Source organism: Saccopteryx leptura, chromosome 3 (assembly GCF_036850995.1).
Source record: "Saccopteryx leptura isolate mSacLep1 chromosome 3, mSacLep1_pri_phased_curated, whole genome shotgun sequence".
Classification (NCBI taxonomy): domain Eukaryota; kingdom Metazoa; phylum Chordata; class Mammalia; order Chiroptera; family Emballonuridae; genus Saccopteryx; species Saccopteryx leptura.
Genome location: NC_089505.1, coordinates 243,442,962 through 243,515,050, shown reverse-complemented (window position 1 = coordinate 243,515,050; position 72,089 = coordinate 243,442,962). Strand labels below are relative to the sequence as shown.

At 39.9% G+C, this 72,089-nt stretch overlaps 2 long non-coding RNA genes and 1 pseudogene across 2 annotated transcripts; 1 reads left to right on the top strand and 2 right to left on the bottom strand.

Moving 5' to 3' along the window:
- Positions 1–8,968: 8,968 nt before the first annotated feature.
- On the bottom strand, positions 8,969–13,997 carry LOC136400789 (uncharacterized). The gene is made up of 4 exons (XR_010750392.1): positions 13,848–13,997; positions 12,583–12,643; positions 9,530–9,655; positions 8,969–9,236 (listed from the first exon to the last, which is right to left on the bottom strand). It is a non-coding gene; the product is annotated as an uncharacterized lncRNA (long non-coding RNA).
- Positions 13,998–18,589: 4,592 nt separating this feature from the next.
- Positions 18,590–26,348, bottom strand: LOC136400788 (uncharacterized). Its single transcript, XR_010750391.1, has 4 exons — positions 26,253–26,348; positions 25,743–25,868; positions 21,760–21,935; positions 18,590–19,183 (listed from the first exon to the last, which is right to left on the bottom strand). It is a non-coding gene; the product is annotated as an uncharacterized lncRNA (long non-coding RNA).
- Positions 26,349–38,665: 12,317 nt separating this feature from the next.
- LOC136398469 (uncharacterized protein C2orf78-like) lies at positions 38,666–58,465 on the top strand (annotated as a pseudogene).
- The last annotated feature ends 13,624 nt before the right edge of the window (positions 58,466–72,089 follow it).

The window sequence follows — 72,089 nt, the reverse complement described above, 5'->3', positions numbered from 1 at the left end:
CAATGGAAATACCTTTCCTTGTCTGTTGTCATGCAGAGATCCATTTTACTCACTGTCCTCAACATAGAAGGCTTCTTTTTCTATTGTATTTGAAAGTCCCTTGAGGGAAAGCTTGTTCTAAATGGATCTCTGGCAAGATTTTTTACTTGCATATGTATTGGTTCAGTAAAATTATCTGAGTTGATATAACTGCCATGTTAATAGGTTTAATCAAAATTACTTCTTTCCTCCTTTTATTCTTTATATTTGATATTTTATCTCTTATTATCAATAAAGTATTTCTTAAATAGCAAATATATATGTATAGATACCATGTTCTCCATTTTTATGCCCTGAACCCCTCTGGAAAAACACCTTCATGCCCATACTATAACTAGAGTTTACCTAAAAGATTAATCTGAATATGATTCTGTTCCTCATTTCTTAGTGAGAATAAATGAGAAGTAGGATATGTGAGGGATAACAGTGCAAGGAAGTTGTTAAATAGTCAAGTCAGAATCAAAAGGGCTATTCTTGCTTTCAGGGACTTTGAGATCTATGGTGTATCAATTCATTTTGATCTTTGACATATATGTATACTTTATTTATTTATTTATTTATTTATTTTGCTTATTCTAGTGGTAGGATTCAGATAATTTCCCAACAGGTTCTCTGCCCTAATTATTGTTTTAAGTATTATAAAATGATATACCAAAATGTAGTTTATTATTTCATGCATTTAATACGTAAATAAGAACAACAAAAGAGTACATAAAATTAGATTATGTTATAAGAAAGAGTTTTAAAATATTCATAAAAAAATAAAATAATACTCGACAAAAAGCAATAAAACTGGTATTTAAAATATTTTCAGCTTGACCAGGTGATGGTATAGTGGATAGAGCATTGGACTGGGATGCAGAGGATAAAGTTTGAAAAACTTAGTTTTCCGGCTTGAGTGTGGGCTTATCTGGTTTGAGTAAGGCTCACCACCAGCTTGTGCGCGGTATTGCTGGCATGAGCATGGGATCATAGACATGAACCCATGGTCTGTGCCTTGAGCCCATCAGTGGCTGGCTTGAAGCCCAAGGTCACTGGCTTAAGCCCAAGGTCACTGGCTTGAGTAAGGGGTCACTCACTCTGCTATAACTCCCCTGCCCCAGTCAAGGCACATATAAAAAAACAATCAATGAACAACCAAGATGCCACAATAAAGTATTGATGCTTCTCATCTCTATTTCTTCCTTTCTGTTTGTCCTTCTGTCTCTCTCTGTGTGTGTGTCTCTGTCACAGTAAATAAATAAATAAATAAATAAATAAATAAATAAATAAATAAATAAATAATAAAAGATATTTCCATATTGCTTTTTGATTGGCATTCTCACTTGCAATTTTTTTTACCTATGGATGGAATGAACATTACCACAGGTGCCTTAGAGTATGATGTTGCACAGATGAATGTTAAAAAAGAGTAAGGAATGTTAACTTATGATTTCCACATTGAGTGGCTGCCAGGAGTCCACATTGGATAGAACCCTGATTACAAATGCCATTTTAACAACCAGTTTGCCAAACTCAACAAAAAATTAGGTATCAGTTCTGATGAACCAGTGCAAACTGGCTGAATCCCATGACTGGTTTATTCCATAGTTTTCTAAAATCACTACTTAAAAAATCTAAATTCATTTGATTAGAACAGCAGCAGGAGAAAGGTGGAAAGCATTTGAATTTATTTAGTATAGAATTTAAAAAGGGAAGTCACAGTAAGCAGAACTTTTGGAGAAGTGAGGGGATCTGGAAGCTTTTCTCCCACCTGAAATTTTTAGGACAATGTTGACTTTAGGAGTTGAGATGGGAAGGAAATGGCTGAAAATATATGTTTATCCTCTTGGCATTAGAATAGTGAGTTATCAATACTTCTGCAGAATGCATTAAACTCCACCTCATCTTGTAGAGTAGGCCTGTTGTTGTATGCTTTACTGCACCCTCAGCTACAGTCGAGGGCCCTAAATAATCCATGTTTCTTGGAGTGGGAACTATAAGTCACCACCAGCAGCAGTACCTATGAGTTTGTTAGAAAATATAATTTTAAGACCCCACTATAACTTACTACAAAAAAGAACCCAAAAAAGAAACTAAAAAGCTATGTTTTAACAAGCCTTTCAGATTATTCTGATATACATTTAAGTTTGACAACTCCTGGCCTAAAGATTTCCTTTTACTACTGACATTTGGGGGAAATGATACTTTGTTATGGAGGGTTGTCCTGTGCACCATAGAAATTTTAGCAGCATCTCTACTCATAAGATGCCAGTAGTATATTTCCATATATATCTGAAGATACTGCCAAATGTCCTTTAGGGGGTAAATTCAACCTTAGATGGAAGCCTGTTTAGTTGGAATAATCTATTCACAGCTTGTATGTGACCTAATTGGTCCAATTCAGCTAACACTGACTGACTATATTTGGTGGATGAGAAAAGATGTGTTTTTTTTTTTTTTGTCTGGACGGTATGTATGCCACCTTCAAAGCTCAAGATTGCCACAGAATTTCGTTTCACGGGTAAAGCTGACCAGGAATAAAGCCCATAAATAAACAGAATGATGAAATGAAAGAGCTAAAGATCAAATCTTGCTCTTCGTGGAGACTTAGCTACCTCTGGATACCTTAGTTATATAAACCCAGCTTTCATTGTTCCTGTTAAATCAATTTAGTTTAATCTTTAAATTTCTTGAAAATTTTGATTTTTTTGCATCTCATGACTTGCAATAGTCTTTTCATGTTCTTCTTAAATTATTATTATTATTTTTTTGTTCTTCTTAATCTCCTTCCTTCCTCAAAGCATCTCTTCAATGTAGTTTCCTGAACTCATGATTTTCCTCTTAGTGTCCTCAGCTTGGAACACGTTAATTTACTCATGATTTTCATGTGATTTCTAAATAAATTACTTTTAGAAAGAGAAATTTTGTTTCATGATACATGAGCTTTTCAATTTATTCTTTCTTTTTCTTTTTTGGCCATAGTGTGTGTGCATGGATATGTGTTCCTGTGATTTTTGCTAATACATAAAAATATGTTTAAAATATTTATACCTGGCTTCCAGTATCTATAAAATTAATTGAGAAACTTTATATTTTATCTGTGGTTCCTCTTGGATAGTCTATGCATACTTTTATGACATCTATAAATATGAAAAATCCAATTGTTTCTTTTGATCCTTTAGAGCAGGGGTCCCCAAACTTTTTACACAGGGGGCCAGTTCACTGTCCCTCAGACTGTTGGAGGGCCGGACTATAAAAAAAAACTATGAACAAATCCCTATGCACATGGCACATAACTTATTTTAAAGTAAAAAAACAAAACAGGAACAAATACAATATTTAAAATAAAGAACAAGTAAATTTAAATCAATAGACTGACCAGTATTTCAATGGGAACTATGCTCCTCTCACAGACCACCAATGAAAGAGGTGCCCCTTCTGGAAGTGTGGCGGGGGCCGGATAAATGGCCTCAGGGGGCCACATGCGGCCCGCGGGCCGTAGTTTGGGGACCCCTGCTTTAGAGTATTGTTTTGCCCACCTGCACTGAATATGAGCTCTAGTACCGATGAGGAGAACTGACAGCTGACATTCTCATCTGTTTAAATATATTAGATAAGAATTATTCAGAATTTAACATTAGTTATTATAATTACTGTTAAGAGTTTCTGAGTATTTTTTATAAAATTAAAAACATTTTCTTTCAATTTGCTAAATATTTATCATTATTACTGTTACTATGAATAGATACTGAATTTTATTAGATGCTTATTCTGCCTCTCTTGAAATAACAAGATATTTTATATTTTGTCCTTAATATAGTAAATCACATTTATTAATAATCAAATGGTAAAATAAAATTGTGTTTCTATACCATATCTCTCTTGTTCTTAATGTATGTATATGGATTCAGTTGGTAATATTTTGTTTATATTATATTGTTACTTATTATCTGTAACTTTCCTGGTAAGTAATTCTATTAAGGATTGTTTGCTTCATAAATTGAATCAAGAAATATTTTCCATATTTCTATTTTCAGAGATGATTTGTGTGTTGTTTTACTGTTACTATTTTGTATAATTCACCTCTGAAGCCATATATGTTGGAACATAATTTTTTGAGTAGGGTGTAAACCTCACAGCTAATTAAAAAATAAATATATCTTTATTCAAATTATATACTTATTTTTGTGTCATATTTATTATGTTGTATGTTTCAAGAATTTGTTCAAGTTTTCAATGTTCAATTTATTGTTGGCGCTGTGCATAATATCTATTAATTACCACGTTAATGTCTAGAGGGTTCGCAGTTATGTACCCTTTTTTTCTAGGTCTTGAAATTTTATTCTCTTTCTCATACTTTCTTTCTCTTTTTAATTTTGACAGGTATTTAATAATTTTATAAACTTTTCAAAAACTAACTTTTGGCTTTGATAGGTGTTTCTATAAGCATATTATTTCCTGTTTCTGCCAATAGTTATTTGGTTTTTAAATTAAATTTCTTGAGGTGACATTGGTTAGTGAAACTATATAGGATTAAAGTGTAAGTTCTATAATACCTTATCTGTATATTGCCTTGTGTGTTCACAACCCAAAGTCAAATCTTATTCCATCACAACATACATGAATCCCTTTAACTCATACTACTCTCCCACCTCCTTCTCTCTGGTAACCACCAAACTATTGTTTGTGTCTGAGGTTTTGTTTGTGTTTTTCTTGTTTATTTGTTGCTTCAATTTTTTGTTACAAATATGAACAGGATCATATATTTCCTGAATTTTCCTGTCTGACTTACTTTGCTTAGAATAATATTCCCAAAATCTATTTCTGTTGTTGTAAATAACAATATTTCATCTTCTCCTATGGCTGAGTAGTATTCCATTGTGTATCGGCACTATGTCTTCTTTATCCAATTATCTATGAAATGACACTTTGGTTGTTTCCATGTCTTGGCTACAATGAATAATGCTGCAATGAACATACAGGTGTATAAGTCATTGCAAATAAATAATTTCAAATTTTTTGTGTAGATGCCTAGAAGTGGAATACTGGGTCATATGGTAACAGTATTCTTAATTTTTTGAGGTACCTTCACACTGTTTTCCATAGTGACTCTAGTTTTCATTTCCATCAGTAGTGAATGAGGGTTTATTGTTCTTCACAACTTCTTCAATTCTTATTATTACTTGTTTTGTTGGTAATAGCCATTGTAACAGTGTGAGGTGCTACCTCACTGTAGTTTTGATTTGCATTTCCCTAATAGGAAGTGATGGTGACAATCTTATACCTGTTGGCCATTTGTAAGTTTTTTTGAGGAAAAGTGTCTGTTCATGTCCCCTGCTCATTTTTTATTGGACTGTTTGTTCTTTGGTGTTGTTTGAGTTCTTTACCCTTTTGGGATTTTAACCCCTTGTCAGAGCTATTTACAAATATCTTCTCTCATTTGGCTGGCTATCATATTGTTTGCTGGTAGTCTGTTTCACTATACAGAAACTTTCTAGTTTGGTTTAGTTCCAATCATTTATTTTTGCCTTTATTTCTCTTGCTTTGGGGTCAAATGCATAAAATCCACTCTAAGGCCAAGGTCTGTACGTATAGTTATTCAAGTTTTTTTTATATAATTTCTTGCTTCTGGTCTTATATTTAGGTTTTTGATCCAGTTTGAGTACATTTTTGCATGTGGGGACTAAGAGTAATCTACATCATTCTTTTACATGTGGTTTCCAATTTCTCAGCACAATTTGAAGAGATTTTTTTTCTTCATTTTGTGTTTTTGGCTCCTTTGTCAAAAATTATTTGTCCTATAATAGTGAAACTAAGAGACATTTATAAGAGTGTGGTGGTTACGGGGGGGGGAGGGGGGAATGGGAGAGGGATAGGGGGTGGGGAGGGGCACAAAGAAAACAGGATAGAAGGTGACAGAGGACAATCTGACTTTGGGTGGTGGGTATGCAACATAATTGAACGACAAGATAACCTGGAATTGTTATCTTTGAATATATGTATCCTGATTTATTGATGTCACCCCATTAAAAAAATAAAATTATATATATAATAAAAAAAAAAAAAAAAAAAAAAAGAAAACCAGATGGAAGGTGACGGACAACAGTTTGACTTTGGGTGATGGGTATGCAACATAATCAAATGTCAAAATAACCTGGAGATGTTTTCTCTAAACATATGTACCCTGATTTATCAATGTCACCCCATTAAAATTAATAATTAAAGAATCAAAAAAAAACAAACAAAAAAAAAAAAAAAAAACCAAAAAAAAAAAAAAAAAAAAAAAAAAAAAAAAAAAAAAAAATTATTTGTCCTTATACAAGTGGTTTTATTTCGGGGCTCTCAATTTGTCCCATTGGTCAGTGTGATTTATTGCCAATACCATGCTCTTTTATCGTGGCTCTGTGGTATAATTCGAAGTGAAGTAGTGTGATACCTCTGGCTTTATTCTTTTTTTTTCACTTGGCGTTGGTTATTCAGGATCTTTGTGATTACATAGAAATCTGATGATTTCTTGTTCTATTTCTTTAAAAAAATGACATTCAGATTTTAATAGGAATTGCATTAAATCTGTATATTGCTTTCAGTAATATAGCCATTTCAACTATGTTGATTCTTTCAAGCCATGAATGTAGAGTATCTTTTCATTTCATTGCATATTTATCATTGTTTTTAATACAGCTTTGTAGTTTTCAGTAAATAGGTGCTTTACATACTTCTTTAAGTTTATTCCTAAATATAAATATTTTATTATTTTGGTTGCAATTGTGAAAAAAAGTTTTTTAAATTTTATTTTTTAAAGCTTTTTTTTTTCTTAATACAGGGAAAGAGATAGAGTCAGAGAGAGGGATAGGTAGGTACAGACAGACAAGAATGGAGAGATGAGAAGCATCAATTATCAGTTTTTCATTTTTGACATCTTAGTTGTTCATTGATTGCTTTTTCATATGTGCCTTGACCACGGGCCTTCAGCAGACCGAGTAACGCCTTGTTCGAGCTAGTGACCTTGGGTCCAAGCTGGTGAGCTTTTTCTCAAGCCAGATGAGCCCGCACTCAAGCTGGTGACCTCGGGGTCTGAAACCTGGGTCCTCGGCATCCCAGTCGAACACTCTATCCACTGTGCCACTGCCTGGTCAGGCTTTAAATTTTATTTTTTATTTTATTTTTTTGTATTTTTCTGAAGTTGGAAACAGGGAGGCAGTCAGACAGACTCCTGCATGGGCGATGCTTTGCCCACCTGGGGCGTTGCTCTGCTGCAACCAGAGCCATTCTAGCACCTGAGGCAGAGGCCATGGAGCCATCCTTAACACCCGGGCCAACTTTGCTCCAATGGAGCCTTGGCTGCGGGAGAGGAAGTGAGAGACAGAGAGGAAGGAGAGGGGAAGGGGTGGAGAAGCAGATGGGTGCTTCTCCTGTGTGCCCTGGCTGGGAATCGAACCTGGGACTCCTGCAAGCCAGGCCGATGCTGTACCACTGCGGCAACTGGCCAAGGCTTTAAATTTTATTTTTTAAGGATTCATTGTTGGTTTATAAGAAAGCAGCAGATTTTTAAAAATATTTTGGTACTTTAAAGTATTTATTGTTTCTAAGAGTTTTTTTTTTTTTGGGGGGGGGGGTTGTATATACAGTGTGTCTGTAAAGTCATGGTGCACTTTTGACCAGTAACAGAAAAGCAACAAAATGCGATAGAAATGTGAAATCTGGCCAAGGTCTGTACGTATAGTTACCAAAATAAAGGAAAACCCTCCCAGTTTCTGGAGGATGATGTGGCAGCATGTGTGCATTTACAGATGATGATGTAACACCATGTATACAGCGGAGGAGCCCACGGTCATGCCAGTCGAGATCTGGACGGTACAGAGGAAAGTTCAGTGTGTTCTGTGGCTCGCTAAATTCGAATCCGTGACCAAAGTGCAATGTGAATATCGGCGCATTTATAACGAAGCAACACCACATAGGAATAACATTACTCAGTGGGATAAGCAGTTGAAGGAAACTGGCAGTTTGGTGGAGAAACCCCATTCTGGTAGGCCATCAGTCAGTGATGAGTCTGTATACTAAACCCATATATGTATTGGTATTACTTTTCAAAAATGCCATGGCTTCTTTGCCTACCTTTTACATTTGCCATTTTTCTAGATCCTTTTTAAATTTCTTTTGATTTCTAAATATATTATTGCTTGACTAGGCAGTGGTGCAGTAAATGGAGTGTTAGACTGGAATGCTGAGGACCCAGGCTCAAAACCCCAAGGTCACTGGCTTGAGTGCGGACTCATCCGACTAAAGCATGGGGTCAATCACTTGAGCTAAGGATCATAGATATAATCCTATGGTTGCTGGCTTGAGCCCAAAGGTCGCTGGGTGAAGCCCAATGTTGAAGTCGCTGGCTCAGCTGGGCCCTTTCTCTGCCCCCAGCCCCCCCCCCCCCATCAAGGCACATATGAGAAAACAATCAATGAACAACTAAGGTGCAGCAACTATGAGTTGATGCTTCTCATTTCTCTCCCTTCCTATCTGTTTGTACCTGTCTTTCCTACCCTTCAACTCTCTCGCTAAAAAAATTTAAAAATAAAAAATTCTTTTCTTAAGGTACTATCCATTTTGTTCATTCTTTCCTGTACATTTAATCTTTATTTCTGATTTTTTTCTTTTGTCATTAATTCTGTCCTGTGTTCTACCATATCACCTATTTCTGATTTATGTTGTTCTTTCATTATTTTTATTACAATAAAACTCAATTTACAATTTTAACTACTTTTCAGTATACAATTCAATCATATTAACAACATCATGTTATTATTATGCAACCATCACTACCACTTAAATTTTAAATAATTAAGTCAAAATACTTCGCAGGATTTCAGAAAGATGGAGGGAGCAGAACAGTTTTTTAATCTCCCCAACCCGTCATGGAAAGAGATCAACACAAACCAAACAACCATAGTAATACTTCTCAGCATTTATTAAATATTTGTAGAACTTTTTTCTTTATTCCAAACAGAAATTCTGTCCCCTTTAGGTAATAACTGCCCGTTCCCTCCATCGCCATGGTCTTTCATTTTTTCCCACTGTTTTCCCTCATGTCTTTTAGCTCATTTTGAAACAGCTGATTCCACTTATCATGTTTTGTGAGCCGGTATTTTCTGATTTCTCATTGAAGGAGTGAGTCATCCACGTAGCATCTGGTGGCGAAAATCAGGGGGGATTTAGCCCCCCTGGAAGAGAAGGGAGTCTGCTAGAAACAGATGTGCCTTCCCAGGGTCGAGCACTCGTATAGTTACAGTACCAGCAGGCAAGTGCATTGCCCAGTCATCCAACGACTTCTGACAGGACTCCACCATGCTTGGGTCCTGCAGAAGGGTCTGCGGGCTGAACCAGAGGCTCCATTGGGGAGCTCTTTTCCTGAAGAAATTCTTGGCAGAGACTCAGACAGCGATTGGACTGTGAAGCTTGGAAATGGGACCAATCTTTCCCACCTCAAGTGCACAGAAGGCGCCCCCAGCCCTACCTGTTGAGTCACTTGGCCCGCCCTTCCAGTCCCTGTGGCTTCACTGTGCTGAGTTCAGTCTGACAGGAGAAGCAGACGCTGCACAGCGCTGGCAATTTCAGAGCCCATTTCCAGGAAAGGTTTGTCCTGAATAAGATGGGCAAAAGCTGAAATGTGTGGCTACATCATAAGGGGACCGCTACTATCTCTCCTGCAAGTTCAGGCCTCACTATTCTCCCAATGGGAGACTTATTTGGCCTATCTCTCTCACAGCTAGTGGCCCTGCCTTGCTGAGCTAAGTCCCACAAAGACACTGGAGAGCTACTCAGAACAGGACCTTTCTTGAAGGCAGAAGGATTTTGCTTGGGAAGAAAAAGAAGTGCCCAACACCCCCTTACAGACCTGCTGGTTCTACCACAAATGGTAGACTAAATATGCCATCCAACGTCTCAGCTCTGAAGGGATCAGTATTACACAGAGTTGAGACATTCTCAGTGTGTATCTCTCAGAAGCTATTGTCTGAGAGCAGGACAAAGTGCTCAGCCCTTTTCTGTGGGGTCCTTGGGTACCACCCTCAATGGGAGACTCTTTTGATATCTCCTCCCTAATCCCAGGTGGTATCACTCTTTTGAAATTGCTCCTGCAGAGGGGATGGAGGGTGGCACCCGGTATTTCTTCAAAATGCTCTGGAGGAAGACCAGGAAACCCTGAGGGGTGGCAGTGTAGCTGTCAGGTATCAGGTAGATGTGGACCTCGAAAACGCTTGGAAGTTTCATAAATCTGTCCCCAGCTCTAAGCTGGAGGAAGTCGACCCTCCTACACACACCCAGGCTCAGCAGATGCCACAAATAGTGAATAGCATGATAATTCCTGACAGGTAGCTCAAGGCCAGTTACACACAACACCTGACACAGATCTGTCCCTGAACCCTACCTAAGCACACCCAAAACCAACACAATCAGTGTTGGGCTACAGGAAATACCAGACTTTGACCCAACTGGCCATACAAGTGGCACACCCAAAGGAAGAGACTGGCAAGCACCATTCTCTGCTGGGAACAACTCTGCCTCGGGGGGCAGTCCCGGCACAGGGACCCAACACAGTGATTGAGGTTTATCCTTATTATTAGACAGCCTAAAGGGTTAACTCCTCCCAAGAAATGGCCAAAAGTATTCAAGACTAAATTACAACAGCACGTGCACAAAACGCACAAGAAACATTCCTGGAACAATGTGCTCAGGTGATCTGGAAGACAGCACCACTGAGCCCACCAAGACATCAACTTCATAAACCCATCATAACAAGTCTGGGAGCCATAGCTGCTCTACCTAATACACAGAGACAAAATGGGGAGACAACGAAACATACCTCAAATAAAAGAACAAGAGAAATCCTGAGAAAAAGAATTAAATAAAATAGAAGTAATCAAAATATCGGAAGTAGGGCTTAAAAGAGTAGTTATAAGGATGCTCAAAGACCTCAGGGGAAGAATAGGTGATCTCAGTGAGAACTTAAACAAAGAAACACTAAATCTTAAAAAGGACATAAAAAACATAAAAAGAAGCCAATCAGAAATAAAGAACACAGTATGTGAAACAAAGAATACACTAGAAGGTATCAGTAGCAGGTTAGATGAAGCAGAGAATTGAATCAGCTATTTATCGACAAGATGACAGTAAGCACCCTAGCAGAGCATCCAAAAGAAAAGAAAATTAAAACAAAGAAAGTCTGCCTGACCAGGCGGTGGCACAGTGGATACAGCATTAGTTGGGACATGGAGGATCCTGATTCGAAACGCAGAGGTCGTCGACTTGAGCGCGGGCTTATCTGGTTTGAGCAAGGCTCACCAGCTTGAGCCCAAGGCCGCTGGCTTGAGCAAGGGGTCACTTGATCTGCTTCCCCACCCCCCAAGAAGGCATATATGAGAAAGTAATCAATGAACAACTAGGTGCTCCAACGAAGAATTGATGTTTCTCATCTATCTCTTCCTTTCTGTCTGTTCCTATCTGTCCCTTTCTCTGTCTCTGTCACACACACACAAACACACACACGAAAAAGAAAGTAAAGAAAAACACTAAACAACGTCAAAGGGATCTTTATAACAACATCAAGTGTAATAACATCCATACCATGGCAGTACCAGAAAAAGAAGGAATGAGGAGGGGATCAAAACCTGTTTGAAGAAATAATGACTGTAAACTTCCTTAACCTGGTGTAGGAAAATGTCACACAAATTCAGGAAACACAGAATTGCAATTAACAAAAATGTAAAGGCCTTGGCTGTTGGCTCAGTGAATAAAGTGTTGGTCCAAGTCCAGACATTATAGTTCGACTCTCAGTTAGGGCACACATGAGAAGCGACAATCTGCATCTCTTCCCCTCTCTCTTCCCTTTCTCTCTCTCTTCCCCCTCAGAGCCAGTAGCTCAATCGCTTTGAGAGTTGTCCCTGGGTGCTGAAGATAGCTCAGTTGCTCCGAGCGCTAGCCTCAGGCAATGAGGATAGCTTGGTTGGTTTAAGCATCAGCCCCAGACATGGGTTGCCAGTAGATCTCAGTGGGGGTACATGTGGGAGTTTATCTATCTCCCCTCCTTTCACTAAAAAGTAAATCAATAAAAAATAAATAAAGATGAATAAAGAGACCCACAGTTCAGAGGCCCTGGTCAGAGGCTCAATGAATAGAGTGTTGGCCTGCTGTATAGATGTCCCAGGTTCAATTCCTGGTCAGGGCATACAGGAGAAAGATCATCTGCTTCTCCCCTCTCCCTCTTCCCCTTCTCTCCTTCTTCCCCTCTGGCAGCCAGTGGCTCAATAGGTGAGAGCATGGCCCAAGGCGCTGAGGATAGTTCAGTTAGTCACAGCTCGTCAGCCTCACATGCTAAAAATAGCTCAGTACTTGAGCAGCGGCTCCAGATGGGGTTGCTGGGTGGATTTCATTTGGGGCAATTGCAACAGTCAACTTCACTATCTCCCCGCTCCTTACCCCAAAAATAAAAATAAACACATCATAATTGCAATGGCAAAGGATAAAGACAAAGAGAATCATAAAAGCAGCAAGAAGGACAAAGTTAGTTACCTACAGTGGAGCTCTCATAAGTCTGTCGGGTGATTTCTCAACAGAAACAAACTCTTCATACCTGAAGGTATTGGCAAAAAATAGTCAAAACAATGAAAATCAAGTACCTATAACAAAGACCACTCTTTCCAACAAGGCTATCATTTTAAATTGGAGGCCAAATAAGGAGCTTCCCAAGCCAAATAACCTCAAAAAGCTTACATAGTTCATTACCACCAAAGTAGCACTGCAGGAAATGTTAAAGGATCTGCTTACAGCAGAAGAAGAGGAGGAGGAGGAGGAGGAAGATGAAGAAGAGGAAGAAGATGAAGAAGTAAGAGAAAAAGGAGAAGAATAATAATAAGAAGAACAACAACAATAACAAAGAGGAACATATATATAAGGAATAAAACAGCAGTAAATATTAATAATAACTATTAAGCTAGGCCCTTGTTGGTTGGCTTTTCGACCAGGTGGATCCCGGTCGGGTACCTGTGGGAGTCTGTCTGACTGCCTCCCCGTTTCCAGCTTCAGAAAAATCCAAAAAAAATAAATAAAGAAAATGTATAAAAATCATATCAAGCGTCTTCTCTGACCCCAATGTCGTGTATAAAACTAGATATGAATTACAATAAAAACATGACATTCAAACACACAGTGGTGAAATAACATGTTATTAAACAATAATTTGGTTAATGAGATAAACAAAAGAAATCAAAAGTCACCTGGAGACAAATTAAAATAAACACACAACCATCCAAAATATATGGGATAGAGCAAAAGCAGTCCTGAGAGGGAAGTTCATAGCATTACAAGCCTACCTCAAGAAGAAAAATCTCCAAAATACAATCTAAGTTTATACTTAAAGGAACTAGAAAAAGAACAACCAACAGAGCCCGGGGTAAGTTGAAGGAAAAACATAATAAAAATCAGAAAAAAGCCTGACCCATGCAGTTGCAGTGCATTGAGCATCAGCTGGCACACTGAGGGTCCAAGATCAGAATCCCGAGGTTGCTAGCAACAGGAAGGGCTCGATGGCTTGAGTGTAGGCTGCCAGCTTGAGCATGGACATGCCAGCCTGAGACCTGGGTTGCCAGCTTGAGCACAGGATCATTGCTGTCATTTTAAGGTTGCTGTCTAGAGCAGGCGTTGGGAACCTATGGCTCGCGAGCCAGTTGTGGCTCTTTTGATGGCTGCACCTGGCTCGCAGACAAATCTTTAATAATAAAAATAATAACGTTAAAAGTATACAACATTCTCATGTATTACGATCCATCATTTCCTACCGCTCATGTTCATCGTTGAGGGTGGCTGGAGACAATCACAGCTGTCCTCCGGGACAACACCAAATTTTATTGGATAATGCATAACATACATGAGTCATTGTGAGGTCAGGAAGTAAACTTTCCTCCTTTTAATTAAGTAGTCAGCTAGCGAATTGCAAAAACCCTGTTGACAAAGAAGATGGCTAAAAGAAAAAAAGAAAGATGAGAAGTATAGTACTTTTCAGCAGGAATGGACAGAGGAATTCACTTTGTGGAGAGAGCACGTTCTGCAGTGTGTCTAATATGATAAAATGCATCGATGAAATGGTCAAATATGAAGCGGCACTTCGACACACATCATACTACATTTGCATCGAAATAACCAGTGGGGAACAGCAGGAAGAAAGCATGTCAAGAGCTACTGTGCAGACTGCACGCTAGTCAGCAGCAACTCTGTGTTTGGACCCAACAAGGTGACTGGAATTCAGCTAGCTTTGCTGGTGCTTTAGCAATTGTGAGAAACGGAAAGCCATTCACAGATGGGGAGTATGCCAAAACATTCATGCTTGATGTTGCCAATGCATTTTTTGACGACTTTTCAGATAAAGACAAGATAATCAAATGAAAAATAGACATGCCTCTGTTGGCAAGAACTGTTCACGATCGTACCATCATGATGGCAAATCAAATTGAGGCAACACAAGTGAAGGACATAAATGCAGGACCATTCTTTTCATTGCTTTGGATGAGTCAACAGACGTAAGGCATCTATCCCAGTTCAGCGTGATTGCAAGGTATGCTGTCGGTGACACACTACTTGAGGAAAGTCTTGCTGTTTTGCCTGTGAAAGAGACAACAGCAGAGGAGGATTTATTCAAGTCTTTCATTGAGTTCGCTAAAGAAAAAATTCTACCGATGAATAAACTTATTTCGGTGTGTACTGATGGTGCTCTGTGCATGGTGGGGAAAAACAGAGGATCATAGCGCTTCTTTGAGAACATGAAAAGAGACCCATCCTAACTTTTCACTGCATCCTATATCAGGAGGCGCTTTGTGCTCAGATGTGCGGTGAGCAGCTTGGTGAGGTGATGTCACTGGTCATTCAGGTGGTCAACTTTATTGTTGCCTAAGTTTCAAATGATCGCCAGTTTAAAACACTGCTGGATGAAGTTGGGAATAATTATCCTGGTCTGCTTCTGCACAGCAATGTGCGTTGGTTGTCAAGAGGGAAGGTGCTCAGCCGTTTCGTGGTTTGTCTGTGCGAAATCTGCACTTTTCTTGAAATGAAAAACATCAAGCATCCTGAGTTAGCTTACACTGAGTGGCTCTTAACATTCTCTCTCATGGACATGACTGAACATCTGAACCAGTTCAATGTGAAAGTACAAGGAGTTGGAAATTTAGTCTTATCCCGTCAATAAGCAGTGTTTGCATTTGAAAACAAGCTGAAACTCTTCATGTTTGACATTGAAACAGGTGGTTTACTAAACTTTGAAAAACTGGGAGAGTTTAAAGATGCATGCATAGCAAGTGACCCTGCTCAACATCTTGATCTCCAGCAGCTAGCGGGCTTCACTTCTAATCTCGTACAGTCATTCAAAGCTCGCTTTTGACAATTTCGTGAGCGCACTCGTCTTTTTAAGTTCATCACCCATCCACACAAGTGTGCAGTGGACAGTGCCGACCTGAGTTACATCCCTGTTGTCTCCGTCAGAATATTTGAGCTACAAACTGCTGAACTGAAGGCCTCAGACATGTGGGTGAATAAGCTCAAGTCACTGAATGAAGATTTGGAAAGACTTGCACGACAGCAAGCAGAGTTGGCGAGCAAACACAAGTCGGGAGAAATGAAAAAACTTCAACCCATGTACCGGCTGATTGTCAAAACTTGGAATGTGCTTCCTGTCACATACCACACACTGCAGCGTGAGTATGGCTGTACTGATGATGTTTGGCTCTACGTATGCATGTGAGCTGTCTTTTTCACATCTAAAGAGTGTTTAGAACAACCTATGATCACGTTTAATGGATAGAAGTCTTAACGCCTGCATGAAGCTTAACCTCACCACGTATCAACCAGACTACAAAGCCATCAGCAAAACCACGCAGTATCAGAAGTCGCATTAATGGTAAGAAATACTTTATTCATCACTGGTTAAAAACAGCATAACAACGTTATTAAAAAGAATTCAAAGATTTATTGTACTTTAAAAGTGTTGATCTTACATAAAATGAACACATTTACTTGTATTTAGTGTTAAACACATTGTATGGCTCTCACGGAATCACTTTTTAAATATTTGGCGTTCATGGCCAAAAAGGTTCCCGACCCCTGCTTTAACAATACACCTAAGGAAAAAAGAACAAAGCATTCAAATGAAACAGAAAAACTGACAACACAGAAACACAAAGGATTCTAAGAAAATACTAGGAACAACTATATGCCAACAAAATGAATCAATTCCTAGAAACATGCAATTCTCCAAAATTCAATTACACAGAATAAGAAAATCTGAAATGACCAATTACAACTTAAAAAACTAAAGCAAGAATCAAAGAAGTCCCAGGAAATAAAAGTCTTACACTGGAGGGCTTCACAAGCAAATTTTACCAAACATTCAAAGAACGAATACTTATCCTTTTCAAACTACACCAAAAATTTCAAAAGGAGAAAAGACTTTCTCTGTCTAGGAGGCCAGCATATTCCTATTTCCAAAACCAGATATGACACTACAAAATAGGAAAATTATACGCCAATAATATGTGTGATTAACATAAGTGATAAAATTCTTCTTTATTTCCTCTTTTTCACAGAGACAGAGAGACAGAGAGAGGGGTAGGTAGGGTCAGACAGACAGGAAGGGAGAGAGATGAGAAGCATCAATTCTTTGTTGCGGCAGTTTAGTTGTTCATTGATTACTCTCTCATATCTACCTTGACCAGGGGACTATAGCAGAGCGATTGACCCCTTGTTCAGCCAGCGATCCTGGGCTCAAGCCAGTGCCTGTGGACTTCAAGCCAGTGACCTTTGGCCTCCAGCCAGTGACCATGAATCATGTCTATTATCCATCTCAAGACAGGGACCCCACACTCAAACCTGATCACCCCGCACTCAAGCGGTGACCTCAGGACTTTGAACCTGGGTCTTCTGCATCCCAGTCCGACATGCCTTATCCACTGCACCACTGCCTGGTCAGGCAGATGCTAAAATTCTTAACAAAATAAGAGCAAACTGGATCCAGAAATATATTAAAAACTTCAGACACCATAATCTACTAAAATTTATTGTGGTGATTCAAGGTTGGTACAATATTTGCAAATCAATAAACATGATATATCACGTAGACAAAACAAAGGATAAAAATCACATGGTCTCATCAAGAGAGTCAGAAAAAGCATTTGGTAAAACCCAGCACCCACTTATGATAAACACTCTCAGCAAAGTGAGAGCTTAGAGGAATCATAGCTTAATAAAGGACATATATAAGAAACACACAGCCACCCTCATACTCAATGGGAAAAAACTAAGAGCAAAAGTAAAACTGTCATCATTTCCAGAGGGCATTATATTGTACACAGAAAACCCTAAAGACTCTACCAGAAAAGTAGATATAATAAATAAATTTGGCACAGTACAGAGTACAAAACTAATATTTAGAAATTGGTGGCATTTTTATACACCAATAATGAACTATCAGAAAGAGAACTAAGAAAACAATCCCATTTACTATTGCAATCACAACAATAACAAAAAATACGGTACCTAGGAATAAATTTAACCGAGGTAAAAGGCGTGTACATGGAAAATCATATGATGCTCAGGAAATAAACTGAAGAGGAGACAAATAAGTGGAAGCATATACTGTGTTCATGAATAGCAAAATTAACATAGTAATGCCCATACTACACAAAGTAATGTACAGCTTCAACATAATTCCTGTTATAAATACCAAAGGCATTCTCTCACAAATCCAGAACAAATATTCCAAAAAATTTATGAGACCACAACAGATCTCAAATATTCTCAGCAATATTAAGAAGAACAAAGTTGGAGGTATCATATTACTTGTTATTAAATTATATGAAAAGGCCTAGGTTCCAAACAGCATGGTATTGACACAAGAAATGGCATATAAATCACTGGAACAGAATAGAAAGCACAGAAATAAAGCCAAGCCTTTACAGACTATTAATATTTGACACAGGAGGCAAAAACGGACAATGGGTAAAGAAAGTATCTTTAACCAATGGTATTAGGAAAACTGAACAGATACATGTAAAACGAAAATGAAATAAGAAATTAGACTACCAACTCATACCATACAATATACTCAAAATGAATTTAAGATTTAAATTTAGTCCAAGAAGAAAACATACACAGTAAAATTTCAGATATTTCTCATCGTAATATTTTTGCCAATATATCTCCTTGGATAAGAAAAACAGGAAAAAATAAACAAACGGAACTACATCAGAATAAAAAGCTCTTGCACAGCAAAAGAAACCATAAATAAAATAGACAGGAACCCACTGAATGGGAGAATATATTTGCCAATAAAACATATGATAATGGGTTAGTGTCCAAAATACATAGAAAACATACAACTCAACAGTAAGACAAACAACTCAATTAATGGGCCAAGGACCTGAAGAGATACTTCTCCAAAGAGCACATACAGGTGGCCAATTGGCCTATGAGAAAATGCTCAACATCAGTAATCATCAGAGATGCTAATTAAAACTAAATTAGATAGTATCTAATGCCTGTCAGAATGGCTGTCATCAATAAATCAACAAACAAGTGCTGAGGAGGACATGGAGAAAACATTCTCACACACTGTTAGTGGGAATGTAGACTGACGCAGCCACTATAAAAAGCACTATGGAGTTTCTTCAAAAAATAAAAATGGAACTGTTTTTCCATTCATCAATCCCACTTCTGGGAATGTATGTGGAGAAAACCGCAATACTAAATTCCAAGAAACATACGCACCCCTATGTTTACTGCAGCATTATTTACAACCGCCAAAGTACCCATCAGTAAGGAGAGTGGATAACAAGGCTGTCATATGTTTAAACAATGAAATACTACTTGAAAGCAGTGCGTGCTGGAAACAGGATAAGATTCACTAATAGAAAATGTTTAGGCTCTCAGAACAAAGATTAGAAGCCAGCATGTTGCTTGTCTTTTACTTCACCCCCTGAAAACTTCTGCTATTTCCAAGAGTTTTTTTGTACCGGCTAATATCTGAGTAAGGCTAGGGACTGGACTTCCGTCCTTCATTCTGCTGACCGGGGCTGTTGTTTCCCCTCCACCCCTAGAGCATGTCCTCTGGTCTCCAAGTAACTTGTTGTCCCTGCGTCAGGAAAGTATTGTATTATGTTAAGTGAAATAAGCCATGCAGAGAAGAATAAATACCATACAATCTCAGCATATGTGGAATGAACAATCTAATGAACTTACCAACAAAATAGAAACTGAGGCATGATTACTTAGACTGAGAGCTGTCAGAGGGAAGGTGGTTGGGGGGGTGGCTGGATGAAATATGAAGATACCAAGCAAAAGAATGATATCTAAATAATGCATAGACATAGACGATAGTGTGGTGATAGCAGGAGGGAAATGGGTGGGGGCAGGTGCACATGGGCACAACTGGGATAAATGGGGATAGAATTTTCCCTTGGGCATTGGGTGCAGATGCATGTGGAGATGTTTTATTGACTTGTACACTTCAAACCTGTATGGTTTTGTCAACCAACGTCACCCTGATAAATTCAAGAAAATAAAAAAAGGCAAAACACAACAACCCTCTCTTTAGAGCTCATGGCAGAGGACATCTGGCCACCATGAGAGGATGAAAAAGCCTGTGGGCAGGTGAAGTCTGCAGGCAGGCTCTGCTCAGGAATATCTATCATTTCCTTCCCCTCTGCCTCTACCTTTATCTTCTTTCCTAAAATGTAGAAAACGGAATCTCTCATCTGTCGCCTTCCCAGCTCCAAAACAAAACAGCATGGAGCACATATTTCACAGAAGCCTTGAGCAGACTGGGTCCCTGAGTCACAGCAATGAATCTTCCCAACGATTCACACTGGCACTGGAGAGTGAGCAAGAAAAACTTTTGTCACATGAAGTCAGTCAGCTTCAGGGTCCAGGACTGGAGCCTAATCAACCCCAGAACTTCACACATCATGGCCCTTGGGTCATTCCTGACACTCATCATTTACGTATTGTGTGGATGCTTCTGCACTACAACAGCAAGAGATGAGTAAATGCAAAACAGACCACACAGAGCACACCCAGTCCTTCATAAAAAGGTTTGCTTAACCCTAACCTAGTTCACCTTGATTGACACAATGAAAACAAAGTGAGAAAAAACCCAAAGCATTCAGCAAACAGGATTTGACACTAGCAGTAAGACCTTGAGCAAGTTACTGTTATTTTAGTGGCTGTGTGCAAAATTCGGGTATTAACAGTATCTATTCCCTAATGTGTTGTGAGATGAAATTAGTTCTTGCATGTAAAACAGAACCAGGAGGCTTTGGAAGAGGGATGCTGGAGTATCTGAACTAAGGGCAGGGATATGAGCTGGTGCATGGAAAATCACTAAGGCAAAACCTAGCACCGTCTAGACATCTAGTAAATGTTTGTAATTACTATTCCAATTATATAAAAGCAAAATACAATTTAACGGAAATAGACTAGAAGTGAAATAACAAATAATATTAACAGTGATTATGTTTAAAACTATGAACAGCCTGACCAGGCGGTGGCGCAGTGGATAGAGCATTTGACTGGGATGCCGAGGACTCAAGTTCGAGACACCAAAGTCGCCAGCTTGAGCGCAGGCTCATCTGGTTTGAGCAAAAGCTCACCAGCTTGGACCCAAGGTCGCTGGCTCGAGTAAGGGGTTTCTTGGTCTGCTGAAGACCTGCAGTAAAGGCACATATGAGAAAGCAATCAATGAACAACTAAGGTGTTGCAATGCTCAATGAAAAACTAATGATTGATGCTTCTCATCTCTCCATTCCTGTCTGTCTGTCCCTGTCTATACCTCTCTCTGATCTCTGTGTCTGAAAAAAACAAACAAAAAAAACCAAAAAGAAAAAAACCTATGAACAGGCAGGATTTGAAGGTTTTTTCCATTTTTTATGGCATTTTGTGTTGTAAATTTTTCTATGATGAATATATATACACTTTATAATCAGAAAAAAATCAGTTTTTTATAAATGCTACAAAATTTTAGATTTGTCATTTCACAAAACATCTTTAGTTGACATTCTACAAATGACACCATCCAATAATGTCCCAATATTTTCTTCTTGTGAAGAGAGTTTATATATCTATAAAAATAAGATAAAATATGCTAATTATCCATGCACTATTAAGTTTTATTATACAGACATATGTAAGTGAAATTTAATATCATTCAATTATTGGGATAATTGCATGAAATTACTAATGTGATGAAAATAATGCACAGTATTGGGCAATTGGTCACTAGGCCAAAAGTGCCCTTTAAATTGCAATTATGGTGGTAACTCTCTAAACAAAGAAATCAAATCTGTACATGTACTCTGTAAGCTTGATATTTAATTCTCAGTTCATTCTTAATTAGAGAATGCATTTTATCAAATAAGTTTTTTCCTTTTTTATGTTTACTGAGGTGACAGTGGATAACAAAATCATACAGGTTTCAGGTGTACAAATAATTCTCCAAGACAATACCCAAAATGTCTGTCCATCAACATTTATCCCAATCCCCTCCACATAAGCCTGCATCATCCAATTTTGTGTATGTGATATTATTTATGAAATAATTTTTATATCATTAATCTTTCCTAAAAGTTAAAAAAAATAGCAGCATTGGTGACAACAACATCACATTACTACTAGACCTCATCTATCCCACTCTACAAATGTGGCCTTACTAACCTTTTTGCACCTGTAATATTACTTATTTCCAGAAGACTTGTCAGAGAAACTGGATGACCCTCTACTTGAGATATTCGGTCTACTTGATCTATTTGTTTTTTTCCATCTCCAATGTATACAATCAGAATTGAGGTGTCATTTGCTGAGATACCAAATGTTTTCAAAGCTCATGAAATCTAGGGAAACAAAAGACAAAAATCAGTAGTTTTATTTTAGAAGCACCTTCCCATTGGCTGTCTTCCCTGCTGGGGTTCTTATTTTCATACCCGAAGGGTCTCTGCCTACCGTTTATATCTTATGATTCCTTCCTAACATCCACCAGTTCACCTCTAGAGCACTCTGCTGTAAGGGGCACCTCATTTCTATGGAATCAAGCTCAGACTTCCAGCATGACACACAAACAACCCCTGCCTCTGGCCACAGAGCACCCTCAGCCACGTACTCCCGAGTCCCAGCCAGTCAGGACTATTTGGAGATCCCATCACCATTTCACACTTCTTTGCCTCTGCTCACACTCTGGAGCAGTGTTTCCCAACCTTTTTTGTGCCATGCCCCACCTTAACCTTTCTAAAATTTTTATGTCCCCCCCTATGTAACATACATAATTTTTAACATTAAAAAATTGATTTGTTCACTTAATAAACATAAATGATAGGTTCTGGGAAGAAATCACTATGAAATTGTTAACAAAACACAGTAAGTAAAATTTCAAAACATATAATGAAAAACAGAAATTTAAATTCCAAATAATTTTAATACAGATTTTTCTATATTAATTTATTATTTTCATTTAGTGTGATCCTTGCGCTTGATGCTTGCTGCACAGAGATTTTATATTAGGTTCCAATTTGGTTAGCTTTAGTCTCAAGTCTCCACGTTGTGTTATATCCAGCCGATTTCTTTTTTTTACCAGTAAATCATTTACAGCACTAAATCCACATTCAGCTAAAAATGAAGATGGAAATGGTAGCAATAGTTTTCTTGCACATTTGGTTGAATTTGGGTATTTGATTTCTGTTTCCTCACAAAGCCATGCCATTGCTCCTTTGATATTAAATAAAGCTTTAACTGACTCATCATTTTGCAATTCTGCGAGTTCTTCTTGATACTGCATATTTGATATATCAGACAAATCCACTAACATTGGCTGCATCATCCATGTTGGGAAATCAATTTGTTTTAAATCAGAAAATCTTTCTTTTAAATCAGCCAATAGAATATTCAAATGATTGACAATAACAAGTAAAGCGGTATCAGTTACTTCACATTTTTGGAGCCAATGAAACTGTTTAAAGTTTTTGTTGTTAATATGTTTCTGACATAACTCAATATTGGTAATGAAACCAAATATCTTTCCTTTTGCTTCGACAAGTTTTATTTGTTCCTTGAAGTTGCTTATTTAATATAATATTTAGTTTTTCAAAGATATCGGCTAAATAACTCACAAATGCTTTACTATCTATTGTTAACAGATACTTCATTTCAGGTTTGTCGCTTAAAAAATCACTAAGAGTATCTAAGTAGTTTTTTAGCTTATTATATATATCTTTGGAGGTAGTGGTGCTTTCTAATCTTTTACAGAACAACATTTCTTCAGCAAAATGTCCTTTATCAATATATCTTACGTAAGTTATCAATACTGCCTCACTGTCTCTCAAAGTTGATTCATCCATTTGCAAGGAGAATTTTCTTGTTTTCAGCTTTTCAATAAGTTGTTTTTCAATATCCTCACTCATTTCATCTATTCTGCTAACAGAGTTGTTACTGAGTGGCATAGCTTTTACATCTTTGTCATCTTTTTCAAGAACCTTTTAAGAAATGCTGATATTGACGGTTTTATTAAATTCTCTCCTATAGTGTGATTTTCTCCAGTTTTAGCGATGAATAAAGATATTTGATAACGAGCCTCAAGAACATGATTATTAGTTGAAGTATGAGCAGTAAATAGAGACTTTAATGTTCTTTTTTCAAAATTTTTCTTTAAAGTTTTAAAGTAACTCAAATCTGAATTAATATGAGCACTATGTTTCGCCTTCAAATGCGCCTCAAGACGACCTCATTTCATTGATTCGTTGGTCTAGCATTGCTGGCATAAAAGACAAAAAGGAACCCACTCATCGTGAACAGTGAGCATGAACCCAAATTTTAAATATTCCTCCGAATATTGATGAGTTTTTTTCTTGCTTGCACCACTCATTTTACTATGGGCTATAATAAAAATAAGATCAATTAAAAACTAATATTAAAATATGTGTTAAAATATATTCAATGTGACAGAGTAAACGTATACTAAAAATTCATATTTATTTAAATGTATATAACACATTCACTACACTACCACCGCAAATCAAAAGGTATCTATATTTTTTCCACTTGACAAAATTTTCTGGAAAGTTATGCTTCTAAAATTAAAATTGTTGTGCATGCACTATTATAGCCCCAATAATATTTATAAAATATTAGTGCTTTCTAGCCCCAATGCAAGTACTTAGTAAAGAGTTTAATATTGATAAAAATAAAATCAAATACTTACCAATTACATCTATACAATATATATATGTATATTTATTAAATCAACGAGCTTTTACAAGTTTTGACTGACACTTATTTCAAATTAACACCAACTGAATGATGTGAAACACTACAGAAGTTGCGATGGGCCAATTAGGTGAGAATAACTGCGTTGTTTAGCGAGTTTTTAAAACGTCCGGGGTTCCCCGCGGCAGACGGCACGCTCCACGGTGAACCCAGGACGAAGTTTACTTGACGACGCCAATCACCCAGTTGATATTTTGGTCTCGTCAAATGAAATTATACTTAATAATTATTTACCGCAATTATTTAAGAATTGCATTTTTTGTTAAATTTGGCACCGATATCTAGCATTGCATTTAAATGGCCTGGGGTGAAAGAGTTAAAGTCGTGTCGAGTCCATTTTCAAATTGCCCCCCTTAACTATCGAATTGCCCCCCTGTGGGGCGTGGGCCCCACATTGGGAAACACCGCTCTGGAGTGTCCTCATTCTTCAAAGTCCAGTTCAAATGTCACTCCCCACAGCACCCTCCTTACAGAATCAGTTGTTCTTCGCTGTTCCCAGAGATGTGAATTATTATTCCCATTAACCATTTATCATTATCAACTGAACTTCTATCTTCTTCATCTGCCTATCTCAGAAATACACTTGTTTCTTCTCTTTCTGACACTGTAAGTGCAATGGGGACAAACTCAATAGATGTTTATTAAATTAGTTTATTTCAAATGATATAAAAAACAAAACAGTAACTATGTCATAATTTTTTCCTCCAGGACCTGAAGAATTCTATTACCATGCATTTTGTAACTATTTCAAATATCTATATTTTAAATCGTACTACACATTTCCAATTTTTTCTTTTGATGATATCTGTACCTAATGGTGTGAATAAGAGTAGATTAGAAATATGAAAACTTTATCAGCAAAGTTTATTTTTTATTTTCATGTGCCACAAAAGAAATGTCTTTAGCTCAATAACTGATTACTATCAGTATCTCAACCACAAACTTCTTGTGCACTGAGTGTGTGAATAAGCATGTGATAAGGGCTGTTGTATGTACCAGGCAGGCTTCCGTTATACGGAAAAGACGTGGATTCTATCCTTAAAGAGATTAAAGGATGCATATGACAGCACAGAAATATCCACACCTACTGTTTTATCAGTTTGATTTCGGTATCATTTAGAGGAATCTTTCTGTTCCTATGTACATAAAATTAAACACACTTCACTTAGTGAAACTTTTATATGTGTAGTGACTCCAAAGCTTATTTTTCTAATAAAAGGCAATGCTAAACTTTAACTCTCTGTCCAACCTCTCTTCACTATTATTCTGTTTTGTTATTAACAATAGGCTTATGGGAATTTCGCCAGCAACTCAACGCTGAAGAACTCACGCCTCATCATGACAAGGTCAAGAAAAGCAAAATGAGTAAAATCCATATTAATTACATTGTTATTTGGGAACAGGTTGAAAATAATTTCAGTAGGTAGAGTTCTTGTCTTCATTTTTCCTGGTTTGTAGAGATGAACTGCTTTGTTTGTTGCCACAAGTATCTGAAATGGATCGATGATCTACTGAAGAGAAGAAAGAGAATTAGTTACACACAGAATCTGGGGTACTCTGCAGATGCACACCCCATTCGATGGTAACTGCAGTCAGGCTGTTTTACCTCATCACAATTCCTATAAACTATACTTTCAAAACAGATCGCAACACCCGGGTTTCAGAAAATCATAAAATTTTAAAGCTTCAAAACTCTTAAATAGTTAAAAATTTAAATATAACATTTATGAAGGGCTAATATTATTGGAAAGATTACATTCTAAACATTTTATACTTGCAATGTTTTTTTAAAATCTCAAACCAACCCTATGTAATCTGTATTCTTATTCATCAGCAGTGGATGAGGAAATGAAGGCGACGGATCTCTGGGTATGAATGCCAGCTCTGACACTCACCAACAAGAGAACTCAGGCAAATTCCTTCGTGTTTCATCTGTCAGATGCAGGTAATCAGCACACACTCCACGGATTTAGGTGACCAGTACAACTAAAGCCCTTAGGATGATGCCGGGAACAGAGTAAACACTATATAAAGGTCGGCTACCATCTGGGCAAAGTCATAATAATCGGAAGAGTGGAGATGAAGTCTGTGTAAGCTGACTCCACAGTGTGTGCTCTCGGCACCATGCAATGTATTCTTTGCAGAGATGGGCACCTGTCATTCTGAAGCCAGGCCACTACCTTTCCAATTTCCTAGCGTAGGGGCCTGACACTTCAGCTTCTATTCAGTTTAATTCAAGGCTGCCCAAATCTGACTCCACTCCACAGCTTGGACAAAAGGCAAACCTTGTGAAAAATAACCTCATGAAAAACTAACATGTTCTGAAATGTCCCGAATCTCTCATCAATAGTACTTACCATTGTAGGGTTGGTTTATTTTTATATTTATTTTTTAATGGGGCAACATCAATAAATCAGGATACATATATTCAAAGATAACAAGTCCAGGTTATCTTGTCGTTCAATTATGTTGCATAACCATCACCCAAAGTCAGATTGTCCTCTGTCACCTTCTATCTAGTTTTATTTGTGCCCCTCCCCCTCTCTCTCTCCCTCTCCCCCTTCCCCCCGTAACCACCACACTCTTATCAATGTCTCTAGTTTCACTTTTATGTCCCACCTACTTATGGAGTAATGCAGTTCCTGGTTTTTTCTGATTTACTTATTTCACTTCGTATAATGTTATCAAGATCCTACCATTTTGCTGTAAATGATCCAATGTCATCATTTCTTATGGCTGAGTAGTATTCCATAGTGTATATGTGCCACATCTTCTTTATCCAGTCATCTATTGACGGGCTTTTTGGTTGTTTCCATGTCTTGGCCACTGTGAACAATGCTGCAATGAACATGGGGTTGCATGTATCTTTACGTATCAATGTTTCTGAGTTTTTGGGGTATATACCCAGTAGAGGGATTGCTGGGTCATAAGGTAGTTCTATTTTCAGTTTTTTGAGGAACCACCATACTTTCTTCCATAATGGTTGTACTACTTTACATTCCCACCAACAGTGTATGAGGGTTCCTTTTTCTCCACAGCCTCTCCAACATTTGCTATTACCTGTCTTGTTAATAATAGCTAATCGAACAGGTGTGAGGTGGTATCCCATTGCCGTTTTGATTTGCATTTCTCTAATAACTAAAGAAGATGAGCACCTTTTCATATATCTGTTGGCCATTTGTATTTCTTCCTGAGAGAAGTGTCTGTTCATGTCCTTTTCCCATTTTTTTATTGGATTGTTTGTTTGTTTGTTGTTGAGTTTTATGAGTTCTTTGTATATTTTGGATATTAGGCCCTTATCTGAGCTGTTGTTTGAAAAGATCATTTCCCATTTAGTTGGCTGTCTGTTTATTTTGTTATCAGTTTCTCTTGCTGAGCAAAAACTTCTTAGTCTGATGTAGTCCCATTCATTAATTTTTGCCTTCACTTCTCTTGCCTTTGAAGTCAAATTCATAAAATGCTCTTTAAAAGCCAGGCCCATGAGTTTAGTACCTATGTCTTCTTCTATGTACTTGATTGTTTCAGGTCTTATGTTTAGATCTTTGATCCATTTTAAGTTAATTTTAGTACAGGGGGACAAACTGTAGTCCAGTTTCATTCTTTTGCATGTGGCTTTCCAGTTTTCCCAGCACCATTTATTGAAGAGGCTTTCTTTTCTCCATTGTGTGTTGTTGGCCCCTTTATCAAAAATTATTTGACTATATATATATGTGGTTTTATTTCTGGATTTTCTATTCTGTTCCATTGGTCTGAGTGTCTATTTTTCTGCCAATATCATGCTGTTTTGATTGTCGTGGCCCTATAATATAGTTTGAAGTCAGGTATTTTAATGCCCCCAGCTTCATTCTTTTTCTTTAGTATTGCTTTGGCTATTCGGGTTTTTTTATAGTTTCATATAAATCTGATGATTTTTTGCTCCATTTCTTTAAAAAATGTCATTGGAATTTTGATGGGAATTGCATTAAATTTGTATATTGCTTTGGGTGATATGGCCATCTTGCTTATATTTATTCTTTCTAACCAAGAACAAGGTATATTCTTCCATCTCATTATATCTTTTTCGATTTCCCTTAACAATAGTTTATAGTTTTCATTATATAAGTCCTTTACATACTTTGTTATGTTTATTCCTAAGTATTTTAATTTTTTTGTTGCAGTCGTGAAGGGGATTATTCTTTTGAGTTCATTCTCAAATGTTTCATTGTTGGCATATAGAAAGGCTATTGTCTTCTGTATGTTAATTTTCTATCCTGCGACCTTACTGTATTGGCTTATTGTTTCTAGTAGTCTTTTTGTGGATTCTTTTGGGTTTTCGATGTATAGGATCATATCATCTGCAAAAAGTGATACCTTTACTTCTTCTTTTCCGATATGGATGCCTTTTATTTCTTTGTCTTGTCTGATTGCTGTGGCTAGAACCTCTAGTACCACATTAAATAAGAGTGGAGAGAGTGGACAACCCTGTCTTGTTCCTGATTTAAGGGGGAAAGCCTTCAGTTTTGTGCTATTTAATATGATGTTAGCTGATGGTTTATCATATATGGCCTTTATCATGTTGAGATATTTTCCTTCTATACCCATTTTGTTGAGAGTCTTAGACATAAAATTGTGTTGTATTTTATCGAAAGCCTTTTCTGCATCTATTGATAAGATCATGTGGTTTTTCTTCTTTGTTTTGTTGATATGGTGTATTATGTTAACCGTTTTACGTATGTTGAACCATTCTTGAGATTCTGGGATGAATCCCATTTTATCATGATGTATTATTTTTTTAATATGTTGTTGTATTTGATTTGCTAGTATTTTGTTTAGTATTTTAGCATCTGTATTCATTAGAAATATTGGTCTGTAGTTTTCTTTTTTTGTGCCATACTTGCCTGGTTTTGGAATGAGGGTTATTTTGCCTCATAAAATGTGTTTGGAAGTATTGCTTCTTCTTCAATTTTTTGGAAGACTTTCAGTAGAATAGGAACCAAGTCTTCTTTGAATGTTTGATAAAATTCGCTGGTGTAGCCGTCAGGGCCTGGACTTTTATTTTTGGGGAGGTTTTTAATGTTTTTTTCTAATTCTTCTCTAATAATAGGTCTGTTTAGGCTTTCTGCTTCTTCTTGACTCAGTCTAGGAAGGTTGTATTGTTCGAGGAATTTATCCATTTCTTCTAGGTTGTTGAATTTGGTGGCATAAAGTTTTTCATAGATTTCTACAACAATTCTCTGTATATCTACGGTGTCCATGATGATTTCTCCTCTTTCATTTTGGATTTTGTTTATATGAGTTCTTTATCTTTCTTCCTTGGTAAGTCTTGCCAAGGGTTTGTCTATTTTGTTGATCTTTTCAAAGAACCAGTTCCTTGTTCTACTAATTTTTTCTATAGATTTTCTGTTCTCTATTTCATTTATTTCTGCTCTGATTTTTATTATCTCCATTCTTCGGCTGGTTTTGGGTTGTCTTTGTTCTTCTTTTTCTAGTTCCTTAAGGTGTGAAGTTAAGTGGTTCACTTGGGCTCTCTCTTGTTTGTTCATATATACCTGAAGTGATATGAACTTCCCTCTTATCACTGCTTTTGCTGCATCCCATAGATTCTGATATGTCGTATTGTCATTTTCATTAGTCTGTATATATCTTTTGATCTCTGCACTTATTTCTTCTTTGACCCATTCATTTTTTAAAAGTATGTTGTTTAGTTTCCACATTTTTTTTCCTCTTTTTTGCAGTTGAATTCTAGTTTCAAGGCTTTATGATCAGAAAATATGCTTGGTACAACTTAGATTTTTCTGAATTTGCTGATGTTGTTTTTGTGGCCCAACATATGGTCAATTCTTGAGAATGATCCATGTACACTGGAGAAAAATGTATACTCAGTCACTTTGGGATGAAATGTCCTGTAGATGTCTATCATATCCAGGTACTCTAGTGTTTAGTTTAAGGCCACTATATCTTTGTTGATTCTCTGTTTGGATGACCGATCTAGAGCCGTCAGCGGTGTATTGAGGTCTCCAAGTATGATTGTATTTTTGTCAGTTTTTGTTTTAAGGTAAATAAGTAGCTGTCTTATATATTTTGGTGCTCCTTGGTTTGGTACATATATATTAAGAATTGTTATGTCTTCTTGATTCAGTTTCCCCTTAGCCATTATGAAATGGCCATTTTTGTCTCTGAGTAGTTTTTTTTGTCTTGTAGTCAGCATTATCAGATATGAGTATTTCTATGCCTGCTTTTTTTTGAATGTTATTTGCTTGGAGTATTGTTTTCCAGCCTTTCACTTTGAATTTGTTTTTATCCTTGTTCCTTAGATGAGTTTCCTGTAGGCAGCATACAGTTGGATTTTCTTTTTTAATCCATTCTGCTACTCTCTGCCTTTTTATTGGTGAGTTTAATCCGTTTACATTTAGTGTAATTATTGACACTTGTGAGTTCCCTATTGCCATTTTATATATTGCTTTCTGTTAGTTTTGTGTCTTGTTTGATCCTTCCCTTTCGTTTTTCTATCTTTTGTTTTTATTTGGTTGTATTCCATACATCTTTCCTCTGTAGCTTCTTTTTAATCTCATGTGCTTCTGTGGTGGTTTTTTCAATGGTGGTTACCTTTAAGTAATGAAAAGGGTTCCTACCCTGTTCATTGTAGCGCACTATATTGTGAGTACTTTTGCACTCCATCGTCCTTTGCTACTGTTAATCTCCATCCTCTTCCCCCCCTTTATTTTTGTTGTCGTCGCAGTTTAAATTTGATTTTTTTTTTTTCATTTTTCTGAAGCTGGAAACAGGGAGGGACAGTCAGACAGACTCCCGCATGCGCCCGACAGGGATCCACCCGGCACACCCACCAGGGGCGTTGCTCTGCCCACCAGGGGGCGATGTTCTGCCCATCCTGGGCATCGCCATGTTGCGACCAGAGCCACTCTAGCGCCTGGGGCAGAGGCCACAGAGCCATCCCCAGCGCCCGGGCCATCTTTGCTCCAATGGAACCTTGGCTGCAGGAGGGGAAGAGAGAGATAGAGAGGAAAGTGCGGCGGAGGGGTGGAGAAGCAAATGGGCGCTTCTCCTGTGTGCCCTGGCCGGGAATCGAACCCGGGTCCTCCGCACGCTAGGCCGACACTCTACCGCTGAGCCAACCGGCCAGGGCTTTAAATTTGATTTTATTGTGTTCTTCTTGGAGCTTTTACTTGTGGCTTTGTTTTTTTTTTTTTTTTTGTTTGTTTGTTTTTTTTTGTTCTTTGTATCTGATTGGAGAACCAGATTTAGTTATTCCTGGAGTGGGGGTTTTCTGATGATAAATTCCCTCATCTTTTCTGTATCTGTGAATGTTTTAATTTCTCCTTCATATTTAAAGGATAGCTTTGATGGGTATAGTATTTGTGGCTGAAACTTGGTCTCTTTCAGCACTGTAAATATTGTGGTCCACTCTCTTCTAGCTTGTAGAGTCTGCTGAGAAATCTGATGATAATCTAATGGGCCTTCCTTTATATGTTATATTCTTCTTTTCCCTGGTTGCCTTGAGAATTTTTTTTTTTTTTTGCCATTGGTTTGTGCCAATTTCATTATGATGTGCCTTGGAGTAGGTTTGTTGGGGTTAAGAAAACTTGGAATTCTGTTTGCTTCTTGAATTTGAGGCTTTAGTTCATTCCATAGGCTTGGGAAGTTTTCATCTATTATTTGTTTGAGTATGTTCTCCATTCCATTTTCTCTCTCTTCTCCCTCTGATATACTTATTATTCTTATGTTATTCTTTTTGATGGAGTCAGATAATTCTTGTAGGGTTACCTCATTTTTTTTAATTTTTGAGTCTCTTTCTTCTTCTCTCTGTTGTGCCTCAAGTTGCTTGTCTTCTATTTCACTAATTGTCTCTTCTATCTGGCCTGTTCTATTAGCTAAGCTTGTTACCTCATTTTTCATCTTGTGAATTGAGTTTTTCATCTCTGCTTGATTTGTTTTTATAGTTTCAATTTCCTTGGAAATATATTCTTTGTGTTTGTTGAGTTGTTTTCTGAACTCTTTAAATTGCCTTTCTGTGCTTTCTTGTATATCTCGGAGGATTTTTAAGATTTCTATCTTCAATTCTCTGTCATTTACTCCAAGTTTTCCAATATATTAAACGTTTTCTCCGTAGATTTTTCCTCATCTAGCTGTGTTAACTCTCTTTCTTTTGTATCCATGATATTCGATTTTCTCTTCCGTAATGGCATCTGAGGGTGATTTTAATGAGATTTAATAAAGAATAAAAAGTTAAAAAAATAAAAAATCGAAGAGTGGTTTTTTTTAAATTAATGATGTAATAAAGAAAATTTAAATAAAATAAAAATTAAAAAATAGAAAATTATTCCCCCCCTCCTTTTTCCTCTCCTCTCCTCTCCCCTCTTTCTTGAGAAAATCTTGTGGTGAACTGTGAATTATATTATACTATATAGAACAAACAATACCTGTAATGTAGGGCCTGAATTGGGGAGAAGTAATAAAGGGGCAAAAAAAGGGGTGTATGGACCCACAAAAAGCAAATAAGAAAAAGAATTTGGGTCAAGAATAAAATTATTTGCTTTTAGGTGTTGGTTGACTAAGAGTTATGATGAGAGGAATAAGAGGGAAACAGGAAATGGGGGACAAATTAAAAAATTACTATTGTATTTAGTGGAACAAGAACTAGATAAAATGGAGAGCCAGGGATGGGAGCACTGCTAGTGTGTTTAAAAGGTGAAGTAAAACCCCCCCAAAATGCCACAAACATAAGTTTGAGTCCCAGATAAGATATTGCTCGTTATTGAGGTTTGAATGAGAGGAGACGTAAAGGAGAAAGGAAGAGACTAATATAGAGGGAGAAAAGAAAGAGAGAGAGAGAAGAAAAAGAGGGAACCACTAAAAGAATAAAAAAGAAAAAAGAGGAGAGACAGAGAGAGAGTTAAGGGTTTTGGAGAGCAACCCTCATAGAGAGAAAGGAAGAGGAAAGAAAAGATAATGGGAGATGTAACACTGATGGGTAGTGTAGTTCAAGGAGAGGAGAGAGTAAGACCGGCAGAGAGTTAAACGACCAAATTGGAGGAGGAAAAAAAAAAATATCAAGAATGAAGATAAGAGAAACAAACGAACAAATATAATAAAATGGGATAGGTTATAAAGTCTGCATATTATTCTTGATTTTGAGAGGTTATCTTCTTGCTTTTTCCTTTCTCTCCCTCTTCCTGGTTGGTGACTCTGTACCCCGGGTTCTGCCCCTTTGGCACGCTCAGGTAGAGGTTTGCAGTTGATAAGTCTCTATGGTGATGTCATGTATTGTGCTTTAGTCTCGTTGGCAGTCGAGGCTCATTAGCATTTATAGGCTCCGACAGTGAGAGAGTCCGTGTTCCTGGAGCCTTTCTCCTAGTCTTTCCTTCCTCAATTAGTAGCCTGATAATCCAGCTATGGGGTTGCTGCTGCCTCTGCCTGGATAGTAAGAGGCTCAAAGAGCTGGCAACTCCCCACTCTATTCCCACTCAGCACAGGGCTCTGGGTAAGGCTCAGTCAGTCAGAGCTGCTAGCATAATCAGGCGAGGCTTCTGCCCACTCAAAGACCTCTAGCTCTGCCACTCTGTCCGGTAACACGGGAGGGCGCCCTCTCCCGGGGCGCTTGTAGGAAACTCTTGCTCACTATCTGTGCGTGCAGACCAGGATATCAGGCCAGAAGTCTCACACTCTGAGTGAAACCCTCGTCCGCACGGAAAAGTTCCAGCGTTGGAATTGGCTCTCGCTCCATTCCCATGCGCAGCTTTTTCAAGGCGCTGGGCGGCCCGAGATTCCGCTTTTGGCCCACACAGAGGCCCCTGACTCTGCTCCTCTGTGGGATAACACAGGTGCACACTGCTGAGGCACTCAGAGGAATCTCTCACTCACTATCTGCGCGCAGACCAGGATATCGGGCCAGCAGTCTCACCCTCTGAGTGAAACCCCCACATGCACAGAAAAGTTCCAGCGTTGGAATTAGTTCTCGCTCCCTCCCTGTTCGCGGCTTTCCCAGAGCACTGTGGCAGTCCGGAGATTCCACCTTCAGCCCACACAAAGGCCTCTGACTCTGCCTCTCTGTGGGACAACGCAGGCACCTACTACAGGGGCTTGGAAGGAATCTCTCGCCCACTATCAGCGCGTGCTGACCCAGAGATCGGGGAAAATGGCTACCCCACTTGTCTTTCTTTGTCTGGGTTTGGCGCGAGTGTTAGCTTGTATTGCCTGGGTTGACACAGGAACAGTTTTTCCTCGGCTTGGATCTCCGTTCCTCAGCCTGGTTCGGCCGTTTGTGCCGCGGCCTGGATCTATTCACCCCCTTTGCCTGCCTTAGTTTCTATATTCTCAGTTCTCAGTGAAAGCCGTCCTGTTTGGGTTAGAGAGGAAGGCGGAGCATTTCTTACTCCCTATTTCCCCCGGGGTTTGACCATATATCTAGCCAATCTTTCGCTCGACCATACACCTTTGGGTGTGTTGTGAAGCATCTGAAGGCTCCAAGGATAGGTTTTTCTGTCTCTGGTTGAAGATCTTGGTGAGCTTATAGGGAGATTTATCAGTATCGCTTCCTACCGCTCCATCACTCTGACGTCATCTCCACCATAATAAATCTTTATAAAGCAACTTACTATTGAATATATAGTTAAATGTATCTTTTTATTTATATTTTGGTTGCTCTGCTACCGCCCACCATAAAAGCAGGAATGCCCACTAGTGGGCGGTAGGGTCCAGGTTGACTACCACTGGTCTACACACATTGGGGCTGCCTACACACCCACATTTACTGCATTTCACTACTTGTTGTGCATATTTTACTGAATACCTTCTCTGTTCATATGTACTGGCTAGGAATTCCTTCAGTGTTACGTGCCATTTTTGGCTGATTTTTGGCTTATAGTATTCACTAAAATAAAATACCCATATTCAATTTTAAAGTGTTATATGTATAAAACAGAACTTAAATTATTAGTGAATTATTGTTCTTTGGTGCTTGCTGCATGCCTGAGCTCTCATTGATATCTATATTTTTATTTCCAGTTCTGTGATTTTTTCATGATTTTTCTCTTTGTCTTTCCAGTACTTATAATATCTCCACCTGTATAAAATTAGATGTAATTTATCACTTATTGATGTTTGAATTATTAATGTTATTATAACCATTTGATAGATGAGAAGCCACAGCTCAGAGAGTTTATATAACACTTTCTTTCTAAATTCACTTCTTGGGCCTAAGCAAGGAGTGGCACAGTGGATATAGCATCAGCCAGGGATACTGAGGAACCAGGTTAAATATTCCGGGATCTCTGGCTTCAGTGTAGGCTCACCACCTTGAGTGTGTGGTAGCCAGATAGAGTGTGGGGTCATAGATATGACCCTATGGTTGCTGGCATGAGCTCAAAGGCCACTGGCTTAAAGCCTGGGTTCAGTGGTTGAGGGAAAGCAAAGATTTTCAATAGTAGCAGAAGAAAAGTATAGGGTCTAATGCTCAGTGGACGGCACAATTAAGTTGATTTTAGCAAATGTTTATGTGACTAGACTAGGAGGGAAAGTAAGACAAAAATAGGGTATCACTAGGAAACACATGCTGGCTTGACCAAGGGGTCACTGGCTTGCCTGGAACACCTGTGGTCAAGGCATGTATGAGAAAGCAGTCAATGAACAACTAAAAAGCTGCAACACAGAATTGATATTTCTCATCTCCCTTCCTGTATGTTTGCCCCTCTCTCTTTCTCTTATTACAAAAATGAATAAATAAAATTGAATTAAAATAAAACAAATGCACTTCTGGAGAATCTCAATCTCAGATAGTCATTTGAGGTAGGTACAGAAACTCAATTCTAAGAGAGAAAGAATAATTTATATATATATATATTAACTAACAGGGACAGAGAGAGAGTCAGAGAGAGGAACAGACAGGGACAGAGAGACAGGAACGGAGAGAGATGAGAAGCATCAATCATCAGTTTTTCACTGCAAGACCTTAGCTGTTCATTGATTGCTTTCTCGTATGTGCCTTGACCACAGGCCCTCAGAAGACCAAGTAATCCCCTGCTCAAGCCAGCGAGCTTGGGTCCAAGCTGGTGAGCTTTTTGCTCAAACCAGATGAGCCCACACTCAAGCTGGCAACCTCAGGGGTCTCAAACCTGGGTCCTCTGCATCCCAGTCCGATGCTCTATCCACTGCGCCACTGCCTTGTCAGGCAGGAAGAATAACTTTCTAAATTTACAAACTAAACTCAGCTCTATGTGAATTTTAGCAAATACCATGTGTACTGTTCAGGCAAAACAAAAGCTGAAATTACATAAGTGAAAGCTGCAATATTTCTAAGGTACAAAAAAGCACCTGTATTAGAAGTTTTATTGCACTCAGATTTTGTCTCAGAGCAGAGTCCTGGCAGGAAAGTCGGATCCTTAGGTTATGGAACCTGGTGATAATACTAACATAGTGAAAGAATATGAACAAGTCTATTTGACCTCTCTGATCCTAAATTTCCTCACTCATAGGATGACAATGTTAAAACAGAGACTCTGTACAACTGATGGTTCTAAAATTTTTTGATTCTAGGAAAGAACAGACACATCAATACAAGTGCAGGATCAAGGCAAAGACAAAACAGGCAGTGATCACTTGCATCTGGTCTACGGGACACTGTGGAAACCAAAACACTTGGGTATTTTACACATTTCTGCCCACATTGGGAGCGCAGGTAGTTAATAAAGAAAAGCAGCAATGTGTGTCATCACTCAGTGCCATCATAAACTTTTGAGCTTTGCTATCTCAAGGAGGATTGTGATTAGAGGTTTTCTGGTAGCACCAACCTTAAGATAATACCGTCCTTCAAACACAGTGAGAGTTTATGGGTCTCACTGATTTTTTTCCCCATTACCCTCTTGTTTTCTATAGATAATGGCCATTTTTAAGTTCCGTTACCTGGAACTTAAAATTCTCTGAAGCTCCTCTTCCTGTAGTGAGCAGTGGAGCCTCCCTGACAGCTAGTGTCAACAATTTCTTCAAGGTCTCTGTTCCACCTGGCAGTTCAGCATGGCTGCCGCCATCAGCTTCAGGCACCTCTTTCCAGCCACTCATGGGTAGTGCCTAACTGTACCAGCATTCCAGCACAACTATTTTGTCTGAAGTTGCTGGCCAAGACACTGTCCGAGCCAGTATACTGAAAATAGGTCTAGTTTATGTATTTCATCAGGAACAGCTCCCTTCCCTCTCCTAGTCCACGGTGTCAAGTGTTCATCTTCGTGTAGGAAAGGGAAGAATTAAAGGGATCCCACTTGAGAATGCTAGCCTTGTAAAATACTTTAAAAATCACCCTAACTTTTTACTTGACTTATAACAACCATGTGAAGTAAAAGAAAATCATAAAACAATGACATCAAATGCTGATCAGTAAGAACGAGAATACTTGCCTCCTATCTCTTAGTGTAGGGCACTCTCCTGATTCTTAAGAGGAGCTAGTAGAAATGCCTTTCCCATTGTTGGAAGGTGCATGATTGCTGCATTGGTGGTATGGGCAGTATTATATTTACACGACCTGACAGACTCTTCCTTGATTCCTACATAGTAATGGAGATTTCCCTGAGATTGCAACCTCCAAGCCAAACATTTTGTCTACCACCAACTCCAGAATTCCCTATCTGCTGCAGTAGTAGACATGTCCAGATACTGGAGAGTAACACATCACCTGAGCTAGGGGACATTTCAGTGTAACCTCTACTCCAGGGCTCTAGAGATCTCCTACCACTACCACCAGCTCAATGCCAGGAACAAAAGGAGAATAAGAATTAGGATTACATCCAAACCAAGCTTTCAATGCCTCTGGATGTGTACCAAATTCCAACAGAAAACCAAGATCCCCCACTGCTCCGTTTAGAAATCCCAGATATCCAGCAGCTCCTGGCCTGCATTGATCCCTTTGGCCAAGAGGAGCAGCCTGGCTGTGAAAACACATTTCCGATAAAGGATACACTGAGTCTTAAAAACCAAGAAACACTTGAAAGTGAGAATGGATTTTAAGACGGTTTTGCAGATATCACTACACTGCTGGAGGACATTGCCTTACATAGGTTCTAAATTCCTTGGATGGCCTTGACCAATCCAGAGGTCCCAAGGTGATCAAAACCGAAGACACCAGAAGCAACAAGTTGAATGAGGCAAAGAAAAAGTCACATATCTCACAGGCTTCCTCTGATCAAGCCAGGAAGAAGAAACTTGAAGCTTCCTAGCCTGAACGTGGTGCACCCAAGGCCAAAATCCAACCCGAGCACCCAGATTGCATGTTCGTGGGAGAAGTGGGTGTATGTAAGGCGGCTGTCATTGACAGGCTCCTGCGAACATGGCCAAGGATTCTTACACCAAACCTCAGAAACCTGCATCCAGCAGGCAAAGCAGAACTAAGAGCCATGGGCAGGAAAGGACCAAAAGGATGACAGAAACAATTTCACCAGCTGAAGAGAGTAAGAAACCAGGGAGCCATTCCAGGCACAAGAGAAGCCAACCATTCCAAAAAGAAGCAGAGGAGAAATCAATCTGTGCTGAGCTAAGAGACCTTCAAAAAGCCTCGAAGCTCCCTAGGTATGCACATGCTACAGTCTGTGCAGGTGTTTCATGCTCTGGAGAAGAAGAGCAATAAGAAAACTGAACTCTCTTCCGTCAGGGCCCTGGGAAACTCAAGCAACCTCAAAGGCCCCAGCTACTGCCAGGTATCAGTGCATGGCTACATACCCTGTATAAAGCCAATGATCCTGAGAAAACTGAAATCAAACCCCAGAAGCCAGACGGCACTGTTGAGAAGGAGCTGCCACCTACTGGGAAGGTCAATTTGGTACCTTTGGCTTTTCCATCCTTGGACAGGCCTCCAGCTCCACCTGCTCCTTGCAGGCCACAGTCTCTGGCATCACACTGGGATGCTGTGGCTGACCCTGCCCGGGTTCTACCTCAGCTCAGGCTACTGCAGTCCATTCATCTCGGCCATCTCATGCAGGCCAGCTTGGCCAATTTCAACCAACACAGCTGGCCAGCTTTATCCAACTCAGCCTGGTCTGGTACTGACCCAGCTCAATGTACTGCAGCCAGTTCATTTTAGAAACTCGTGCATCTTTGGCAGCTCCTTCCAGACAAGCTTGGCCAATTTCAAAAACCAGGCCAGACGAGGTTTGACCAACCCTACCAGACCTAGTGCCCTACAGTCTACTGCTTCTAGGCCTGTGCCCTACAAAAGATCATCTTGCATGTTGTTCCAGTTGGAGGCCATTCACATGGCTGTGACGAAGTTCCAGACCCTAACAAAGCCTCAGAACCAATATCAACTCTAGCATTTGGCCTTGTAACCAATTCCATGGAGAAAAGCCAATGTCGTAGGACCAGTAAGGTCAAAGTCCATCACGGTCTGGCAGAGGCCAGAGCAGGAGGCCATGAAGAATCAGGCTCAACTAGAACAAGAGAATTCTGCCAAAAATACCTTCTTGGGAAATCATCAGAGAAGAATAAAAAAATGGAGATTTCTCCACTTCAACTATGCAATACAAGAGATGCTAAAATAATTGGAGCCACCTTGAATACCAGCTGTTATTCCATGAATTCCTCTACTTTGATATATTTTAAAACTGAATAAAATGAATACATAAGAGAAATGAAATTAGTAGATGAGTAATAAAGAAGCTTTTTGAGTTTTGAGATGTTGTTAACTGTGGTTTTCCTTGGTGGAGGTTGGGATCAAAGCGTACATGTGAATAAATTATTGGCAGTGGGATAAGTCAACTAGAGACAAAGGGTAAGAACAGAAATAAAAAGAAGGAACTTAGTCCATGGCCAGAAAGGCCAGAAGGGAGAGATGTAATGGGTTTGTAAATACAAGCAGGAGAAGGGAACATGGGAAAAGAAAGAAGCAGAGTATGAGGTGAAGGTTAAAAGGATAAACGTTGGATAGAGTTTAAGATGGCAGGAGAGGAGTCCAGGTCAACCAGGAGAAGTATAAAATAGTGTCCTGTGGAGGTGGGCATTATGTCCCTAGAGCATCAGACAAGTATCTCAGAAAAGAGATTCAGGACACATACATTTCCATAAGATTTGGGGCCTAGGCAAGGGAACTGCTGTAGTAGGAGGCCCACCCAGAACAGGGCTGGGATATAAATCACTATCTACTCAACATCAGTGCAGGTTGCCCTCTAATGCAGTCCTTAAGCTACCCTTCACAACACACGGTTTTCAGAGCACAACATCCAGTGGTTACTGGTGGAGACATCCAGGTTCAGTAGCCTACATATTAACTTAAGGGCCAGCCAGGGATCCCTCCATGACCCAGCTGCAACTGCCGCCTTGTCTAAGTGCCGCCTTCAAGCAAAACCCACCATAAAGTTTGCGGGATATGTCCATTCCCACAGGGCCGAAACAACAGGTGTGCATGCGCATTGGGTCTCTGCTTGAACAGCCATAGGTTGCAAGTATCAGATTAGAGGTGCTCCTAGAGTGGCCTGCTGGGGCAGTAGGAGGAAGTGAGGGTGGCTGAGAATTGGGGGGTCATAAAAGGGAAAGGAATAAGGGCAGAGAGAGATGGAAAAATTACCACAGGGAAATTGGTCATTTCCATTTTAAAAATTGTTTGATCGAGGTGTAATTTATACAGTATAAAATTCATTATTTTAAAAAGTCAATTCAGTACATTTAGTACACTTACAAGCACGTGCAACCATCATCATTATATTTTTTTTCATCATCGTTCTCTAACCTATAACATTTTTGTTAAAGGTTTTAATGAGAGAGGAGGGGCGCGGGTGGGTAAGCAAGAAGTATAATTACTTCACTAAGTTGTTCACTGCTTGTATACGTGCCATGACCTGGGAAGTGCAGGGTGTCGAACTGGCAACCTCAGCATTCCAGGTTAACATTCTATCCACTGCACCACAGTTCAAGCTAATGCTTAAAATATTCATCAGCTGAAAATGATCCTCACTTTACCGTTAGCTGTCACTCTTAGTTTCCTCCTCCCTCCAGCCCCTGGTGACCACTAGTCCTCTGTCTGTCTGGATGTGTCTCTTCTGGTGATTTCATATATGTGAAGGAATACAGTGTGTGACCTTGGTGTCCGATTCTCTCACTTAGCATGTTGTCAAAGTTCATCCAAGTTGTAGTGTCTGTCACTACCTCACTCCTCTTCATGACTGAATACTATTCTGTTGAACAGATCTACCACTTTGTTTATTCATTCATAAGTTGATGGACATCTAGCTGTTTCAACCAGTAATTTACATTTATTGAGAGTATTTTTGGTGCCAGGAAGCACCAGGTAAATTTTTCACTGCATTTCACAAATAAGAAGATAAGCTTGCAGAGTGTCCAGTATTTGCCCAAGATTAAGAGCTAGGAATTGGGGGGCTAGGGTTTGAACTCAAGCAGTCAGACTGTACCCTTGACCAGTGGTTCTCAAACTTTTTGAAGTCGGGGCACATTTAAAATCCTACAAATAACTGTAGGCATACTATATACAAATTTCTGAGAAATGTTATAATAATTAAGTCAAATAATAAAGAAAAAATATAAAGTACATGCATGCTTTTATGGTAATTAAATGAAATAAATATTAAAAAAGTAAATTTATTCTGACATTAAAAAACACTTGTATGTAACATTTTTTTAGTTATGCTTTTTAGAATTCATATAAAATAGGGATTAAAAAATAAGGAAATGACAATAAAGTTATCTTTTTTATACATATATAGATACATTCTTAGTAAGATTTAGTAAATTCGGCAGTACTGGTGTGAACGTGTTTAGTTTTTTTATTCTTGTGTTTATGAGAAACATGAGCTTGATGTGTCCTAGAGATTTCTTCAATGTTTGGGCATATATTTGAAAGAGAAACTCTCATTTCCTCATCAATACATTGAAGAAATACTCTCTTTTTACTCTTAATTGTGTTGAATGCAGAAAACACCCACTATACATATCATCTTAACTTGACACCAAACAAAGGCTAGAAGAAACTTGCCTCCAGTCTTTCCGGGGAACATGAAGGATATTGTAAACAATCCAGCTCCACAGCTTAACAGCCTTTTGCAACCTAATCAGGCAAGTGAGGTGGGGGGTTTGGTAGACTGTCAGCTTATGGCCAATTCCCCACAACTCTGTCCCACAAAAATCTAAACTCCAAAAAACCCTGTTGGATTTTGGGCCCCCAATAGGTACATATTTCTCTGGAATCCCATAAGGCACACCTGGAAATATTCTAGGGCGCACCATGTGCCCTGGTGCACACGTTGAGAACCACTGCCATAGACAATCAGGGAGCACCAAGGAGTCTCAGATATTGACCAAGATCGTGCAAGAAAATATTCTCTCAAAGAATAAACTGAAACCTAGAAACATGAATGCATAGGGCCCTAGTGTATCAAAATCTAGCAAGAAATTGGATAAAAACTATACATCCCCCTCCCTGTCAGCATAAGAGCCATGGGCTTGAACAGGAAAACCAGATGGTGTCTGAGACAGAAGTCCACCATTCTCTCAGGTTGTGGGACCTGAATAAACCACTTTCCTTTTACACCAGCACCAATCTCACGAGATTTATTTATTTATTTTTTGGTAACAGATACCTGAACCTAGGTTTGCGTTGTTCAGTTACAGACTTCAGATGTAACTGAGTGACATGATACAAACACAGAAATGTACAAATGTTTCTTTAGTGAAAATTCACCCTTTCCCCGAACATCCCCAGACACTGATTTTTCCTCCTCCCTTAGAGACACTACATTGTCCATGCTGTGTATCCTACCAGAAAACTCCTTATACTTCAAAATATATGCATCACAGTATACTGGTGAATCTGTCCCACTAATTTGAAATGTCACTTTTAGGGTATACTAATGTTCATATGAATTATTCTGACATTCTTGCCTATCTTTTATATTAGTATATCTCTAGATTCTTCTATATTCTTTTTTTGTGACAGCGAGAGAAAGAGTGAGAGAGGGACAGGAAAGACAGAAAGGAAGAAAGAGAGATGAGAAGCATCAATTCTTCACTGGGGCACCTTAGTTGCTCATTGATTGCTTTCTCCCATGTGCCTTGACAGGGGCTGGGAGCTAAAGCACAGTGAGTGACCCATGCTTAAGCCAGCGACCTTGGTCTAAAGCCAGTGACCATGGGGTCATGACTATGATTCGACACTCAAGCCAGTGACCCAGCACTCAAGCTGGTGAGACCGCGCTCAACCTGGATGAGCCTGCACTCAGGACGGCAACCTCGGAGTTCAAACCTGGATCCTTCGTGTCCCAGCCCAGCGCTCCATCCACTGTGCCACATCTTGGTCAGGTGACCCTTTAAATTTATCAACTAACTGCCTATATGGGAATTCAAGGCCAAAGCATGAAAACTGTGAGAGCCAAATGAAACGCTGAAGATTACACTATTTTCTAAAGAATAAAAAAGCATCTGTATTAGAAGTTCTATTGCACTCAGTTTTGGGCTCAGAGCAGAGTCCCGGCAGAAAAGTCGAATCCTGAGATTATGTAATATGGTGATAATAGTACCATAATGAAAGAAAATGAACAAGTCTATCTGACTTGTTTGAGACTCAGTTGCCTCACTCATATAATAAAAATGTTAGAACAGAAGCTCTCTACAATGCTTGCTTGCAAAATGCTTCAATTCCAAAAAAGAGCAGACACATCAATACCAGTGCAGGCTCAAGGGAAAGGCAGAAAGGGCAGCGAGTGGTTGTATCAGGCCTAGAGGACAGAGTAGGAACCACACCCCTTGCGTCTTCTGCACTCTGTGTCCACATTGGGAGAGCACAGGCAGTTGATACAGGGCAGAAAACTCCTCCAGCTTTCAGAACCATCAAAAGTGGTTGGATTTTTGATATCAAAGATGACTGCAAAGAGGCTTTATGATAGCAACAAGCTTAAGACAATGCCTTTCTTCAAACATAGTGAGAGTTTATCAATCTCACTGATTATTTTTACCACCCTCTTGTTCATACATAGACTTTCCAATATTCACTGTTACTTGGGACTTCAAATTCTCTGAGGCTCTCTTCCGGTAGTAAGCAACGCAGCTTCCCTAAAAAGAAGTGTCTCAATATCTTTGGGGTCTCTACTCCAGCTGGGAGCTCAGCACGGCTACAGCCATCAGCCTCCGGCATCTCTTTCCAGCCACTCATGGGAAGTGCCCACCTTTACCAGCATTCTACTAGCACAACTATGTTGTCTGGAGTTGCTGGCCAAGACATTGTCCAGGAAGCATACTATAAATAGATCACTCTTTATGTATTTCATCAGGAAGAGCTCCCTTCTCTCTCTTACTCTGTGGTATGAAGTGTTCATCTTCACTCAAGAAAGTGGAGAGAATTAAAGGAATTCCATTGAGAATGCTACACTTTTAAAACAAATTAAAAACCATCCTCACTTATTATGTGACTTACAACAAGCCTGTGAAACACAAAGAAAACCATGAAATAAGACATCAAACGGTGATCAGTAAGAACTAGAACATTTTCCTCCTATCTCTTAGTGCAGGGCACTCTCCTAATCCATAAGAGGAGTTTGTAGAAATGCCTTTTCCATTGTTGGAAGGCGCATGATTGCTGCATTGTTGGTAGGCACAGCATTATACTTACACAAACTGACTGACTTCTCCTCGATTCCTTTGTAGTGATGGAGACTTCCCTGGGATTGCAACCTCCAAGTCAAACATTCTGTCTACCATCAACTCCAGAATTCCCCAAGTGTTGCATTAATAGAAATGTCCACATACTTGAGACTAACCCATCACCTGATTTAGGGGACATTTCAGTGATTCCAGTCCAGAGCTCTAGTGATCTCCTGTCACTACCTCCAGCTCAAAGCTAGGAACAAAAAGAGAGCAAAAATGGGATTATATCAAAACCAAGCTTTCAAAGCACCTGGATACATATCAAATTCCAACAGAAAACCAAATCCTCCACTACTCCCTTTAGAAATCCCAGATATCCACCAGTTCTTGGCCTGCCTTGATCCCCTTGGCCAAGAAGAGCACCTGGGCTGTGAAAGCACTGGGCTGGAAAACAATAGCTTGAATCTAGTGGATCAACAGACATTTGAAAATGGGATTGAGCTTAATGATGGTTTGGCAGAAATCGCTGCACTAGAGGAGGATATTTGCCTTCCACAGCTGTTAAGTTCCTTGGATAATCTAGATCAATCTAAAAGTCCCATGGTAAGCAAAACCGAAGACACCAGAGCCATCCAGTTCAATGAAGTGCAGAGAAGGTCAAGTGTCACACAGGCTTTCTCTGTTCAAGCCAGGAGGAACAAACGTACAGCCTCTGAGCCTAACAGTGATGCTCCCAAGGCCAAATTCAGCCCGACTTCCCTGACTGCGTGCTCGTGGGAGAAGTGGGGATGTGCAAGGCTGCAGCCAGTGATGCGGCTCCTGAAAACATGGCCAAGGATTCCAACAGCAAACCTCAGGAACGGGCATCCAGCAGGCTCAGCACACATAATGGCCATGAGCAGGAAAAAACAAGAATAACCAAAGAAAAAAACCCAAGGAAAGCAGAATATTGCAAAGAAGCAGAGAAAAAGTCAAGGCACAAGAGAAGCCAACCATTCCCAAGATGAAGCGAAGAAAAAATCAACCTGAGATGATGATCCAAGAACCTTCAAAAAGCCTGGAAGCTACCTAGGTATGCACATGCTGCAGTCTGTGCAGGTTTTTCATGCTCTGAGGAAGAAGATTGATAATAAAACGGAACTCTCATCCTCCCGAGTCCTGGGAAACTCAAGCAACTTCAAAGGCCCCCAGCTACTCCCAGGTATCAATCCATGGCTAGATACCCTGTATGAAGCCAATGATCCTGAGAAAACTCAAGTCAAACCCCAGAAGCCAGACGGCAGTGTTGAGAAGGAGCTGCCACCTACTGGGAAGGTCAATTTGGTACCTTTGGCTTTTCAATCCTTGGACAGGCCTCAAGCTCCACCTGCTCCTTGCAGGCCACAGTCTCTGGCATCACATCGGGATGCTGTGCCTGACCCTGCCCGGGTTCTAATTCAGCTCAGGCTACTGCAGTCCATTCATCTCAGCCAACCCCTGCCAGGCCAGCTCGGACAATTTTAACCAACACTGCTGGCCAGCTTTATCCAATCCTATCTGTTCTGGTACTGACCCAGCTCTAACTATAGCAGTCAATTCATTCCTGGAAACTCCTGCATCTTTGGCAGCTCCTTCCAGACAAGCTTGGCCAATTTTGAAAAACCAGGCTGACGAGGTTTGACCAATTCTACCAGTCCCAGTGCTGTACAGTCTGCTGCTTCTAGAACTGTGCCCGACAAAATATCATCTTGCATGTTGTTCTAGTGGGAGCCCATTCACATTGCTGTGACAAAGTCCTGGGCCTTAACTAAGCCTCAGAACCAGTATTTACTCCATGATTTTGCCTTGGAACCAGTTCCCTGGAGGAAACACAATGTTCCTGGATCAGTATTGTCAATGCCCATCACAGAGCAGCAGAGGCCAGAACGAGAAACCATGAAGAAAATGGCTCAACTACAGCAAAAAAAAAAAAAAAAAAATGCTTCCAAAAGTACTGTATTGGGGAAACATCTATTTGAGAGGGAATTGGGGAAACACCTCAATGAGAGGGAATAGTAAATGGGAATTTCTCAATACTATGGCTTTGCGATATAAGAGATCCTAGAACACAGATAGAAAAGTGGCAAGGAAGTAGGCAGATGTTGCAATTCCCACCTTCCAGAACCAAAGTGGAAGACAACCTAACTTAGAAACAATCATCTTGAAAAACCAACTCTGGACTAAACTAAGAGAAATCTATAACCAAGTAACACTGAAGGAACCACAATGAGCAGGTAGGAAAGGCGGAGACATGGAAAGGGCTGCCCCGATCTCAAAAGCGAGAGGTGACCTGGAGGTCTCTCACGGTGGGTGATATTTCATGAGAGTTGTAGGTCCTCAGCCACAGGACCAGAAACACAGCCTGGAGCCCCAGAGACTAGAGTAGGCGTATGAACCGTATTTAGCTGAAAGAAGTGCTAGGTTACTGTTTGCAGGAGACAGACAGAACTCTTAGACCCAGGCTCTGTCTTCAAGGGACCGCGCAGAAAACCTCCTTCATAGCCACGTACATGGGGGTCCGGAAGCAAAAGCGAGGAGCGCTGAGAGGACTGGAGTTGCGAGAGGAGAGTGTAATCTCGAAGGCACAGGGAAAGATTACGAGAGACAGCTACTCTAATTCCTGTGCTGACTCGTTCACCATATCTAAAGTGGCCATTTTTCTTGAAAGTAGCAGCACCAGCAAAGACAAGCAATTACCTCGCCCACTGGAGGCTCTCCTACGTCTGTCAGCACAAAGAATCACTTAGAAGCAGGGGGCACATCAGGGACACAGGTTTTGAGTGGTGAGGTCTGAATTACACAGTCCCCCTAACCTGCTGAGCACCCTCAAATGGACAAAAAGGCCCAGGTGTGGCATTAGCTGCATTGCTTGTGCACAGAGCAAATTCGGGTGGAGCCTGAAGAGGCTTCCCTTGCGTCTGCAGGGGGTGCAGCCCAGAGAGGCAGCCTGAGCACCCACAAAGAGCACAGCAAACCACTCTAAATAGGAAAGGAGTAGAGCCCTAAGAAAAATTCCTCATGTCCACAGGGTCAGAGCCTAGAGAGGCACCCCAAGCACTCACAGGAGTTGAGTCCAGGGAAGAAAGAAGCCTCCCGCACCCATGAGCAGCCCAAAGTGCAGCCAGTGAGCCCACACTTGTCCCCGAGTGCCTGAGTGCTTGAGGAGGCAGAGGCGGGCCTGTGGAAACACCTTTGTTCAGGAATAGAGAGGCCACACACACTGGCCAAGAGTGGATAAAAGCCAAGCTAGGAGTGCACTTGATAGTTACAATGGCATAATAGCCCAGTAGAGGCAAACACAAATTCTGGATCACCTGTAGGTCCAAGGACATGGATAAGGGCCAGTCAAAAGCAATGACCCCCACAGGTCTACGCAAGGTTTCGGCCAGGTAGATCCAGGGCTGGTACATCCAGCAGGCAGATATGAAGAGCATCAGCTCAGGACCTAACAACCATAGAGTGGTATCTTAATTAAGGAAAGGCTCCTAAAACAGGACCCAGCTAAGACACAGAAAACGCTGTCACAAACAGCAAAAGGAGTAGTAGCAGCAGACATGTAGCCCACAGTGGATTACAAACAGCTGAAACCATCCCAAGAAGATTGAGAAATAACACAACTGAAAGCTGGAGGCAGACAACACCAACCCTATACTCAGCTAGCTACACAAACAACACATCCAAAGCAGCAGTCTATACAGAGACAAAATGCGAAGACAGAGAAATGCAATTCAAATGAATCAACAAGAGAAATCCCAAGGTAAAGAACTGAATGAAATGGAAATAACTATGATACTGGATGCAAAGTTTAGTATAATGATTTTTAGGATGCTCAAGGATCTTAGGGCAACAATAGATGGACAAAATCAGCACCTAAACAAAGAGATAGCTAGCATCAAAAAGGACATTGAAATCATAGAAAAGAATCAGACAAAAATGACAAACACAATATCAGAAATGAAGACTACACTAGAAGGTATTAAAAGCACGCTGGATGAAGTAGAGGATAGAATCAGCAATTGAGAGTACAAGATAAGCAAAAGCACGAAAGTAAAACAGCAAAAAAAAATCAAAATGTCTGAGGAAACTCTAAGAGAGCTCTGTGACAATATGAAGAGAAACAACATCCACATAATAGAGATTCCTGAAAAGAAGAGAAAGAACAAGGGATAGAGAACCTGATTAAAGAAATCATAGCTGAAAACTTCCCTAAATTGATTCTGGAAAAAGTCACACCAGTTCAAGCAGCACAGAGAATCCCATTAAAAAGGAACCCAAAGAGACCTACACCAACACACATCATAATTAAAATACCAAAGCTAAGAGATAAAGAAAGAATACTAAAAGCTGCAAGAGAAAAGCAGTCAATCACCTACAAAGGAGCCCCCATAGAACGATATCTGATTTCTCAACAGAAACACTTAAGGCCAGAAGGGAATGGCAAAAAATATTCAAGGTAATGTAGAACAAGAGCCTACAACCGAGACTTCTTTATCCAGCAAGGCTATTGTTTAAAATAGGAGACATAAAAAGCTTTCTAGACAAAAACAAAAACAAACAAACAAAAAAAAACAACTCATGAAATTCATTACAACTAAAGCAATGCTGTAAGAAATGTTAAGGAGCTTGTTGTAAAAAGAACAAAGGGGGGAAAATCTAGTAAAAGAGGAACATAGATCTAAAGAATAAAATGGCAATAAACAATTACATATCAATAGTAACCCTAAATGTAAATGGATTAAATGCTACAATCAAAAGACATAGGGTAGCTGAGTGGATAAAGGAACAGGACTCATACATATGCTGTCTATACGAGACCCACCTCAGAACAAAAGATACACATAGACTGAAAGTAAAGGCATGGAAAAAAATACTTTATGCAAAGGGAAATGAAAATAAGTGGCATAACACAATACTTATATCTGACAAAATAGACTTTAAAAGAAAGGCTATAGTAAGGGATAAAGAAGATCACTACATAATGATAAAGGGAGCAATCCAACAGGAAAATACAAGCATTATAAATATCTATGCACCTAATATAGCAGCACCTAAATATATAGGTAGATTTTGATGGACATAAAGGGCAAGATCAACAGCAATACTATAGCACTGTTTAAAAAGAAGAAATGCACCCCCATGTTTATGGCAGCATTGTTCATAATAGCGAAGATCTGGAAATAGCCCAATTGGCCGTCAGTGGACAAGTGGATTAAAAAGCTTTGGTACAAGCCCTGGCCGGTTGGCTCAGTGGTAGAGCGTCGGCCTGGCGTGAACAAGTCCTGGGTTCGATTCCCAACCAGGGCACACAGGAGAAGCGCCCATCTGCTTCTCTACCCCTCCCCCTCTCCTTCCTCTCTGTCTCTCTCTTACCCTCCCGCAGCCAAGGTTTCACTGGAGCAAAGTTTGCCTGGGTGCTGAGGATGGTTCTGTGGCCTCCGCCTCAGTTGCTAGAATGGCTCTGATTACGGCAGAGCGATGCTCCAAGATGGGAAGAGCATCGCCCCCTGGTGGGCATGCCGGGTGGATCCCCATCGGGCACATACAGGAGTCTGTCTGACTGCCTCCCAGTTTCCAGCTTAGGAAAAATACACAAAAAAACACACAAAAAAACTTTGGTACAGATATACTATGGAATACTACTCAGCCAGAAGAAAGATGACATCGGATCATTTACAACAACATGGATGGACCTTGATAACATTATACTGAGCAAAATAAGTAAATCAGAAAAAAATAAGAACTATATGATTCCATACATAGGTGGGACATAAAAATAAAACTCAGAGACATGGAGAAGAGTGTGGGGGTTATGAGGTGGGGGGGAGGAGAGGGAGGATGTTGGGGGAGGGGAGGGGCACAAAGAAAACCAGTTAGGTGATGGAAGACAATTGGACTTTGGGTAATGGGAATGCAACATAATCAAATGTCAAAATAACCTGAAGATATTTTTTCTGAACATATGTACCCTGATTTATCAATGTCAACCCATTAAAATTCATTAAAAAAAAGAAAATGTAAACATGATTGATGAACCTTTAACCAGATTCACCAAAAAAAAAAAAAAAAAAGAGAGAGAGAGAGAGAGGACTCAAATAAATAAAATTAGAAATGGAAGTGGAGAAGTAAAAACTGACACAGCAGAAATACAAAGGCTTGTAAGAAAATACTATGAAGAATTGTATGCCAAAAAATTTTACAACCTAGGTTAAATGGACAAATTCTTTGAAACATATAATCTTTTAAATATCAATCTGGAAGAATCAGAAAACCTAAACAGACCGATTACAACAAATGAAATAGAAACAGTTATCAAAAACTTCCCAACAAACAAAAGCCCAGGGCCAGATGGCTTCACAGGCAAATTCTACCAAATATTCAAAAAGAACTAACTCCCATCCTTCTCAAGCTATTTCAAAAAATTCAAGAGGAGAGAAGACTTCCAAACCCCTTTTACCAGACAAGCATAATTCGGATTTCAAAACCAGCCAAAGACAATAAAAAGAAAACTACAGGCCAATAACCCTGATGAATTTAGATGCTAAAATTGTCAACAAAATATTACAAACCAGATCCAGCAATACATGAAAATAATCATGTCATGATCAAGTGGGATTTATTCTTCATAGGCAAAGCTGGTACAATATTCGCAAATCAATCAATGTGACTCTTCACATAAACAAAAGAAAGGAGAAAAATCACTTGATTATATAAATAGTTGCAGAAAGAGCATTTGATAAAATCCAGCACCCATTTATGATCAAAACTTGCAGCAAAGTGGGAGTACAGGGAACATACCTCAACATGATAAAGGCCATCTATGACAAACCCACAGCCAACATCATCCTCAATGGGCAAAACTTAAAAGCAATTCCATTAAGATCAGGAACAAGACAGGGGTGCCCCCTTACACCACTCTTACTCATCATAGATCTGGAAGTCCTAGTCAAAGCAATCAGACAAGAAGAAGGCATCCACATCGGAAAAGAAGAAGTAAAACTATCATTTTTTGCTGATGATATGACACTGGACATAGAAAATCCTAAAGTCTCAGTCAAAAAACTACTGGACCTGATGAATGAATTCAGTAAGGTAACAGAATATAAAATTAATATTCATAAGTCAGAGGCATTTTTATACATCAACAATGAACTGTCAGAAAGAGAAATTAAGAAAACAATCCTCTTCACTATTGCAACAACAACAAAAAAGTACCCAGGAGTAAATTTAACCAAGGAGGTTAAAGACTTGTACTTGAAAAATTAAAAAACAGTGATAAAAGAAATCAAGGAAGATACAAACAAGTGGAAGCTATAGTGTGTTCATGGATAGAAAGAATAAACATCACTAAAATGTCTATATTACCCAAAGCAATTTTATAAATTCCATGCAATTCCCATTAAAATACCAATGACATACTTCAAAGATATAGAACAAATATTCTAAAAATTCATATGGAACCAAAAAATATATAGCCTCAGCAATCATTAAAAAAAAAGAATAAAGTGGTGGTATCACACTTCCTGATATCAAGTTATACTATAAGGTCATTGTATAGAAAACAGCCGGTACTGGCATAAGAACAGGCAGATAGATCAATAGAACAAAATAGAGAACCCAGAGATAAACCCGGACTTTTATGGAAAACTGATATTTGACAAAGGACGTAAGAGCATACAATGGAGTAAAGACAGTATCTTTAACAAATGGTTATGGGAAAAATGGACAGCTACATGCAAAAACATGAACTTGCCCTGGCCGGTTGGCTCAGCGGTACAGCGTCGGCCTGGTGTGCAGGAGTCCCCGGTTCGATACCCGGCCAGGGCACACAGGAGAAGCGCCCATCTGCTTTTCCACCCATCCCCCTCTCCTTCCTCACTGTCTCTCTCTTCCCCTCCCGCAGCTGACGCTCCATTGGAGTAAAGATGGCCCGGGCGCTGGGGATGGCTCTGTGGCCTATGACTCAGGTGCTAGAATGGCTCTGGATGCAACAAAGCGATGCCCCAAAGGGGCAGAGCATTACCCCCTGGTGGGCATGCCAGGTGGATCCCGGTCGGGCACATGCGGGAGTCTGTCTGACTGCCTCCTCGTTTCCAGCTTCGGAAAAATAAAAAAAAAAAAAAAAACAAACAAAAAAAGAAAACATGAACTTACACCATTCACAAAAATAAACTTAAAATGGATAAAAGACTTAAATGTAAGTTGTGAAACAATAAGCATCTGAGAAGAAAACATAGGCAATAAGCTCTCTGACATCTCTCACAGCAATATATTTGCTGATTTATCTTCACGGGCAAGTGAAATAAAGGACAGGATGAACAAATGGGAGTATATCAAACTAAAAAGCTTTTGCACAGCTAAAGACAACATAAACAAAATAAAAGGACAAACCACACAATGGGAGAACATATTCAACAATACATCTGATAATACATTAATAACCAAAATTTATAAAGAACTTGTAAAACTCAACACCAGGAAGATAAACAATACAATAAAAAAATGGGCAAAAGAAATGAATAGACATTCCTCCAAAGAGGACAGTCAGATGGCCAATAGGCATGTGAAAAAATGTTCAACATCACTATCCTTAGAGAAATGCAAATTAAAACCACAATGAGATCTCAGGTTACACCAGTCAGAATGGTGCTCATTAACAAAACAACACAGAATAAGTGCTGGCAAGGTTGTGGAGAACAGGGAACCCTCCTGCACTGCTGGTGGGAATGCAGACTGGTGCAGCCACTGTGGAAAACAGTATGGAGATTCCTCAAAAAATTAAAAATGGAACTGCCTTTTGACCCAGCCATCCCACTTTCAGGAATATATCCTAAGAACACCACATCACTGATTCAAAAAAAGAAATGCACTCCCATGTTTATGGCAGCATTGTTTATAATAGCCAAGATCTGAAAACAGCCCAAGTGTCCATCAGTGGACGAGTGGATTAAAAAGAAGTGGTGCATACACACAATGGAATACTATGAGGCCATGAAAAAGAAGGAAATATTACCTTTGGCGACAACATGCATGGACCTGGAAACTATTATGTTAAGTGAAATAAGCCAGCCAGAGAAAGAAAAATATCACATGACCTCACTCATTTGAGGAATCCAATGAACAACGTGAACTGAGGAATGGAATAGAGACAGAGGCGGAATCAAAGGGACCAGAGGAAAAGTGGACAAAGGGAAAGGGGATGAGAAGATGGGATCAGAGAAAGGAAAGAGATTGGTGAAATTATAAACTCATAACACAGCGTTATAGAGAGCAGAAAAGCAAATTCTGGAGGGAAGAGGGGAAGGCGTTGGTGGGATGGGGGCAAGGGAGATGTTAGGGAAACACAGAGGTGGGGGGATGCCTTAGGGGGAACACTAGAATCTATTTATGTAAACACAATAAGTGGAAATCAATAAAAATTGAAAAAATATATGCTAGAATTGTTGGTAACGATTTGGATACCAGATGTTATTCCATAGAGAAACAAGTAGATAGATAGATATACATTTCCCTGTTTTGATATATATTTAGCCTGACCTGCGGTGGTGCAGTGGATGAAGTCTCAACCTGGGACACTGAGGTTGTTGGATTGAAATCCCCTGCTTGCCAGGTCAAAGATCATATTATTACAGTTGATGCTTCCTCCTTCTTTTCTCTTTCTCGTTCTTTCTCTCCTCTCTCTACAAATAAATAAGTATAATCTTTAAAAGAAAAAAAAGAATAAGTAAGTGAAATAGAATTACTAGATGAGTAATAAAGAATTCTCTTGACTTCTGAGATGCTGTTCCTGTGGTTTTTCTTTGGTGGGATGGGAATCAAAGCCAACATATGAATAAAGAATTGGCCATGGATGAGACTGGCAGAGACAAGGATAAGAACTGAAGAAAAGGAAGGACCAGAGTCCATGCTGCAAAGTCCAAAAGTAAGAGATGTTATGGGTTTATAAATAAAAGAGGTGAGGGGAAATTGGCAAACGTGAGAAGCAGGGTCAGAGGTTAGAGACAAAATATAATTTTATCTAAAATTATGCATTAGGTTGGACTGTGGTTGCACAGTGGAACCATATTTAAAAAGAGTTGAAGGTGGTGCAAGAGAAGCCTAGGTCGACCAGAAGTGTGAAAAGTGTCTCCTGGAGGCAGACAAGTATTTCAGAAAACAGATTCAGGACACATTTCCCTAAGATTTGTGTTGCCGTATCCATGTATAATTGCAGTGGGGAAGGTGAGTACAAATCAGGGAATCTTCCTAGAGTTACCTGGAGAGCAGCTGATGACGAACTCCCAGCCAAGTGAACTTCCGCAGTAGGAGGCCCAGGCAGAACAGAACTAACATATAAATCAGTATTTACTCAACACCTCTGCAGAAGGGCCCCTAATGCACTTCTTCACTTCACCTTTAGAACACGCATGGCCAGCATCACTGTGCCAATTTACTTGTGAAGTTCAGCAATGGGCAGAGGTCACATAGGATGTGGAGGAACAAATGCTCAATTTGAAGTCTCAAGTATTCGCAAGTGCCAGTAGGTGGCCAACCAGGCATTCAGAGCACAGGATTTGGAGGTTACTGGTAGACGAGATCAAACTTTAGGAGAGGCCAGGATCATAACTGGAAGGCCAGTAGGATCTGCTCCATTTCTGACGATACACCTGCCTTCTTGACTGACTGACATCAAAAAGCCAATTCCACTAGCTAATCCACGAGACACGTCCATTCACACGTAGCAGGAGTAACAGGTGCGCATGAGATCTAGGTTTCCGCTTGAACAGCCGTAGGTCACAGGTATCAGTTCACAAAGCTCCTTGAAAGGTCTCCCGGGGCAGCTGGAGGGAGTGAGGGTTGGTGAGAGTTGGAAGTTCATGGAAAAAAAAAAAGGAATAAAAGAAGAGAGAAATGGAAAAATTACCAAGGGAAAATAGGTAATTTGTACTTTAAAAATTATGTTTTAATGAAATATAAATTACAAACTATAACAGTCACCCCTTTATTTATTTATTTATTTATTTATTTTTCCGAAGCTGGAAACGGGGAGAGACAGTCAGACAGACTCCCGCATGCGCCCGACCGGGATCCACCGGGCACGCCCACCAGGGGGCCACGCTCTGCCCACCAGGGCGATGCTCTGCCCCTCCGGGGCCTCGCTCTGCTGCGACCAGAGCCACTCTAGCGCCTGGGGCAGAGGCCAAGGAGCCATCCCGAGCGCCCGGACCATCTTTGCTCCAATGGAGCCTCGCTGCGGGAGGGGAAGAGAGAGACAGAGAGGAAGAAGAGGGAGAGGGGTGGAGAAGCAGATGGGCGCTTCTCCTGTGTGCCCTGGCCGGGAATCGAACCCAGGACCCTTTGCACGCCAGGCTGAAGCTCTACCACTGAGCCAACCGGCCAGGGCAGTCACCCCTTTAAAGTGTCAATTCTGTGACATTTAGTTCACTCAGAAACTCGTTCAGTCATAATCATTAACTTTTTCTTTTCATCATCATTATGTAACCCATAACTTTTTTAATAGGATTTTATTGAGAAAGGAGGGGCGGAGGCCAATGAGCAAGAAGTTTAATTACTTCACTTAGTTCTTCATTGCTTGCGTATGTGCCTTGACCTGAAAGCGCAGGGTTCAGCATTAGTGACATCAGCATTCCAGGTTAATGTTCTATCCACTGCGCAACCACAGTCCAATCTAATGCATAAGATATTCATCGGCTGAAAATGATACTCGCTTAACTGTTAGCTGTCACTCTTATTAGTTTCCTCCACCTCCAGCCCCTGGGGATCACTAGCCCACTTTCTGTCTGTCTGTATCTGTCTCTTCTGATGATATCATATATGTGAAAGAATACAATGTGTGACTTTTTCTCTGGCTTCTATTACTTAGCATGTTTCAAAGTTCATCCACGTAATAGAGAGTGTCAGTGCTTCATTCCACTTATCAGTTGATAATAGTCTATTGAGAGGATCTACCACTTCTGTTCAGCCACTCGTTAGCTGATGGACAGTGAGTTGTTTACACCAGTAATTTATATTTATTGAGAGCTCCTTCTGTGACAGGCAGCACCGGGCTAACATACTCTATTTCACAGTTAAGGAGATAGGCTTGGAGAGTTTCAAGTACTTCCCCAAGATTAAGAGCTAGCTATAGGCGGAGCTAGTGGTTGAGGCCCAACCTCAGAGGTCATAGATTCACATGATAGAACTTAAGAATGATACAGAAGGGTATTCAATGAAATTTCACCCTTTTCCCCACGTTCCCCAACCACTAATTTCCCTCCTCCCTTAGGGACACTACAGTTGCCATGCTGTGGATTCTGATCCTATCAGAAAAATACTTGAACTCCAACATGTATGAACAACAATTTATCATGAATCTGTCCCACTAATTTGTAATGTCACTTTTATGGTATAGTAAATTTTCAATTCTATTTCTAGTATGCTTTTCAGAAATGTACTGGGTTTCTGGCCTTTCTTTTCTATTTGCCATTTTTCTATATTCTCTTTATCTTCTTTTTAACTTCTAAAGTTCATTTATTTCATTTGTTTTCTTAAGGCATTACCCAATTTGTCATTCATTCTTGTATTATATTTTAGTCTTCATTTCTGAAATATTTTCTTTTATTGTTAATTCTGTCCTAGCCCTGGCTGGAGAGCTCGGTTGGCTGTAGCATCGTTCTAAAGAGCAGAGGCTGCCGGGTCAATCCCGGGTCAGGGCACATACAGGAAGAGCTTGATGTTCCCATATCTGTCTCCCGGCCTCACACTAAAAAGAAAATTCTGTACTGAGTTCTGTCATCTCACCTAATTCTGCTTTGTGGTTCTTTCAGCTTTTTTATTTCAGCAAAATATCATTTACCATAACTATTTTTAAGTACATAATTCAGTCATATTCAGTGCGCCCATGCTAGGATGCAGCTTTCACTACCTTCCAATTTTAAAATAATTATTCAAAACACTGAGCGGGACTTGAGAAAGATGGAAGAAGCAAGACAGTTTCTGACTCACTAAATCTAGTCATGGAAACAGTCAACCCAAAACAAACATCCATGGGCAGTATTTCCAAGCATGTTCTATTTCCAGAGCTTTTCGTATTTCCAAACAGAAAATTGGGGTCCTTTCAATAATAACTCCCAATACCCTTCTTTGCCATGTTCTATCCTCGTTTGCACTGTTTTCCCTAATGTCTTTTAGCTCATTTTGAAACAGCAGATTCCAGTTTTTATCTGTCTTGTGGGCCTGTCTTTTCTGATTTCAGATTGGCGGAGTCAACCACGTAGCATCTGGTGGTGAAAATCGGTGGATACAGCCCACCTGGGAGAGAAGGGAGTCTGCTAGAGACACAGATGCAGCCTTCCTAGGGTCGAGCACTCCTACATTTACAGTACCAGTTGGCGAGTACTACACCTGGTCCTCCGACTACTGGGGACATGACTGCCATACTTGGGTCCTGCAGAGGGGTCTGCGGGCTGGACCGGCAGGCTCTTTTGGAGAGCTCCTTTACTTGATAAATTCTTCGCAGAAACTTAGACACCAATTGGGCTGTGAATCTTGAAAATGAGACCAATCTTTCCCACCTCAAGTGCACAGTGGGCACCCCACAGCCCCACCGGATCAATGACTTAGTCCGCCCTTCCAGTCCCTGTGGCCTCACTCTGCTGAGTCCATTCAGACAGGGGAATCAGGCCCCACACAGCTGATACTTTTAGAGTGCAGCTCCCAGGGGTTCCGTCCTGGAATAAGATAGCCAGAAGGAGAGCTGTGTAGGTACATCACAGGGGGACCACTCCTATCATTCATACAAGCTCAGGCCCTGCTATTCTCCCAACAGGAGACTCATTTGACCTGTCTTTCTGGCAGACAGTGGCCCTGTCCTGCTGAGTTCAGTTCTGTGTGGGCATCGGAGAGCTGCTCAGAGCTAGGACCTTCACTGAATACTAGATCATTTGGCCTGTGAAGGGAAGACAGGCTTCCAGGCACCACCCCCAACGGGAGATTGTTTGGATCTGTCAATTCATGTCTGGATGCCCTGCCCTGCTGCGCTCAGTTCCCCAGGGAGAAGCGTGTATAGCTCAGAATTAAAAGATTCTGAGTGTGTCTCCCTTAGAGGCTAATGTCTAGGACCAGAATGAAGTGCTTAGCTGACTCCTACGGGTCCATCAGCACCACACACGAGGGGAGACTCTTTTTATCTTTCATCCCAAGTTCTGGTAGCACATTCCAGCTAAACATGTTCCTACAGCAGGTACAGCTGGCTGCACCCAACCTGAACTTGAGGCATGCTTCTCCTGGAAGAGCTAGAGTTGGAGAGTCTGGCACAGATGGAGTGGTAGTATGGCTGTGAAGTAGGATACACTTTCCCCTCACTGAGTGCCTGAATGCATGTTCCCCAAGCAGGGGACCCACTAGCCCTGTCCGCCCAACTCTGGTCACACTGCCTACAAGCTCATAACCTGTGGAAGGGACTGTGGGTGGCAGCCAACCTGGGCCCACTTTATAGTCTTTCTTTAGAACGTTCTCGAGGAATACCATGAAACCCCAAGGGGAGGCAGTGTAGCTGATAGGTAGCAGTGGACCTCAAAGAGCCCTGGAACTTTATAAATCTGTACCCAGATCTAAGCTGGAGGAAGCTGCCCATTGTACACAGACTTACCCATCAAACACACACCCAGCCCCAGTAGATGCCATAGGAAATAACATGATTTAACTCCAGACAGGTAGCTCAAAGCCCGTTACACACAACACCTGAAACAGACCTGTACCTCCACCTCACCTAAGTGACCCAAAACCAACACAAGAGCGGTGGGCTACAGTAAACACCAGATCTTGACCCAACCAGCCACACAGGTGGAAAACCCAAAGAAAGATGTTAGAAGGCACCACTCCTTCCTGGGAACAATTCCACATTGGGGTGCAGCCCCTGCACAGGGACTCAACACAATGATTGAGGTTCATCTTTATAATCAGACAGACTGAAGGGTTAAGTCCTCCCAAGAAATGGCCAACAGCATTCAAGACTCATCTATAACCCACCAGGAACATTCCTGGAGCACTGTGCTCAGGAGATCTGGAACATAGCACCACTGAGCCCAACAAGACACCTACTTCATAAACCAATCGTCACAAGTTTGGGAGCCATAGCTGATCCACCTAATACACAGAGACAAAATGGGGAGACCAAAATTATACCCCAAACGAAAGAAAAAAAGAATCCCAGGGAAAAGATGTAAATGAAATAGCAGTAATCAACATACCAGAAGCAGGGCTTAAAACAACAGTTATAAAGATGCTCAAAGACCTCAGTGGAAGAATGGGTGATCTCAGTGAAAACTTAAACAAAGAAACACTAAATCTTAAAAAGGAGATAGAAACCATAAAATGGAGCCAGTCAGAAATGAAGAAAACAATATCTGAAATGAAGAATACACTAGAAAAAATCAGTAGCAGGTTAGATGAAGCAGAATTTATTAGCTATTTATAGTAAACACTGAAGCAGATCATCAAAAAGATTAGAAAAATAAAAGAAATTATAAGGAACCACTTGGACAACATCAAGCGTAACAACAACTACAGCACAGGGTAGAAGAAGAAGGAGGAGATTGAGCAAGAAATCAAAACCTGTTTGAGGACCCGGCTGGTTGGCTCAGTGGTACAGCATATGCCCGGTGTGTGGATAACCCGGTTTGATTCCCAGTCAGGGCAAACAGGAGAAGTGCCTATCTCCTTCTCCACCCTTTCTCCTCTCCTTTCTCTCTCTTTCTCTTCCCCTCCCGCAGCCAAGGCTCCATTGGAGTAGAGTTGGCTCGGGCACTGAGGATGGCTTCATGGCCTCTGCCTCAGGTGGTAGAATTGCTCTAGTTGCAATGGAGCAACGCCCAAGATGGGCTGAGGATTGCTACCTAGTAGGCTTGCCAGGTGGTTCCCGGTCACTAACATGCGGGAGTCAGTCTCTCTGCTTCCCTACCTGTTTGAAAAATAATGACTGAAAGTTCCGTAACCAGGTGAAAAGTCCCAGAGGTTCACAATACAAAATTTTAATCAAGAAATGCACACCAAGACATACCATAATTACAATGGTAAAGGTTAAAGACAAAGAATGAATCTGGTTTTGTTGTTTTTCTTTTTGATAAATTGATTGATTTTTACATGAGAGAAAGCGAGAGAGAGAGAGACAGAAACATAGATCTGTTCCTGTATGTACCTTGACCAGGATTCAAACCAGCAATCTCTGTGCTTTCGGACAACACTCTAACAAAATGAGCTATCTAGCCAATGCAAAGAGAGAACAAAATGATAGAGTGGTAAGTACCTACAAAAAATAAAATAAAATAAAAAAGCAACAAAAGATAGAGCATTAGTTACCTACAATGAAGCTCGCATAAGACTCTAAACTATGTCAATGAGTCTCATTTTTATGTCCCATCTATGTATGGATTCATATACTTCTTAGTTTTTTCTGATTTACTTATTTCACTTAGTATAATATTATCAAGGTCCATCCATGTTATTGTAAATGATCCGATGTCATCAGTTCTTTTGGCTGAGTAGTATTCCATAGTATATATGTACCAAAGCTTTTTAATCCACTCGTCCACTGACGGACACTTGGGCTGTTTCCAGATCTTCGCTATTGTGAACAATGCTGCCATAAACATGGGGGTGCATTTCTCCTTTTGGAACAGTTCTCTGGTGTTCTTAGGGTATATTCCTAAAGGTGAGACAGCTAACTTCTCTACAGGAATATTATGCCAGAAAGGATTGGTGGGAAATATTCAAAATGATGAAGAGAATAAACCTACAACCAAGACTATTCTACCAACAGAGCTATCATTTAAAATTGAAGGCCAAATAAAGACCAAAAGGCTAAAGTAGTTCATTTCCAACAAACCAGTATTACAAAAAAAAAAAAAAAAAAAGTTAAAAGCATGTTTTACAAAGGTAAAGAAAAAAAGAGAGTGGAACACAGATATAAAGAATAAGAGGGCAAGATTTGACTATCAATAAAAACCTTAAATGGAAATAAATTAAATTATCCAATGAAAAGACAGTGGGTTGTATAATGAAAAAGAAAATATGAACCACGTCCCCGCTGTACAGAAGAAATCACAGAAGAGGAATACATATGCACAGAGTGAAAGTGAAGTGATGCAAAAAATTATTCCATGCAAATTGGGAAGAAGAAAAGAACCAGGTGGCTGTGCTCAAATCAAGACAAAGGCCATAACAAGAAGCAAAGAAGGTCACTACATAACACTAAAGAGATTGGTGCTGCAAGAGGATATAACCATTGTAAACATGTGCACCCAACACAGGAACACCTAAATATATAATATAAAGATGATCTTGGTGCACATTAAGTGAGAAACTGACAGCACTGCAGTCATAATAGAAGATTTCTCCACCCCACTGACCTCAATGGATACATCTTCCAGACAAAAAATCAACAAGACAACAGCAACTTGAAATGATGCACTGGATCAGAGGGATTTAATTCATATTCACAGAATATTTCACACCAAAGCAGCAGAACATACATTCTTCTCAAATGCACATGGAACATTCTCAAAGACAGACAACATATTAGAACATGAAATAAGTCTTCATAAATTCAAGAATATTAAAGTCAGAAAAAGCATCTTTTCTGACCATAATGGTATGAAATTAGAAATCAATTACAATTAAAAAATATATAAAACATTCAAACATATGTAGGCTATATAACAGTTACTAAACAATGACCAGGTTAAAAATGAAATAAAAAAACAAATCAAAAGTTACCTGGAGACAAGAGAAAATGAACACACAACAACCAAAAATCAATGGGACAAAGCAAAAGCAGTCCTGAGAGGGAAATTCATAGCATTACAGGCTTACCTCAAGATGTAAGATAAATCTCCAAAAAACAATCTAACTTTACACGTACAGACACTAGAGAAAGAAGAACACACAAAGTCAAGGGGAAAAAGAAGGAAAAAAATAATAAAGATGAGATTAGAAAGAAATGACATAAAGACTGAAAAATAGCCCTGGCCGGTTGGCTCAGTGGTAGAGCGTCGGACTGGCGTGCAGCAGTCCCGATTTCGATTCCCAACCAGGGCACACATGAGAAGCGCCCATCTGCTTCTCCACCTCTCCCCCTCTCCTTCCTCTCTTTCTCTTCCCCTCCTGCAGCCAAGGCTCCATTGGAACAAGGTTGGCCCGGGCGCTGAGGATGGTTCTGTGGCCTCTGCCTCAGGTGCTAGAATGGCTCTAGTTGCAATGGAGCGATGTCCCAGATGGGCAGAGCATTGCCCCCTGGTTGGCATGCCAGATGGATCCCGGTTAGGTGCATGCAGGAGTCTGACTACCTTCTTGTTTCCAACTTCAGAAAATACAATAAAAAAAAAGACTGAAAAATATAATACAAAAGATCAATTGATTGAAAAGCTGGTCCTTTGAAAAGATGAACAAGATTGACAAACCTATAACCATACTCATCAAGAAGAAAAAAAAGAGAGGATCCACATAAATAAAATCAAAATAAAGAGGACAGGTAACAACCGACACAAAAGAAATACAAAGGATTGTGAGAAAATACAACAAATACTATATGCCAACAAAATGGATAAATTCTTAGAAACATATTATCTACCAAAACTGAATAAGAAAGAATCCAAAAATCTGAATTAACAAATTACAAGTAAAAAATAGTGAAGCAGGAATTGAAAAATTCCCGGGAAACAAAGGTTCTAGACCAGAGGCTTCACAAGCAAATTTGACCAAACAGTCAAAGAAGAACTAACACCTAGCCTTCTCAAACTATTCCAAAAAATTCGAGGGGAGGGAAGATTTCAAGCTCTCTTTATTCTTTTTTCATTTTTTGTATTTTTCTGAAGTTGGAAATGGGGAGGCAGTCAGACAGATTCCCGCCTGCTCCGGACCAAGATCCACCCGGCATGCCCACCAGGGTGTGATGTTCTGCCCATCTGGGGCGTTGCTCCATTGCAACCAGAACCATTCTAGCACCTGAGGCAGAAGCCGCAGAGCCATCCTCAGTGCCTGGGCCAACTTTGCTCCAATGGAGCCTTGGCTGCAGGAGGGGAAGAGAGAGACAGAGAGGATGGAGAAGGTGGAAAAGCAGATGGGTGCTTCTCCTATGTGCCCTGGCCGGGAATCGAACCCGGGACTCATGCATGCCAGGCCGATGCTCTATCACTGAGCCAACCAGCCAGGGCCTCAAGCTCTCTTTTAGGAGACCAGCACTTTTTAATTTCAAAACCAGATAAAGATACTACAAAGAAAAAAATTATAAGCCAACATCTCTGATGAACATAGACGATGAAATTCTCAACAAAATAGTAGCAAAATGAATCCAGCAATACATTAAAAAGATCATACACCATGAACAAATAGGATTTATTCTGGGGATGCTAGTTCAGTACAGTATTTGAAAATCTATAAACACGTGATATCACAATACAAAAGATATCACACGATCATATCAATAGATGTAGAAAAAGCATTTGATAAAATCCAGCACACAGGTATGATCAAAACTCTCAGGAAACTGATAGTAGAAGGATCATAGCTCAACATAATCAAGGCCATATAGGACAGACCCACAGCCAACACACACTCAATGGGCCAAAACTGAAAGCAATTCCCTTAAGATCAAAAAAGAGACCAGGAGAAAGCTTTCACCACTCTTACTCAACATGATACTGAACGTTTCAGCCACAGCAATCAAATAAGAAGAAGAAATAACAAGCATCCAAACTGAAAAGGAGAAAGTTAACCTGTCATGATGTTGTATAAGGAAACCCTAAAGACTCCACCAAAAAACAACCAGGTAGAATGAATAAATCTGGCAAGGTACAGGATACAAAATTAATATTTAGAAATTGATGGCATTTTTATACACCAATATTGAACTATCAGAAAGAGAATTAAAAAAATAAACCCATTTACTATTGCAATCATGACAACAATGACCACAAATACGATGCCGACATATAAATTTAACCAAGGAGGTAAAAGATGTGTACCTGCAAAAATATAAGATGCTGAAGACAGAAACGAAAGAATACACAATAAGGGGAAGCATTTACCATGTTCACCAACAGCAAAAATTAACAGAAAAGAAATCCCTACAACCAAAGGAATCTACAGATTTGATGTGATTCTTATTAATATACCAATGGCATTACTCACAAATCTAAAACAAATATTTCAGAAACTTATACAAAACCAGAAAAGGTCCCAAAAAGTCTCAGAAACATTGACAATAAAGGAGAAAATTGGAGGAATCATGTGACAAGGCCATTGATATCACAACAGCATGGTATTGGCACAAAAACATCCATATAGCCTGACCAGGCAGTGGCGCAGTGGATAGAGCATTGGACTGGGATGCAGAGGACCCAGGTTTGAGACCCCGAGGTCGCCAGATTGAACGCGAGCTCATCTGGTTTGAGCAAAAAAGCCCACCATCTTGAACACAAAGTTGCTGGCTCCAGCAAGGGGTTACTCGGTCTGCTGAAGGACCGCAGTCAAGGCACATATGAGAAAGCAATCAATGAACAACTAAGGTGTTGCAACATGCACCTTATGATTGATGCTTCTCATCTCTCTCCATTCTTGTCTGTCTGTCCCTGTCTATCCCTCTCTCTCTCTGAAAAAAAAAACAGCCATATACATCATTGGAACAAAATACAGAAAACAGAAATAAATCTATGCCTTTACGGTCAGTATATCACAGAGGAAGCAAAAATACACAATGGGGTAAAGAAACTCGCATCAATAAATGGTGTTGGAAATTAAAACTGGACAGATCCGGGAAAAATAAATGGAAATTAGACCACCAACTTATACCATTCGCAAAAATAAACTCAAAAATTGATTAAAGACTTAAATGGAATTTAGAAAAACCATAAAAATCCTAAAATATATAGGCAGTAAAATTTCAGACATTTCTCACAGCACTCTTTTTACCAATATAGCCCCTCAGGCAAGGGAAACAAAAAAAAATTAATAAATGGAACTACATCAAACTGAAAAGCTTTTGCACAGCTACAGAAACCATAAACAAAATGAAAAAGGAAGCCACTGAATGGGAGAACATATTTACCCACTGATACTTTGGATACGGGGTTAATTTTCAAAATGTATATAAAGAACTTAAACACCACAACATCAAGAAAATGCAATTAAGAAATGGGCAAAGGACATGAATAGACACTTCTCCAAAGAGAACAAATCACCAATAGACATATCTTATTTTTCTTTTTCTTAAGTGAGAAGTGGGAGGCAGAGAGAAAGACTCCCCCAAACGCTCTAACCTGGATTCGGGATTCGCCTGGCAAGCCTTCTATGAGGCGATGCACTTCCCATTTGGCACCTTTGCTCTGCTGCTCTTATAGCGCCTGAGGCCAGGCCATTAAGTCATTTTCAATGCCAAAGGCAAACTTGCTCCAACCCAATCATGGCTGTGGGAGAAGAAGAAAATGACAGAGAGAAGAGAGAGAGGGAAGGGTGGAAAAGAAGAGGGTTGCTTCTCCTATATGCCCTGACCTGGAATTGAACTCCTGACATCCACACACCGGGCTGACACTCTACCACTGACACAACCGGCCAGAGCCACAGATATCAAAAAAGGCTCAAAGTCACTCATCATCAAAGACTCAAATTAAAACAACAGTGAGGGATCACATCATGCCTGTCAGCATGGCTATCATCACTAACTCAACAAACAACAAGAGGTGGGGAGGATGGAGAGAAAAGGGAACCCTCCTGCACTGTTGGTGGGCGGGATGCAGACTGTAAAAAGTCTATCAAGTTTCCTCAAAAAATTAAAAATGGAACTGACCTTTTTCACCCAACATTCCCACTTCTGGGAACATTGAAAAACCCAAGACACTAATTCCAAAGAATATATGAACCCCTGTAACAGAGGCCTGGTTACTTAGAACAGACTGACAGCTGTCAGAGGAGAGGTGGTTTAAGGGGCTCGATGAAAGAAGGTGAAGGGATTAAGCAGAAAACGATGTCTAAATAATACATAGACATAGACAAGTGTGGGGATAGCCAGAGAAAAACAGGGGAGGGGGCAGGTGCACACGGGCACAGTTGGGATAAATGAAGACAGAAAGACTTTGCTTTGCGCAATGGGTGCAGGATATACAGTGCAGAGATGATGTTTTGTTGAGTTGTATACACTTCAAACCTGTATGGTTTTGTGAGCCAACATCACCCCAATAAATTCAAGAAATTAAAAAGAAAAACACAAGCAAATCACAACACCTGAAAGAGCTCACGGGGAGAGGGACATTGGCCACTGTGAGAGGTGGAATCAGCCTGTGGGCAGGTAGAGGAGAGCCTGCAGGCAGGATCTGCTCAGGAATGTGTATCTTTTCCTTCCCTTTCTCCTTTTCTTCTTATCTTCTTTCCTGAACAAGTTGAAAACAGAATCCCATCTGTCCTCCTTCCTAGCCGAAAAACAAAACAACATGGAGCACATCTTGCAAAGAAGCCTTGAGCAGATGGGGTCACTAGTCACAGCAACGAGTCTTCCCACTGATTCCCACAGGCACTGGAGAGTGAGCAAGACAAACTTTTGTCATGTGAAGCCAGTGAGCATTGGGCCCGGAATTGCAGCCTAATCCACCCCAGCACTCCACTCACCACAGCCCTGGAGTCAGTCTTGCCCGTCATTTATTTGTCTACATAAAGTTTACTGGGAAACAGCTACACCCAGCATTTACATATCGTCTGTGGATGCTTCTGTACTACAACAGCAAAAGAGTAGATACAACACAGACCACACTGCCTGCAAAGCTGTAAATATTTATTATCTGGCCCTGCACAGAAAGTTTCCTTGACCTCTGATCTAATCTACCTTGACTGACACAATCATAATACATAAAGTGAGGAAAACCTCCAAACCATTTGTAAAACATGATTTTACAGTAGCGGTAAGACCTTGGGAAAGGTACTGTGTTATTTTAGTGGTTGTATGAAAAATGGGTGCAATAACGGCATTTATCCTATAAAGTGTTATGAGAATGAATAATCAGGAGGCTTTGCAAGGGAGATGCAGGAGTATCCTGAAGTAAGGGAGAGGATATGAGCTGGTGCATAGAAAATCAGTAAGGCAAAAACCTAGCACCTTCTAGACATCCAAGCAATGATGGTAATTACTATCCAATTATATAAAACCAAAATATATTTGAATGGAAATAGAAGACAAGAATAAAATAAGAAATGCTATTAACAGTGATAATCTTTTAAAATATTAACAGGTAGGGCCCTGGCCAATTTTCTCCGTGGTAGAGTGTCAGTATGGCATGTGGGTGTCTCAAGGCACACAGAAGAAGCACCCATCTGCTTCTCCACCACTCCCCCTATAGCTTCTCTCTCTCTCTCTCTCTCTCTCTCTCTCTCTTTCACTCTCTCTCCTTCCTGCCTCCTGTTGCCAGGGCTCCATTAGAGTGAGCTGTCCCCAGGTACTGAGGATGGCTTTATGGCTTGCCTGTCAGGAGCTTAAATGGCTCCGGTTACAAGGAGCAAGGGCCCCATAGGGCACACCATCACCCCCTTGGGGTTTGCTTGGTAAATCAAGGTACGGGTGCATGCAGGAGCCTGTCCTTGCCTTGCTTCATCTCACTAAAAATTTTTTTGTTTTAATTAAGATGTTAACTGGTAGGATTTGAAGGGCTTTTTCCTTTTTTTATAGAATTCTGTGTTATAAATTTTCATGATGAACATATATGAATTTTATAATCAGAAAAGGAAATTTTAATGGTTTTAATAAGTGCTGACATTTTTTAATATTTCTGTCATTTTACAAAACATCTTTTGTTGACATCCTACAAATGGCACCCTTCAATAATGCCCCAGTACTTATTCCTAACACAGCTGATATATTCATAAAAATAAAAGCCAATTTATGACAAGCTAATTATTCACGTACTACTATAGTATACAAACATACACAAGTGAAATTTATTACCATTCAATAACTGTGAAATGTATGAAATTACAAATGTGATTAAAATAATGCACAGTAGATGGCAATTCACCACTTAGGTCAAAAGTGCCCTTTAAATTGCAGATATGGTGTTAAATCTCTAAACAAAGACATCAAATCTGTACCTGTTTTAAAAGCATGCATCTAGACATTAACTTCATACTTCATTTATTTATATTCTAATACAAATGAACTTACTCTGTAAGATTGATATTTAGTTTTCTATTCTTTCTTAATATGAGAATGCTTTTTAGCAAGTACGTTTTATTCCTTTTTTTGAGTTATTTGGGGTGACACTAGTAATCCAAATCAGAAATGTTGCAGGTACACAATTCATTCTACAACACATCATCAGAACACTGTATTGTGTGTTCACCACCTAAGTCAGGTCTGTCCATCTGCATTTATCACCCCTATTCCCTCCACCACCATTTTACATAAACCTACATCGTCCAATTTTTTACATCTGTAATTATTTTTGAACTAATTTTTAATTACATTAATCTTTCTTAAAACTTCACATACAAGAAAATAGCAGCATTGGTGAGCAACAGCCATCAGCATTGCTACTGGTCCTCATATATCACACTCTACAAATGTGGACTTACCTTTTTGACTTCTGTAATATTTGTTATTTCAGGGAAACATTTCAGAGAAACTGGATGACCTTCTACCCGAGGTCGTCTTCATCTATTTTTTCTTCTCCATCTTCAGTGTAAACAATGAAAATTGAAATGTCATTTGCTGAGATACCAAATTTTTTCAAAGCCCATAAAATCTAAGAAAAAAAGAAAAAAGACAGAAAACCCAGCAGTTTTTATATCAGAAGCACCTTCCCATTTGCTGTCTTCCCTGCTGGGGTTCTTATTTTCATATCCTAAGGGTCTCTCTGCCTACCGTTTATATCTTACGACTCCTTCCTAACATCCACCAGTTCCTCTCTAGAGCACTCTGCTCTAAGGGGCACCTCATTCCTATGGAATCAAGCTCAGACTTCCAGCATGGCACACAAACAACCCCTGCCTCTGGCCACAGAGCACCCTCAGCCACGTACTCCCGAGTCCCAGCCAGTCAGGACTATTTGGAGATCCCATCATCATTTCACACTTCTCTGCCTCTGCTCACACTCCGTTCTCTGCTTGGAGTGTCCTCATTCTTCAAAGTCCAGTTCAAATGTCACTGCCCACAGCACCCTCCTTACAGAATCAGTTGTTCTTTGCTGTTCCCAGAGACGTGAATCATTTATCCTAGAGCATTAGCACTGCTGTCTTGTCATCATTTTGTTTTCGTTTCTTTTTTTTGTGACAGAGAGAAAGGCAGAAGGAAGGACAGATTGGGACAGACAGACAACAGAAAGGAAGGGAGAAAGACGAGAAGAACCACTTCTTCATGGCTGGACCCTAGTTGTTCACTGACTGCTTTCTCATATGTAGCTTGACCAGAGGGCGGGGGTACAGCAGAGTTAGTGACCACTTGCTCAAGTCAGCAACCTTGGACTTCAATCCAGTGAGTGATCTTTGGGCTTAAGCTAACATAGGGTCATGTCTATGATCCCACACTCAAGCCAGCAACCCTGCGCTCAAGTTGATGAGCCTGCACTCAAGCCCACGACTGCAGAATTTCGAACCTGGGTCCTCCGTATCTTAGTCTGATTCTCTACCCACTGTGTCACCGCTCAGTCAGGCTCATCTGCCTTCCTTAGGAATATAGTTATTATTTCTGTTCCCAGAAATGTTAGTGGGACAGGAAAAGCAAAATAAATGTTTATTGAATTAAATGGTTTCTTAAATTATTTCAAATGATCACAAACCCCCCCAATAATTATTTGGTAATTTTATCCTCCCGGAAGGGAAGAGTTCTATTACCACACATTTTATAAATATTTCAAACATCTAGAGATTAAACCATACCACACGTTTCCTAATTTTACTTTTAATGATATTAGTACCCAATGGTGCGATTAATAGTAGCCGTAATATTAAAAATTCATTAGCAAAGTGTCATTTATTTTTTATTTTCATGTCCATACCTCTATCACTTTGATGACTATCAGTACCTCAACCACAAAGTCTTTCTGTGCACTGAGTGTGTGAATAAGCATGTGATAAGGGCAGTTCTACGAACCAGGCTGGCTCTGTTATATGGAAAAGACGTGGATTCTATACTCAAGGAGTTTATTGGAAGAATTAGCACAGAAATATCCATGCCTACTGTTTTATCAGTTGATTTCAGTATAATTTAGAGGAATCCTCCTGATCTGATGCACACAAAACTGTCATCACTTAACTTAGAGAAACCTTTGATTACTAATATGTTGTGACTCCAACCATATTTTTCTAGAACGAGGCAGTGCCAAACCTCAACTCTCTGTCTAGACGTCTCCTCACTATCATTTTCATTTCTTATGAACAGCAGGCTGACTGGAATTTAGCCTCCAACTCAACAGTGAAGATCAACACAACCCTTATCGTGACAAGGTCGACAGAAGTGAAATGAGTAAAATCCATACTAATCACGTTGTTGTACAGACGAGGCGAGCTCTGACGCACGGCTGATGGACAGCTGCCCTGATGGACAACTAGAAGCAAAATACCAGGAATTCTATACACCAAAGGTTTCCCACGCTACGAACAAAAGCGCACTTCCATTGAGCCTTTTTAACTTTTGATCTCACCATATTACTTGTATTTTAGCGTAACCAAAACACACATAGACAGGAAGAAAGTAACTTTACACAAAATGTGTGACATGACTCAAAGATCGGCATTTCACACATGGAATTTAGCGGAGAGAGCACGTTATTAAATAACAAAACGGACTGCAAAAACTTGATTTTTAAAACAATTTCAATCAAAGTCTTAATGAGATCTGTTATTCTTCAAAGAACCTAACATCATTTGACATTCTGCATATTTATTTATGTCTCCCCCACTACTATATAAAATATAGAAAAGCAAGAACATTCTTCCGTTCCTCCTTCCTAGAATGGTGCCTTCACGTTCGAAGGTGCTATATAAATATTTCTTGAAAATGAACATATAACTTCTATGTCCTTTCACACTAGCCTCTAAAGGCACCGGGGGCCACTTCTCCTGGACACAAGTTCAAGCCCAGTGTTTTGTACCTGTTCACAATACCTGAGCTGTCCTTTACTTAATCTGGCCAAATCCTGCTC